General features: G+C 43.6%; 2 long non-coding RNA genes across 19 annotated transcripts; one reads left to right on the top strand and one right to left on the bottom strand.

Annotated features, from left to right (window-relative positions):
* Nucleotides 1-15,936: 15,936 nt before the first annotated feature.
* Nucleotides 15,937-19,367, top strand: LOC127333507 (uncharacterized). 4 transcript variants are annotated; one of them, XR_007871242.2, is made up of 3 exons: nt 15,951-16,394; nt 16,804-18,717; nt 18,796-19,367. It is a non-coding gene; the product is annotated as an uncharacterized lncRNA (long non-coding RNA). The 4 variants fall into 4 exon arrangements; XR_007871244.2 differs by having other exon boundaries at nt 16,804-18,912; nt 19,010-19,367; XR_007871243.2 differs by having other exon boundaries at nt 15,961-16,394; nt 16,804-17,185; nt 18,439-19,367.
* A 440-nt stretch (nt 19,368-19,807) lies between these two features.
* Nucleotides 19,808-56,399, bottom strand: LOC127333509 (uncharacterized). Of its 15 annotated transcripts, none has more exons than XR_007871246.2 (15): nt 55,735-56,399; nt 53,920-54,165; nt 53,702-53,845; nt 53,555-53,615; nt 53,396-53,475; nt 52,489-52,578; nt 52,296-52,407; nt 26,669-26,819; nt 24,155-24,229; nt 22,780-23,189; nt 22,203-22,351; nt 21,717-21,873; nt 20,647-20,742; nt 20,435-20,558; nt 19,808-20,298 (listed from the first exon to the last, which is right to left on the bottom strand). It is a non-coding gene; the product is annotated as an uncharacterized lncRNA (long non-coding RNA). The 15 variants fall into 15 exon arrangements; XR_011751929.1 differs by having other exon boundaries at nt 52,498-52,578; XR_011751935.1 differs by having other exon boundaries at nt 20,470-20,558; nt 52,498-52,578.
* Between the last annotated feature and the right edge of the window lie 15,690 nt (nt 56,400-72,089).

Genomic DNA, 72,089 nt, shown 5'->3' with positions numbered 1-72,089 from the left:
AAAAATTAAAAACTGCCGTTATGGGAGAACCTACAACCTACTTGGAGCTTATAGAATGTTATAATAATTATAGAGAATCAAGAACTGGTAAAATAATGAGTGCTATGATAGAAAAATTGAATACAATGGCTAGAATCTTGCTTAGACACCATGATATAAACTGTTGCTCTCAACAGGATACTAAACATCTTAAATTTCAATGTGGCTTTAGTGAGGAATTTTTAATTAAGAACTATAATCGGAATTGCTATATTCATTATGGGTTCGAAGAGGTAGAACAATTTGTCTTATTTATGGGAGCCTCCGAGATAGAATCCTTCATGGTTGAGAATTATGGAACTTGTGCTATTTGTAAGGACCTTAAAGATTATGTCTCTACTATCCTTAATTCTTGCATAGAATGCTACAGTAGGAATCCTTATATCCTTGATTATAAAGAGAGACACATTAATGCACAAGAATGCACTCACAATTTGCAGGAACCTGTGGAAGAAGAAACGGATGAACCTGAAAGCTCATTGGATGAAAAAGAGGAGGAAATTGATGAACCTGAAAGCTCATTGGATGAAAAAGAAGAAGAGAGCGACGAACAAAAGGAGGAAGAATGGATTAGCTACCCATGCCAACCGTCTAATGAGAGTAACTCTTTATCTCTTACACTATTTGATTGTCCTCCATGCTTACCGAAAGAGGTTGAATGTTATGTTCCTGTGGATTCTCTTGAAATAGTACCTATGAGTAATACTTGTGAGAATAATTATGCTACTGTTATATATGATAATCCATGCTACTTTGATAAATCTTATGATAATGCTTTGTTTGTGCCTGATGTCGAAATGCATGGTACTAAAGAATTTTGCTTGGCAAATGTTTATGATAAAGCTCTAGATGATGGTCCTATGTTACTTGATAATATTAATTGTACTACTAATGAAAATGGGATTGGAGAGGATTTAACTTTATCTATGTGTCCCATATCTCTTGAGATTGATCAACTACCTTGTTATATTATTAATAAAAGTAAGTTTGAAAGTTTTAATTCCACTATTCTTGAACTTGATAAAAATTATGTGTTTGGAAATCATGGAAAGTATGCTGCATGTGATAGTTATATTGTTGAGTTTGTTCATGAAGCTACTGAGAATTATTATGAGAGAGGAAAATATGGTTGTAGAAATTTGCATGGTACTAAAACACCTCTCTATGTGCTTAATTTTTTTAAGTTACTCTCGTTTTATCTTCTTATGCTTGTTACTTTGCTTTTAATGAACTTGTTTATTTACAAGATTCCTTTGCATAGGAAGCATTTTAGGCTTAAATGTGTTTTGAATTTGCCTCTTGATGCTCTCTTTTGCTTCAAATACTATTTCTTGCGAGTGCATCATTAAAACTGCTGAGCCCATCTTAATGGCTATAAAGAAAGAACTTCTTGGGAGATAACCCATGTGTTATTTTGCTACAGTACTTTATTTTATATTTCTGTCTTGGAAGTTGTTTACTACTGTAGCAACCTCTCCTTATCTTAGTTTTGTGTTTTGTTGTGCCAAGTGAAGCCTCTAATCGAAGGTTGATACTAGATTTGGATTTCTGCGCAGAAACAGATTTCTATCTGTCACGAATCTGGGCTGTTTTCTCTGTAGGAAAATCATAAAAATATGCCAATTTACGTGCGTGTTCCTCAGATATGTACGCAACTTTCATTAGTTTTGAGTTTTCTGATTTGAGCAACGGAATTATTTTATTAAAATTCGTCTTTACTGGCTGTTCTGTTTTGGCAGATTCTGTCTCTGTTTTTTGCATTGTCTCTTGTGGACTTTAAGCGAGCTTTTCTAGACATAGAGAGCTGTAGCTAATGTTTTATTGAGTTCTTGCAATGTGCCACTACAGGACCAAGGTGGATTCAAATTTTTTGAGTACTAACCCCTCTAATGAAGTTTATGAGAAGTTTGGTGTGAAGGAAGTTTTCAAGGGTCAAGAGAGGAGGATGATATATGATCAAGAAGAGTGAAAAGTCTAAGCTTGGGGATGCCCCCGTGGTTCATCCCTGCATATTTCAAGAAGACTCAAGCGTCTAAGCTTGGGGATGCCCAAGGCATCCCTTTCTTCATCAACTTATCAGGTTCCTCCCCTGAAACTATATTTTTATTCAGTCACATCATATGTGTTTTACTTGGAGCGTCTGTGTGCTTTTATTTTTGTTTTTGTTTGAATAAGATCGGATCCTAGCAATCCTTGATTGGGAGAGAGACACGCTCCGCTTTTTCATATGAACACTTGTTCTTCGCTTTACCTCTAATGTTCAATGATAAAAGTTGGAAGCTACAATACTTATTGGTTATTTGGTTGGGAAAAGAAAATGCCTCATATGTTGTGGATAATTTGACACTTGGCAATTGTTTTGAGCTCTCAAGTAGATCATTAAGTTTTTTCATGTAGTTTAAACCTATTAGTGGAGAACTACCGTAAAGCTTGTTAAAATTGGTTTGCATAATTGATCTCTCTTAAGGTCTAGATATTTTCTAGTAAAAGTGTTTGAGCAACAAGGAAGACAGTGTAGAGTATTATAATGCTTGCAATATGTTCTTATGTAAGTTTTGCTGTACCGGTTCATACTTGTGTTTGCTTCAAACAACCTTGCTAGCCAAAGCCTTGTACTGAGAGGGAATACTTCTCGTGCATCCAAAAACCTTGAGCCAAAACCTATGCCATTTGTGTCCACCATACCTACCTACTATGTGGTATTTCCTGCCATTCCAAAGTAAATTGCTTGAGTGCTACCTTTAAACAATTCAAAATGCTTCTCAATTTGTGTTAATGTTTTATAGCTCATGAGGAAGTATGTGGTGTTTAGCTTTCAACCTTGTCATTTACTTTTGACGGACTCTCATATGGACTAGTGGCACATCCGCTTATCCAATAATTTTGCAAAAAGAGCTGGCAATGGGATTCCCAGTCCCAAATTAATTAACTTAAATAGACACTCCTCCATGGTATGTGATTGTTGGAAGGCACCCGAAGGATTCGGTTAGCCATGGCTTGTGTAAGCAAAGGTTGGGGGGAGTGTCATCATCATAATAAAACTAAAATAAAATGGCACTCCTTCATGGTATGAGATTGTTGGCAGGCACCCGAGGATTCGGTTAGCCATGGTTTGTGAAAGAAAGGTTGGAAGGAGTGCCGCATAAACATAAAAATAATTCATGGGAGCCGCTCTTGGAAGTCCGGTTGGCGAGGTAGTTAGAGTACCCGCTACCATTCGTTGAGAACAACAAACACCTCTCAAAACTTTACTTTTATGCTCTCTATATGTTTTCAAAACCAAAGCTCTAGCACAAATATAGCAATCAATGCTTCCCTCTGCGAAGGGCCATTCTTTTACTTTTATGTTGAGTCAGTTTACCTACTCCCTTCCATCTCAGAAGCAAACACTTGTATCAACTGTGCATTGATTCTTACATACTTGCATATTTGCATTCATCATATTACTCTATGTTGACAATATCCATGAGATACACATGTTGAAAGTTGAAAGCAACTGCTGAAACTTAAATCTTCCTTTGTGTTGCTTCGATGCCTTTACTTTGAATTTATTGCTTTATGAGTTAACTCTTGTACAAGACTTTTGATGCTTGTCTTGAAAGTACTATTCATGAAAAGTTTTGCTATATGTTATCTACTTGTTAGCAACTATAGATCATTGCCTTGAGTCACTTCATTCATTTCATATGCTTTGTAATAGTATGATCAAGGTTATGTAAGTAGCATGTCACTACAGAAATTATTCTTTTTATCGTTTACCTGCTCGGGACGAGCAGGAACTAAGCTTGGGGATGCTGATACGTCCCCTACGTATCCATAATTTCTGTCGTTCCATGCTTGTTTTATGACAATACTTACATGTTTTGCTTGCACTTTATAATGTTTTTATGCGTTTTCCGGAACTAACCTATTAACAAGATGCCACAGTGCCAGTTCCTGTTTTCTGCTGTTTTTGGTTCCAGAAAGGCTGTTCGGGCAATATTCTCGGAATTGGACGAAATCAACGCCAAACCTCCTATTTTTCCCGAAGCATCCGTAACACCGAAGAAGAGTCGGAGAGGGGCCGGGGGGCCACCACACCACAAGGCGGTGCGGGCCGGACCACGGCCGCGCCGGCCTAGGGTGAGGCGCCCAGTGCCCCTGCGCCGCCTCTTCGCCTATAAAATCCCTTTCGACCTAAAAACGCAGTACCAATTGACGAAACTCCGAGAAAGACTCCGGGCGCCGCCATCGCGAAACTCCAATTCGGGGGACAGAAGTCTCTGTCCCGGCACCCTGCCGGGACGGGGAAGTGCCCCCGGAAGCCATCTCCATCAACGCCACCGCCTCCATCATGCTCCGTGAGTAGTTCCCCCATGGACTACGGGTTCTAGCAGTAGCTATGTCGGTATACTCTCCCCCATGTACTTCAATACAATGGTCTCATGAGCTGCCTTACATGATTGAGATTCATCTGATGTAATCGGTGTTGTGTTTGTTGGGATCCGATGGATGATACATTATGATTAGTCTATCTATAAAGTTTGTGAAGTTATTGTTGCTGCAATCTTGTTATGCTTAATGCTTGTCACTAGGGCCCGAGTGGCATGATCTTAGATTTAAGCTCTATACTTATTGCTTAGATTGTATCTACAAGTTGTATGCACATGTCACTGTCCGGAACCAATGGCCCCGAAGTGACAGAAATCGGGACAACCGGAGGGGATGGTAGTGATGTGAGGATCACATGTTTTCACGGTGTGTTAATGCTTTGCTCCGGTACTCTATTAAAAGGAGTACCTTAATATCCAGTAGTTTCCCTTGAGGCCCGGCTGCCACCGGCTGGTAGGACAAAAGATATTGTGCAAGTTTCTCATTGCGAGCACGTACGACTATATACGGAAAACATGCCTACATGATTAATAATCTTGATGTTCTATCTTAATGCTTTGATTTCTATCAATTGCCCAACTGTAATTTGTTCACCCAACACTTGTTACTTGTTATTGGAGAGTTACCACTAGTGTAGATCGCTGGAAACCCCGGTCCATCTCTCATCATCATATACTTGTTCTACATGTCATTGGAAGTAGTATCAACTATTCTCTGGTGCCATTGCTCTCATATTGCTATTACCGCTGCTGTGTTACTGTTACTACTGCTCTCATATTACTGCTACTTTCACATCACCCCTGTTGCTAGTGCTTTTCCAGGTGCAGCTGAATTGACAACTCAGTTGTTAAGGCATATAAGTATTCTTTACCTCCCCTTGTGTCGAATCAATAAATTTGGGTTATACTACCCTCGAAGACTGCCGTGATCCCCTATACTTGTGGGTTATCAAAGTGCCACCGTATACAAAAGAGTCATAAGCTTTTAATCAAAAGAGAGAAGAGAAGAGAGGCCGCGTGTGAATCTTGTTGTCTCTCCGTTGCAACCAAAGCTTTGGCTCTCCTTGTGTTAGTGTGACATCGAGCACCCTTTACATACACTTTTCCGCTCACTTTTGGTTGCACTAACCCCGCTTATCTCGTGTGTGTGTTCCATAACTTTTCCGTGTTTATAGTGATCACCACTTTGACATTTGGATTTTGGACCTCACCCACTTTTAACAACATACTCGATTTCGGATTTCGTCTTTTGGTTTTCCACCATACTCACCTAACACCATATTTGCTAGCTTTTGCGTGTGGTTTTGCGTGTGTACCCGATACACTTGGTATTGCTTTCGGCTTGGTTGATTTCCTCAATACTATCTTACCTTGGTAAGAGTGCGAGGTAGTCTCCTTCCACTAACACAAACAACATAGTTCTTGTCTTTCCATCATGGATAGGAACGGAGATGAACAAAGGGATGGAGAAGTCCTCCGGAACACCGAGAGGTTGGCTACTCAACACAACCTATGGACGCAACGCCAAGAGTTCAAGGAGCAACTCACACTCTTTGAGACTCGCATCGACGAGCAATACGACGAGGTGGCACACAACTTCTCCGCGGTGAACCAAGACTTGGCTCTACTCCGTGAAGCTACGGACAACTTGAATGGCCAAATGGCGGCCAATGATGCGAACATGGAGCGGCGCATGGATAGCCTCGAGCGCGCCATCACCAACTTGGGTCGTCATCGCCGACACCGCTCTACTTCATCATCATCAAGCTCATCACAAGATTACTACTCTCATGGTCACCGTTCGTCCTCAAGCTCCTCCTCAAGGCATGAAGACCATCCTCGACCTCATCGCCCACATGCTCGTCATGAAGACTCTCGCTCCAATTCTAGGCGAGGAGAAATCCATCGCCATGCTCGTCCACATGAACGTCCTCCACAAGATCGTCCTCAACCGGATCGCCATGCCCACCATGGGCGTGACGACCAACCCCACGACAACGTCTTCCACAACATGGCGCCACATGGTGATGCTCACGCCCAAGGTCATCAAGAGCAACCGAGGCGTGATCTCCGAAATCATCCTCGCCATGACCAACGTGGAAGAGGAGACCCACAACATGATCAAGATGAGAGGGCCATCCTTGGACATCGCCAACAACCTCGGCAAGATCCTCAACAACATCATCAACGTGAACCAAGTGAAGCAAGTGTTCAACTCCACCGCCAACCCAATGCTATGGTTGGACGTGGAAGACCTCCTCTACCACCTCAAGCCGCAAGAGATGAAGGCATCCGTCCTCGCCGCCGAAATTTGGAAGATGAAGAGAACATGTATGGCAAACTCAAGTTCAACATGCCCAAGTTCAAAGGTGAAGACGACGTCGAGGCCTACCTCTCATGGGCACTCAAGGTGGACAAGATCTTCTGCATCCACAACTACTCCGGTGCCAAGAAAGTGGTTATGGCATCACTTGAGTTTGAAGACTATGCCAACACTTGGTGGGAGCAAGTCCTCACTCTAAGAGAAGAAAAGGGTGAACCTCCAATTGACACTTGGGAAGAGATGAAGGAAGAGATGCAAGCTCGCTTTGTCCCAACACACTACATGACCGACCTCTTCAACAAACTCCAAAAATTGAAGCAAGGCACCAAGACCGTTGAGGAGTTCTTCAAGGAGATGGAGTTAACAATGATGCGAGCCAACATCCAAGAGTCCGAGAACCAAACCATCGCTAGATTCTTCAATGGACTCAATTACCCCATCAAGAGAATTGTGGAGTTCCAACCTTATTCCAACATGGTTGAGTTGGTTCACCAAGCCTCCAAGGCCGAGCGCCAAATGAATGAGGACCTCAAGTACTCCAAGTAAAAGTCATACTTCACCTCCAAGTTCGCTACAACACCTCCTTCAACAAGTGTCAAACCCACCGTATCCTCTACAACATCCAAGCAACCGACTATCCAAAGTCGCATGAAGCAAACGGTGTCCTCCACCGCCTCCTCAAAGGCCTCTACGGGACCCTCCAATGTCACTTGTTTCAAGTGTGGCACTCAAGGCCACAAATCCTTTGAGTGCAAGAATACCAAGGTCATGATCACCATGGAGAATGGCGACAGAGAGACGCTAAGTGAAGATGAGTATGAAGCTATGGTACAAGCCGCCGTCGCAAATGAAGAAGCTTATGATGAAGATAGTGGAGAAGACCCTCTCTTATGTGTGCATGACCCCAACCCTTCACTTGTGGTCACAAGGGTGCTAACTACTCAACCTCAAGTTATGGAAGACCAACGTTGCAACATCTTCCAAACCCGTGCCGGAATTGGTGGCAAGTCAATCAAGGTCATCATCGACGGGGGAAGTTGTCACAACCTCGCAAGCACCGAGTTGTGTGAGAAGCTCAACCTCACACTTCGCAAGCATCCTCACCCTTACCATATCCAATGGTTGAGCGACAAGGGCAATGTCAAGATACAACATACCGTCACCGTCACCTTCAAGATCGGCCCCTATGAAGATACCATTGAGTGTGACGTGGTGCCCATGACGGTGTGCCACATGTTGCTTGGCCGCCCATGGCAATTTGACAAGAAGGCTATACATGACGGACACACCAATGCATACACCTTCAAGGTCAAGGATAAGAAGTTCGAGCTTCGCCCAATGACTCCTAGCCAAATCATCGCCGACAATGCAAAGGCTTTAGCGAGGGCACAACAACACACCCACCATAGTGAGTTGAGAGGAGAGGGAGCGACCCACCAAAAGGAGAGTGAGCGCCACAAGCCCTATATGAGTGAGAGAAAGAGCGTCCTCCTAGCCACCAAAAGCGAGTGGAGAGAAGTGCAAGAAAACCCATCCACCACATTGCACTTTGTGCTAATTTGCAAGGGCCCGTCATCGGAGACTAACGACTTAACCAACATTCCGTCGTCTTTGTTGTCTCTTTTGAAGGAGTTCCAAGACGTCTTCCCCGACGAGCTACCTCATGGACTTCCACCGCTTCGGGGCATCGAGCACCGCATCGACCTCATACCCGGCGCTCCCCTTCCAAACCGTGCCGCCTACCGCACCAACCCCGAAGACACAAAGGAGATTCAACGCCAAATACAAGATCTCCTCGCTAAAGGGTACGTGCGAGAAAGCCTTAGCCCTTGTGCCGTTCCCGTGATTCTTGTTCCTAAACCGGATGAGACGCAACGAATGTGTATGGATTGCCGCCCCATCAATGCCATTACCGTTCGCTACCGCCATCCCATTCCGCGTTTAGATGACATGCTTGATGTTGAGCGGTGCCACTATTTTCTCTAAAGTCGATTTGCGTAGTGGCTACCATCAAATCCGCATGGCAATTGGTGATGAATGGAAGACGGCATTCAAGACCAAACTTGGTCTCTATGAATGGCTTGTCATGCCATTTGGTCTTTCAAATGCTCCATCAACTTTCATGCGTCTCATGAATCACATCTTGTGTCCTCTCATTGGCAAGAGTGTGGTTGTCTATTTCGATGATATTCTCATTTATAGCCAAAATCTCGAGGACCATGTGCAACATGTGAGAGAAGTCTTATGCATCTTGCGTCATGAGAAGCTTTATGCCAATCTTCCCAAATGCACTTTTGCCCAAAACAAATTGGTTTTCCTTGGTTTTGTGATTTCCGCCAATGGCATTGAAGTGGACTCTTCGAAGGTTGATGCCATACATAATTGGCCCACGCCGACCACCGTTGGTCAAGTTCGAAGTTTCCATGGACTTGCCGGTTTCTACCGCCGCTTTGTGAAAGATTTTAACACCATTGCTTGCCCTTTGAACGAGCTTACCAAAAAGAATGTTCCGTTTGTGTGGGGCAAGGCCCAACAAAATGCTTTTGATGAGTTGAAGAAACGCCTTACCGAAGCTCCCCTTCTCGTCCTTCCAAATTTTGCAAAAACTTTTGAGATTGAGTGTGATGCGAGTGGACTTGGTATTGGTAGAGTCCTTATGCAAGATGGTAAACCCGTGGCATATTATAGTGAGAAGTTGGATGGCGCACGCCTCAACTATCCTATATATGACAAGGAACTTTACGCTTTGGTTCGTGTTCTTGAAGTTTGGCAACACTATCTTTGGCCAAAAGAGTTTGTTATCCATTCCGACCATGAATCTTTGAAGTATTTGAAAAGTCAACACAATTTGAACAAACGACACGCAAAATGGGTTGAGTTCATTGAGTCCTTCCCGTATGTAATCAAATACAAGAAGGGCAAGGACAATGTAGTAGCGGATGCGCTTTCCCGCAAACTAACCCTTTTACTCACTCGTTTGGATGTTCATGTCTTGGGACTTGAGGAGATCAAAGAAATCTATTCTTCCGACTCTTTCTTTGCACCAATCTTTGAGAAGTGCTCCGCTCATCGAGGAGTTGATGATTTCTATTTGCATGATGGTTACTTTTTCAAAGCCAACAAACTTTGTATTCCTTCGTCGTCGCTTCGCCTTTTGCTCTTACAAGAATCGCATGGAGGTGGTCTCATGGGTCACTTCGGAAGAGAGAAGACATATGCCATGCTCTCAACCCACTACTATTGGCCAAGAATGTACCACGACGTGGAACGCCTTTGCCGCCGGTGCACAACATGCTTACAAGCTAAGTCCACTTCCAACCCTTATGGTCTTTATACACCGTTGCTTATTCCTCATGCTCCTTGGTCGGATATAAGCATGGACTTTGTACTAGGCTTACCAAGAACAAAATATGGGCATGATTCAATCTTTGTGGTAGTGGATAGGTTCTCTAAAATGGCTCATTTCATACCATGCCATAAGACGGATGATGCTTCACACATTGCTTCATTGTTTTTAAGGGAAGTGGTTCGCCTACAGGGAATACCGGCAAGCATTGTGTCGGATCGAGACGTCAAGTTTATGAGTTATCTATGGAAGTCGCTCATGGCAAAGTTTGGAGTGAAGCTCTTATTCTCATCGTCCTCGCACCCTCAAACCGATGGTCAAACGGAAGTGGTCAATCGAAGCCTCTCTACGCTCCTACGAACACTAGTGAAGAAAAATTTGAAGTCATGGGAAGAATGTCTACCTCATGCGGAGTTCGCCTACAATCGAGCCAAGCACTCCACAACATCAAGGAGTCCGTTCATGGTTGTATATGGCTTCGAACCGCACACGGCGCTCGACCTTCTTCCACTACCTCTTCATGAAAGGACGAACATGGACTTCGACAAGCGCACCACCGCCATGAAGAAACTACATGAAGAAACAAGAGCAACCATACAAGAGCATGTACTTCGCCAAGCTACTCGCCTCAACGCCAAGAAGAAGGAACGAGTGTTTGAAGAAGGAGACCTCGTTTGGATTCACCTTCGGAAAGAGAGGTTTCCCCATGAACGCAACTCCAAGCTCAAGCCAAGAGGAGATGGCCCTTTCAAGGTCCTCAAGCGCATCAACAACAACGCTTACGTCATCGACATACCAACTTCCAAGTACTCGGTGAGCAACACGTTCAACATCTCCGACCTATCACCATATCATGGAGATGCGAATGAACAAGAGTCGAGGACGACTCTGTCCCAAGGGGGGGAGATGATGCGGGGTGGCCTTCGGACACCTCCTCACCAAGACCAACAAGTCCCCCTAGTGGACCAATGACACGGGCTCGAGTCAAAGCGCTACATGATAAGGTGAACTCGCTCCTCACCACCCTTGATCTCGGTACCCCTTTGGATGGAATGCTACCTCATGCCGATGTGCTTTGTGTCATTAGGTACAAGGTGACTAAAGACCCCGGAGAGGAGGACACCCCATGGTCAAGGGAAGGAGAGGAGCAGCTGGACATGAAGATGGACGCGAAGCTGGACCCGACATCGCTCGAAGGAAGAGAAGAAGCTGGCCGGTCCAGGATCCGGTCGACCGGCCCCACAACTGGACCATCCGGTCCCAGGCCCGGTCAACCGGGCGCCCAACCGGTTTCCCCTCCGCCTCGGACCAGAAACCAACCGGACGGAAACTTGCGAAGTTTCTGGTTGGCGACCGGTCGACCGGCCCCACGACCGGACCGCCCGGTCACAGGCCCGGTCTGACCGGCCCCAGGACCGGATTCGTCGAGAAGGCCCCACCAAACTGCCTAAGTTATGTACCTTTTCGCCTTGCTGGCCATGTATGCCAATATAAGGACCCTGGACCCTTCCTTCATTCCTTAGACAAGATTTTAGGCTTAGACATGGATTTGAGCTTTGTCTCCCTAGGGTTTCATCCCCTTTGTATCAAGGCTACCCTTGTTGGATGATTGGATTTGGTGTGTGAGATTCTAGTGCTACCACTCTCTCTCCCACTCCTAGATTCATCTCCCTCACCGATCTCTCACCTTGGAATTCTACCGCGCGTCTCTTCCGGGTTGATTCTATTGGCGTGGTCCATCGAGCCACGAGGGTAAGTATCGATTGTATCGGGTTGGTGTGCGTGCGTGAGTTCCTCGTGTTCTTCGTGTTCATCGTGTTCTTCGCGCTCTCCCTCCCTTTCCCCTTTGGATTTCGGGTCAATCGCGAGATCGGGCCACACACGGGGTCTTAGACCTCATCAAAAGATTTGCGACTTTCGGAGTAGAGGATTGGTAAGCGCATCTGAAACGAGAAGATGAGATAGAGGGGCAAGAAGTACTATTTAAGGCGTACGGGTATACTATGCACGCATCTCCTTTCTATGCTCACGTTCGTCCAGGGGAATCTTCCTTATTTGTGTGTGGTAGCGGGGTGGGGGGGGGGGGTGGGGGTAGCGAAAGCAATGGGGAAATTTTTGTTTTCCCCACACTAATTTTTGCCCATTTTGCTTTTGCCACTCTAACGTCTCCTTTGATTTATAGGAATGTAAATTTTGCTTCTGCCCTGCCAGTCATGGTAATGTGTCAGTTTTGCCCCATGTGGAGTGAAACCAAAATGAAAATGATGAGTTCTTGTTACATTTTCCCTCAATGGCAGAGAATAACGCAAAAGCAAGACGTCAAAATTTATAGTGGCAAAAATAAAATTTTCACAAGCAATAATGTGTGCCTCACACGGCGGAGGAACCTGTTCTGGAGTGAGGCGGGAGACATGCCTCAACTTTTTGGGTGATGCATGTTAATCCTAGCTCCCATTGACTTTTTTTAGTGCAGAATCACTAATCTAAATTAATAGAGGTTGCAAAAGTACATTCTCATCGATCATCTTAGCAGCCGTCTGATAATTTCTAGTTTTATTTTTATGCCCTCCCTCTTATGTGTGAATTTTAACTAAAAAAGCTAGAGACCATGCATGTGTGGTTTCTTCCTCCTAGATTGTTCTTTTTGCGATTGAATTTCATGTTTGCCCCATATAATCTTATATACATGTGCATGCTAATTATGACACCATGTCACTACACTTAGGAGATAAGTCGTCGGCTCTTTCAGTCCGGCCTCTGAAGTTTTTGTGGGGAACATTCCAACTTCTAAGAGCATCTCCAGTCGCGTCCCCCAAACCGTCCCCCAAACCGAGCCGGATTGAGCGTTTGGGGGACGTGTTTTGTTCGTGCCGCGTTTGGGGGACGTCGCTCCCCAGCCGCGTCCCCCAAACGCCGCCCCCAAACATTAAAAATACTTTTTTTTAACACATAAACCATTTATCAAATGTAGCATATGAATAAAAATGTTTGCGAGGATTGTTTTCAAATTAAATTACAACAAACAATAAAACAAGTAATCAAATATAATAAATAGGGCTAGATGCTACATCAAGGTGCCACAGTATTTCCTTTGATCCTCCACAAATGCTCAACGAGATCAGCTTGAAGTTGATCATGAACATTGTTGTCACGGATCTCTGCGTGCATAGCGAGAAAATCAGCAAAATCTACAGGCAACTCATGATCAACCTCCGCAAGAGGGCCTTGACACTCATAGGGACCAACATGTGACCTAACATGATTCTTGCGGTCATCCTCGATGATCATGTTGTGCATGATCACACAAGCCTGCATCACCTCCCACATTTGGTCGTGAGACCAGCTTAGAGCAGGGTACCGGACAATGGCAAATTGTGCTTGAAGCACACCAAATGCCCGCTCGACATCCTTCCTGCAAGCCTCCTGTCGTGTAGCAAAGTGAGAATTCTTCAGACCTGATGGATTCGAGATTGTTTTGACAAAAGTGGCCCATTTTGGATATATACCATCGGCTAGATAATAGCCTTTGGTATATTGGTGGCCATTGATCTCATAGTTGCATGGTGGAGCATGCCCTTCCACTAGTCTGCTGAACACCGGAGACCGCTGCAACACGTTGATGTCATTGTGTGATCCCACCATGCCAAAGAAAGAATGCCAAATCCACAGGTCATAATCTGCCACAGCTTCAAGCACCACACTGCAATATCCATGACGCCCTTTGTATATACCTTGTCAAGCAAACGGGCAGTTCTTCCATGCCCAGTGCATGCAATCGATGCTTCCAAGCATTCCAGGAAATCCTCTGGCAGCATTTTGTGCCATGATCCTTGCAGTCTCTTCCTCAGTTGGCCCTCTCAAGTAGTATTTGCCAAACTTTCCCACCACAGCTCGGCAAAACTTGTACATGCACTCAATGGCAGTAGACTCACTCATGCGAAGGTAGTCGTCCTGTGTATCGGCAGGTGCTCCGTATGCAAGCATCCTCATGGCGGCGGTGCACTTCTGAATGGACGAGAACACGAGAACGCCTACAGCGTCGAGCTTGAGCTTGAAGTAGGGGTCGAACTCTCGAACGTCGTGGAGGATATTCATGAACAGCCCCTTGCTCATCCTGTACCGGGGCCGAAAATTGTCGGCATGTGTTGCCTCGTCGGCGAAGTAGTCGTTGTGCAGCATGGCATGCCCCTCCATCCTCTGTCGGGGCTTCGACTTCCTTCTTCCCGGCCTTGATCCTCCGCGGCGCGGCCTCTTCCTCTTCTCCGCCTCAGCGTCAAGCATGTCCTGCAGGGACGCGATGATCAGCAAATGCTCCCGCAGGTCGTCGTCGAAGGCTTGCTCGTCCTCCAGCAGCAGGGCAACCATCTCATCGTCGCTGTCCATGGCTAAAGCAAAATCAATGGTTAAAATTGCGCCGAGGCAGACGACGCAACAAACAGCGGCCAATCGCGCCTACCTGGCAAGTCGTCGAGCACCTTCTGTGCGCGGAGGTGGGGCGGATTTGACGGCGCGTTCTGGGACGCGCTGGCGACGCGACGGCGGCGCCACGACCGGCGGGAGCCCCAGCCGCGACAACGGTGCTGACTCTCAGCAGAGGTCAGACGCCCAAACGGCCGGGAAATCTAGCGGCGGCGGTGGGGTGGGAGGCGCGGGAAGGAAGGAGCGACGAGAAAAGAGGCGCGAACCAATGGTTTATGCAAATAGTCGCCGACATGTGGGAGCCCGCCTCGCTTTTCGTTGTGTCCGGCGTCCCCGGTACGGGCTCGGGGCGCCGGACACCGTATCGGGCCGCGCCGGACAAAAATGGGCTTTGGGGGACGCGGCTGGAACGTTTTTTCTGCCCGGCGCGCCCCAAATCCCTTTGGGGGACGCTTTGGGGGACGCGACTGGAGATGCTCTAATTAAGTTATTACATACCATGCATTCACCACGTAGGAGGCTATATAGTGGCAAAGCATGGAGTCCATCAATATGTATATGTTCTAAAAGCTGGCTAGCAAACTAATTAAGGTAGTAGTCCATATACGTACATAGTGGAGCTTGGCCACAAGGATGGCATGTTTGGGAAATTGTGGCCTATAACCGAACATCGATCCCTGAAATTTCCTTACGGTCTTCGGTGAGCATCACATATGTATGTGGTTTAAATAGACATAAGATGGGACCCGCTGAATATTCCTGTGGCAAACAGATTTCACCACCATCTATATATGTTGCCAAAGCACACCTTAAGGTAGACCCCACGCGTCAGAAAAAACTTGCCAATATAATTGCAATGAATAGTACTATTTATCACTTTATATACTACGCTTGCACAAGTACCCCCTCTTGCTCAAAATATGTTGCATATAAACTTCGGTCAAAGTCAAAACTTTGTAAATTTTAATCATATTTATAGTGATAAAAATATAATCATATACAATAAAATAATAATATTTTTTGAATTGTTATAAAATATGTTTTCGTATTACATGCATTTGATCAACATGATAGATCTTTGTATTATCTATATTCTAGGTCAAAGTTTTGCACAGTTTGAGACTTCCACGGAAAATTATGGACAACATAAAATGGGCAGGAGAGTAGTATTACACCCTCCGGTTCATATTAATATGATGTACACGTACTTTATCCATATTTGTATGAATTTAGAGTTAAGTTTTTGGATTAGATGCGTGTGTATCTATAGATAAAGTTGAGTCGTTTGACTCTCTGGGTGTAGAATATTATTCTGCACCCTGCCAGACTTCCCACCTGCTGCTTCTTCCGACCCGCGCGCGGCGCGCACCTTCAAGCGTCGTAAATTTTTTTTGGCAGCGACGAAAAAAAATTAATGCTACTACTTTGAAACCACTTCAGGTCGCAGTACCTGTACCTCGTGTAATATTTTTGCACCGACAGTTTCTTATGGGTCGTGTGGTTGGGAGCTAGCCCACTACCCCCGCAACTCCTTTTCTTCTTGGGTTTCTGATGGAGTGTGTCGGCAGTGAGCGGTTGGGGAATCAGAACTTGCGAGCGGCGAGCGGGTGGGCGTTCGGCGGCGAGAGGTAGGGAGGCTTGGTGTCCAAGCGAGCGGCGAGAGGTAGGCGTGCTCTGCGCTGACTGTGTTAGCGTCCTCGTCGGCGGGTGAAATCAGCAGCCACGTGGTCGGTCGTCCGAAGCGGCGGCAATGGCGGCGTGGTGTGATTGGCTTCAACAGAACTTACATCCACTCGAGCGGAAGGGGACGAGCGGCCGTTGGGTGGCGGTAGCTGGTGACTTCGGCGGCCTCACCCTCAGATTCTGTGCGTACTGGCGCATCCCCTGCAATTGCAAGGTACATGAAGCTTTTGCTCATGTTTAATCAGCGTGCACGAATTTCATTATGGCCTCCGCAAAACCTGATATGTGCACTTTTTTTCTTTGTCAGCCAAGATTGAACACAAATTTGCATAGATGAGGCTATCTGGTCCGATATGTCAGATTAGATGGACAAATCGAAAATAACTTATGCCTCTAGATTAGACCTACGGCTGCCTCAAATTCAGCTACCATTCTTTCTATTTATGCCCATAAACAGAGCTACTAATCATGTTGTGTACTTGTGTCATTGTGTGTGTGTCTATGATTCCTCAGGTTCAGCTCCATTCTTTCCTGTTATGGTCCCATCAAATGTTCACTATTAGACTAAGCAATACGAGATTGAACACATGATGATAAACATATGCATTATTGGATCTCTGTAGGTCTCAGGTCAGTCTGGGGCAATGGCGGCGTGGTGACCGCGTCAGCAGCCTGGCCGGTCCGCGCGGCGGGTGGTGGCTGAGAGTGGCCTCAGCATCGGTGCAGGGGGTGGTGGTTGCGGGTTGCATCGCAGTGAGTGGCAGACCCCCCTGAGCTGTGTTGTGGGTCGATTCACGGCGAGCGGAGAACGCCGGTGAACTTCAACGTAAGGTACGGCAGTAGCGGAGCCAGGAAAACAACCATGTGTTGTCAGCTTGATGTTGTGTAATCAAACACATGTATTTCTATAAATTTTTAATATTTTTTCTACACACTTTCAGCTTGTTTGTCAAAAAACTGTGTAGTCATTTGACTACGCAGCTTAGACGTGGCTCCGCCACTGAGGTACGGTAGCTGGCCATTCTGTTCTGTGAAAGTTTTTGTATGTGAAATCACCTAGGATGATGTCAATTACATCATACTCTTCATGGTATGCAAAGAAAATCCTTAACCTTACCCCTGGCCTCTTTCCGGTCAGTTCATCTGGTAGGCAGATGCACTGATTCAGTTTAAAACTTAAAACTACCAACCACTATTCTCTCATCCCCATCTTCAATAGTTTGCAAATGTCATATTTCAGAGGTCAAACTCTAGGATTGATAGATTATTCTATTAGAATGAGTATAACCAACTGTAGATTAAACACCTTTGAAAAAAATACGAGAGCCAAGAGAGGCAGGACGTGTTTCATTTTTGCACAGGGATGAGTAAAGTTGGATCTAGAGAGAACAAATAGCAAGTACAGTGGAACTCGAAAGCACAATCTATCATGTTAACATTTTCAGCTTGCGGCACACGATAAAACGACTTTCTGAAAATGAATATAAAGTGAATCCAAGAATAAAGTTACTTTTACAATTATCATTTTCTTAGGTTGTCTATCCATGTAATATACATAAAAATATCAGGGCAATAAAATGCCTTTCCCTATCAGACTTTTATGGTCTAGTTGAGTAACATGGGATGGAGCTCAGGAATAAATGTCCATTCGAGGACATTGCATATGTATTAACAATTTACCATTCTGAACAAAGCTCCTCTACTGAAACCGAACACGGTAGTTGTACTGTCTGATTTATACAAGAGACTCTCTGAAATATTCCCAGAAATCTGATGTTGTAATGGTTCGTACCTCTTTTCTGCCAGACCTGAATGTTTGCTGAAAATTCAGCCTTTGTGCTAGCAATTTCGAGTTGTTTTCAAATATTACGCTCCATCCTTGTTAGTCACAAGCTTGTCTTGGGCATGCTCCGCCTTAACCCGAACAAGCTGCAACACCTATTTAACAACAACAGTTGGAGAGTCATGTATCTATTTTCCTTGTCAGTGTTTTCTGATTACCTAGAACTGATGCAATTGCTTCACTGCCGGTTCATGTTTACTGTATATTTTTCACTAGGATAATGTGCTCTAGATAGGATGCTCCTGTTTGAGAAATAACACTAGGTGACTCAGCTACATACATTTAAACAAAAATGGGAATATAATAATACCATCCTCATAAATTTATTTTTATTTTTCATGTCTTAGGTGCATCTTATTTTAGTTGTTTTAGTAACTCTTATTGTCTTGCTTTTGTGCATGTGGTCTGATGTTAGTGCTAGGAAGGCCACCACCAACATTAGTAGACAATGGTTTTGAGTCCCTCAAAGATTGGTCCAGGTCGAGGAAATCCCAGAACAAAGGTTGTTCCTTACGCTACTGTCTTCCATGGAACCCAACCACCGAAGAGCAGCAGGAGAAATAAACATTTAAGTTCCAAGCTACTTTCTCCTTTGAAGTTCCACCGAACAAATTAGTGTGTCAGATTCTTCTTGTAGTCTTGTTAGCGCCTTTGCTCTGCAGGAAATCTTCGTATGTGACATAAGTTTGATGGAGTAAGTATTACTTATGCCTTGTTTTTATTTTTTGATTCTGACTATTTGTTATTTTATAATCATTTCAAACTCTGGCAGATCTAATGTTATATGCAATGCTTCCCTTGGCGTGAGAAAGTGCTCACGTGGTGAGGCTTTGGCTCTGTCTTTCAAGTACAGCGTGTTGACCTTGATCGTTGGAGAGTCAGCTTCATTGTAACATTGACCCGGCATTTTCATTCAGTCCACTTAATGCCTTATGATGGTATCCTTTTAGTCTTGTGAATTCTCATCAATAGTTTTTGTGTTGCAGACAGAGATGAATCAGCATAGCTCGCCTGCGTCATCTTAAATGATTTGAATCAAACCAGGCCTTTACCCGATTCTTTGGAGAAGTTCAGACCGATGGAAATTCATATCTAAAAAACTTGATTTGAAACTCCCCTTGTACATACTCTCCCTAAAACAAACTGCACTCTTGTATATAGCTGAATATCTTTATTCTCGTGTCCTGTCCATGTAATGTACTACTTGCTTATGAATGCTTCCTTCTATTGGAGTCATCTAGCAGATCATATCCGGAATTGTTGTACTGCAAGAATGATTGATGTCACCTAAGTGACATTTTGTAATTCACATTTTTTATGTCCCATCGTATACCATATTTTACATGGTCTGATGTTGATTTGTGTGATAACATAATATCTTTGGAAGAAACAACCGATGTACTGGAAGTCGTACATACTTCCCATATTTCTTATGTATGCCAATTTTAACATATCTCTCTCTAGCTAGCGGATTAAAAGTTTTTGTTTGTAGAGCTGACGGGTCTTTTGTAGTTGAAGTCTGCTAGCTAGCTTAGCGGTTAAGTATATGCACATGCATGCTTATATGGTAGACTAATATGCCGGACTAGCTAATTATCAGCTTGCGAATTCCAAAATAGTGCACAATAAAATTTAAAACAAAAAAGTGACCTTTACATCACACGCACCCTACAGAGGTGGTTTAGCCTGGCTCGAGTGTCACTTTCCAGCTATCCTACGTTTGCCTTGTTTATTTTTCTTACGTCGCTTGCATGGTTAGCAACCTGACTGGCTGACTCAGTTAGTTGTTTGGAAAAGGCATAATAATATTTGGGCAAACATATGTTGTTCTATTGTACACCAAAGGATTCAGTACTAACTGAACTGAATCGGCTGTCTAGAACGTAAGAATTCCGTAGCAAACACCATAACAAACACCATAATTTAGATCCACTAATTACAGTTTGCTTCTGGCGCTGATTACTCCCATAGCTTATCTACCCTGGGAAAGACCACAGCTAACCAACACAATTATGTCACTGTCTTGCACGCTAGCTCATACCGTAGCTTATCTTCTGACTATCACTAGAATTTTCTCCGGCGCATTGCAATAACCAGTGCCAGAGAGACTTGCCCAGGGAGCTGATCTCCAGTAGGAAGATGCTGCTGCTGCTGCCACCGATAAGAGCCAAGGCGCCACTGCCATTGGGTGTCTGAGGCCTTTGGTGTGGACGGTAGCTCCAATATCGACCATTGCATTGCATCTTCAGATCCTCCGCTGCATCCCTGCTTCCCGCTGTCAGGCAATTTGATAATGTCACCACAGGGTCAGATCGCTTACCCAACCAATAAGCAAAAGACCTACTCAAACTAGAAATATCAATTGGGAAGTAATTAGTGGTAATTGGGGAAGCAAGTTGCTCGATGATGACCTTGGACATGCTGCTAAGGCCAAAACTGAACCCACCGTGGAAATTGTTGAAGTGAACAAAACACACGCCAAGGGGCCAGTCCATCACATATACCGCTTCCTTTATTGGTATCCGGACAAGTGTACTGCTTTATTTCCAGTTATCTACATATACCCACTTCCAAAAAAAGCAACAGAAATAACATTAAGGCAGCATACGTGCTCTCAGTATACCATTTTGTGCTGCGCCAAAGCCATCCGCCGCCCTCCCAACTAGACATAAACATCGAGCCAAGTTTTAGTAGTGTCTCGCTTGTAGCTATTGGCCTACTGCAAAAATGGAGAAATGGAAATGTCCAAATAGCATAATGGGTGTGCAATAAATGGGAAAGCATGCAGATAACAATGTAGATGGTGGGTGTGGATATATAATATTCCAGAATAACGTAGCAAGCTAATCAGTGGTGGCCATGATCAAATTGTCAAGATATGGTCTGTGCATACTGGTCCATTAACCCCCACTAAACAGGGTTGCTTGGGGATGTCAATGATCTTGATGTGACCAAGGTTAACAAGTTCGTAATTGCTGCACGTACCTCTAACATGTTTTTTCTATGGGAGGCCTACGGAGGTGGCGTTTTGGCTCATAGGTGCATAAAAAATAATTTAAAATGTCAAAAAAAATTCTGAAATAAAGTTTCAGGTGTACATCCTGACATTCTATGTTCGTACACAAGTTTTCGGGGGAAAACAACATTTTATGTGGCATGTATTAAAAAGATTAAAAAATGTCCTGTACATAGTTGTGTTGGAGCATCAAAATTTATCTTTTTTCACGAGACACAAAAATATTCTTTTTTTTCCGAAAACTTGTGTGCGAACATAGAATGTCTAAATATACATGTAAAAATTTATTTTAGAATTTTTTGACACTTTAAAATGTATTTTCACACAACGAGTTCATATGCACCCGTGAGACGATTTGAATTTCCCGAGGCCTACTGCCAACATAACAAAATCGAATGATCAATAGCAAACTGGATAAAAATTTACGAAATAGCATGGACATAATCACGCAAATGAATCAATATTAAACTGTACAAAATAAAAGCATGTCTATGGCAGTGGTACAGTGGTAAAAAAATCCTAATTTATAACACATAGCTAATAAATCTGTGATTCAGTTACATGTAAACAGCCTTCTGGACTAATATTATAAGTATGAATACAAAAAATCATAAAGAGCTCATACTAGTGCATAGCTAAGATACAAAGATTGCAGAGGTTTTAGACAGTAAACTCACTTGGCAGTGCACAAGTATTTGAAAATATTCTTGACTATGTCAGCTCCTGTTGCTTGTATCCGAGCCAACAATCTTCCAAGCTCTTCTGCCGACAGAGATGAAATGATGTGCTTACAGTTTCCTTTCCGGGCATGAATATGGTTAATTTGTCAGCGGCCTGCAAATAACAAGATTAGATAAGCAGGTGCAAACTGATTCATAATTCACAAGACAGAGTCATAACATCATGGTACAACATAATAGGTAATTGAACTACATTTCATACATCATGTTAGCGGCTATTCGTATTTGATATACCCATTTCCAAAGAGTCAACTAGCTACTGGCAAAATTTACCTTGAGGATTGAAATATGATTTAGGGCTTGTATTTCTAAGAACTATGGATTTCTAGGTTGGCAGCGATGCAACTAGACCACAAAACAATTTAAAACTGTAACACAAAACTGAACTAGAAAAAACCTTGCTGGATTCAGGCTTGAGCTCACCTCAAGTGACACCAGTCTAGCCTAGGTACAGCATGAATACAAACAACTGACATTTTCTCATCTGCGCAACATTGCCGCTAGATACTTGCTCTTTGTCTCCAAGTCCTATGCAGACATATTCTTCCGTCCCCCCATTTATTGTCAGATTCCTGAAAAATTATAACTTGTCAGGCACAAAAAAAGGAATCTGGAAACCTACGTGCTTGGCACAAGCAAGAATTCTCATCAGAACTAACTAGTAAATGAATCCATAAGCAGCATCTTCCTTTATCCCAGATTTCTCCCAAAGTATATAACAGATTCACAGCTATAACAGCAATGCCCGCTCACGCATTACAAGAAAACACCTGGTGACAGTAATGTTACTGAATAGCACATTCTTATCTGCCTAGTTAGCATCGCATGATTACACTAAAATAGCACATTCTCATCTTGTTTATGCTACAGAAATTAACAAGCGATAACCATAATGAACAAAAAAATCCTATTATATAGGACCACTCCAAGTTTGATGGCAGATTAGACCAAAAATTCTGTGAAGACTGACAGGCTGGGTGAGGATCAGTAACAAGCCCACCTCATTGTAACTGAAGACTAACTCCAATTTGCAGATCCATGAATGTTTAGGTAATAAAAACCAACAACTACTGTGATGTAATGCATATGGAAGTGACCCGAGATTTGGGAGCGGTACTGAAGAATACACATGGTACTTTGAACAAGGACGCGGCTAGCTAGCATCCGGTGCTGGTTTGTCCATCCCAACATCCAGGTGCTAGCTAGTCCGACCCAGCACTTGGCCGAAAAAAAAAGCAACGCACGCCAGCAGCCAATCTCCCACGTGCTCCGGGGTGCCTGATTAGGTTCCCGCTTGTCCAGGGCCAACACTCGCGTGCTAGTGCAACCCTAACCAGGCCCAGCCTAGGACCACGTGACGCCTCCTCCCAGCAGTTTCTCTTCTTTCTCTCCTGCAGCTCTCCATTAAACCTGCAATTCATCAGATTTTCCATGATTTAAGGCTTGGCTCTAAAACGAAAACAAAACGAAGAAGGTAATCATATCGCAGGAACCTAAATTTCCATATCCCCCTTTATTTCTCTTATTCTTGTACTCCTAGATTAGGATCTTCATGTCTCTAGGGTTTTAGAATAAACATGTTCCTTAAACCAACAATCAAAATTAATTGAGCATGAACTTTTGTGCATATTAGATCCATCAATAGCACAGCCTGGGTATAATTGATGAGGTCCCAGGGACTTAGCAACTACTTTGTACACAACTTAGGAGAAATTAGGGAGCAACCTAGCAGATATTAGGGAGCAACTTAACAACAACTTGAAAAATAGGCAACTTAGAAGCTTCTTAACTACAAAAGTTAGTTGTCTTAGTGGGGGCAAACTTAGGAGCAATTAAGATGACACTTAAGATCTTCTTTGTCTGTAACTTAGCAACTACTTTGTACACAGATAAAACATTGAGCGGCTTAGCAGATACTTTGTACACAACATAACAGTAAACAGTGAGCAACTTAGCACCAACTAAAAGACATACATACAACTTGACATAAAAATATAAAGTATGGAACCTAGACAACTTGCTTTTTTTTAGCAAAATAACATGTATGAAAAACTCCCTAAACTCAACTAAAGTATCGCAGCAAACTTAGTTAGATGAGGCCAGCAAGTAAATTATTTACATGATTGTGTACACAGAAAAGTAAAAACGCCCCTAGCACATGCATACATAGTGAAATTGTGATAAAAATAATTTTGCTAAGGAGCAACAAGCAACTTAATAAAAGTAGCCAAGCAACTTATATTGGCATAAACAACTTATTAAGTCGACTGATTTGCGCCGTGAATCAAAAGGAATAACCCTAGTCCATGGATATGCAAAAATCAACTTAATAAATGGACAATAAACAACTTAAAGGAATGGGATAAAGAACTTACTGTGTTTGCATAAGTTGATAAAACAATTTGCCTGATGAATCAACTTAGTTGGACAGGTGCCTCCAACTTTGTTGACTGCAACTTACGAGATAGCATAAAATAACTTAATCTAAAGTAGATGATCAACTTAATCAAATATGATAAGCAACTTAGGCAGCATCATGAACCTAAGAAGGTGCAATGCATAATTCAAAAGAAGAAGAAAGTCATACGCATACTACAAGTAGATAAAAAAGCAACTAAGTGTGTGTTGCGGAACAAGTGTGCATGCAACAACTTAGAACAATAAAAGAGCAGTCGATGGACAACTTAACAACAAGTACACAACTATGTATTACACACAAAACAGCAACATTGTGATATCTCACCATATCTACAATTTAAAAATAAATATTCTAGTAATTTTGGGAATTTGGCAACGGGGGTAGCATCCATGGTCAAACAAACTTGTACAAAAAGGAAAAAAACAACTAGGTTATTTGAACATGGGATAAGTAACCAAAATTGTTTGCCTGGTCGGTGTAATTGTGGCATCATCATCTCCCTACTGCGGTGACCTCTACCCCGATATTGCCCCGCTTGGGTGGAATGTGCCTTGACGCCGCCGGTAGCAGCAGCTCAAACAAGTGAACACCAGCGGAAGAACAAGACCGACATTGCTGAATGGGTCACTTCAGCGATTGACAATTTTATAGGATTGTAAACATATAGTATCATGGTAACCCTTTACATATCTTTTGATTTTATGAAGATTCAGCTCACTTCTCCTATAGAGATACCCCTTGAGAAAACAGTCCATCTATGCATATATAGTGAAAGTACTCACTTCGCCGACGAAATAAAAACATGTGACAACTAAACAATACAATATGTCCACTCTGAAGTCAGGCCAATGCTATGCATTATCATGAATGTGAAATGATACTTGCAGTTGGACATGTTTGCAATGATGCAGACTAAATCGAAGCACTTACGTGTCTAGTGATTTAGGATAGCAATGATCCAAAATAAGTTGGAGCACAACCATAGCAATTAGCAGCAAAAAGCCAAAAATACACCAGCAATGTTCAAAAGGAGCAGACCGAAGTATGTTGGCAGAACCAACTTAATTCATTTCGGTAGTCAACTTAGGCATGTTGACAATACAACTTAATTAACCCAATTATCCAGCTTGCATGTTGCTCCAAAAAAGAAAAAGAAAACCAACAAGACTATAAAACACAACTTAAGCATGTTGGTAGAACCCCTTCATTTTGGTAGGCAACTTAGGCATGTTGGCAACAAACTTAATTAACCTAAACTATCCAACTTGTGCATGTTGCTCCAAAAAAGAAAAAGAAAACCAACAAGACTACAAAACACAACTTAAGCATGTTGGTAGAACCAACTTACTTCATTTCGGTAGTCAACTTAGGCATGTTGACAATACAACTTAATTAATTAACCCAAACTATACAACTTGTGCATGTTGCTCCAAAAAAGAAAAAGAAAACCAACAAGACTATAAAACACAACTTATGCATGTTGGTAGAACCAACCTACTCCATTTTGGTCGACAACTTAGGCATTTTTACAACACAACTTAATTAACCCACATTATTCAACCTGTGCATGTTGCTCCAATAAACAAAGAAAATGACCTAGACTCCAATACAACTTAATTAACCGAAGTTATCTAACTCGTGCATGTTGCTCCAATAAGCTCGGGCTTATGAGATGGGTAATGTCTATATTGTCCTTGAATTTGTTATAGGACATACATAAGTGAGGATCGGAGCCTTGCGACTTGACAAATCAAATATCACATCCAACACAATCTTTAACAATAGCTACAAAGTGTTTTTATTCAAGGTTGTAACTTAATAGTAGTGCATACTACAAGTCATATTACAAATTTGGCGCGAGAACCTCGCGGATAATGATGATACAACATCAAGTTAGTGAGTTGTCTCCAAAAAAATATTAATCAGAAATGGTGATAGCTCAGTACTACATGCTGCAGCTGAATGACAGTATGACACCAGATTGATGAATGAATTCAATGTAAATGCCAGATATCACCAGGATTTTTGCATCATTCAAGGAAAACTGGAGTGTCAAGGGAAACAAGATGCAAAGTACAATCTCTGGGACAGTTTTATCTAGGTAGCTAGCAAATAAAATCCACATGATACTAGTTGTACTAGTAGTTGCATTTTGGTTTCAGTTAAGAGGTACTAGCAATCTACATAGCACATACATGAGCAACCCCTCTTGCAGCTCGATCCACTCATGCAGAACAAGGAAAGGGCGTGCTCCTGGTTAAGGCCCATTACCATAAAGAAAAACTGTGTTTCCATGGCATATGAATGTGCACATAATATCCCTCGGGGAAAGTGCAGCAGGAAAATCGCATGACAAAATCAGCACGCCCAGATGAAATATAAACTACCTAATTGCTGATGATTGTGTAGATGAACCTACCATATTAAATTCAAACCATGAGTTGCTTGGGATTTTTTTGTAGGAGATTACCTCATATTCTCGATCTAGTCACCCGAGACAAAATTGGATGGAACTTGCAGTTCCGTCAAACTCGCTCCTCTGCCACCACTGAGCTCCACGCCCAGGCGTACGACCACTCTCCGCCACCGAGCTCCACATCCTCTCGTTCGGCCTCTCTCCGCTACCAAACAAAAAAAGGATTAAACATGACATGCTAACATCAAAAACCAAGTTACCTTAGCATAAAAAAGCGACAAAATCCCGCTGAATCGCCATGAATCACTGGGACATATGGAAAACACTATGAATCTAATCTCTCCCCGCTCAGATCCCCCTAACTTGACAAATCCCTATACATGGCTGCAAAAATTCCTAGGGATACAAATCAACACTAATTCTCCATAAACAATCTTATGCATCATTTAGCTCTAAAAAACATACCAGATGGGCTAACATAACTTTCACCTATACAAATAAGCACTAGTTCCTAAGAAAAAAGAAATCTAATTCATGTTGTGCTAAAAAAACTGAGCAAATCCTAAGATAAATTCCATCTACAAGGCCCCAAAAAATTACAGAAAACATGGTATCACTAACTTGATTTGCTATTTCATACCTATATTTGCAGATCTCTGAATCTCACCACCCCTACACCGTCACTATCTGAAGATGTTGCAAACAGGAGGTCCACCGCGGCCAAATTATAACCACCTCGCGCACGAGAATCCATCTGAGGAAGAGCTTGCCCACCCTCTCGCGTGGGATGCTCTCTCTACCGCAGCCCGAGCTCATACTCGCCGCCGCTAGATTCGGCAGGGTAATCATCCGGATCTATCACCGGCAAATTACTTGACCGTAGTCATCGGGGGGAAATGGGAAAGACGGAGCAAGAGATGGAGAGAGCCAGAAAGGGAGAAATCGCCGGAATCCTAGCTCATACGTCGACACGTCATGCGGGGCCAGGTGGTGAATGGTCGGGCCCCAGGTCTCGGTATGTCTGGACGGGTGACGTCCAAGCGACACGGACTGGCACGATCTAGCATGTTTCTTTCGGATCGGACGGCCCAAAGTCGAGTGCTCGGTTGGACACATAGCATCCAAGCACTTTTTAGCACTTGGGTTGAACAAATACACATGTAATGAAGACTAGTTGATGCCCGTGCGTTGCTACGGTCTCTTATATTTTTTTCATCGCTACACATCGCACATATAAACATAGAATTTATCGTGATTCTGTTCACGAATATACCAAATATTGGCACGTAGTGTCCTAAAAGGGTCCCTTTTCATTTCTAATAAGTCAACACGATATTCCGCCACCAACAATAGTATAATCAGGAGAGCTATCGGATACCTAGAAACTAAATATGAAGTTGTGAACCACACAAGAGTACAATCTAAAGCAAATATATGCCTAGGATGTTAACTTCTAACATAAATGTAAATCATATCAAGTAATCAACACCAGTGTTGTCTCCAAGGATGACGCTCTCCATACCATTCACACTAGTGGAGAAGAGGCCTTTGGTCCCAAGCAAATGACCCACTGCTGAACCAAACCGGGTCCAATGCCCCCATTGGACCCGGTTCGTTTCTGCCCAGGACGACCCCACCCGCTGGCGCCTGTCCTGTAGCGGCCTTTGGACCCGGTTTGTCATACAAACCGGGACTAAAGGGTCCACCGCAGGGCGCGGCAGGCCGTGTCAGTCGTGGGGAACCCTTTAGTCCCGGTTTGTATGACAAACCGGGTCCAAAGGCCCCCCTCTGGCTATATAACCTTGCCCCTGCCCAAGTGTGAGCCACACTTAGCCATTTTTTCACTATCTTCACAAGAGGGGTGTATTGCTCTCCTCTCTTCTTCACATGCACAAGAGGTGTTCGATGAAATGCTTAAGAGGATTTGCCACTTGAGTTTACACAAATCCAGCCACACTTAACTTGCTTTTTTCTTCTTCATCGAGGTTAACAACTTTATCCTTTTCATCTGCAATTGATAAAATGCATGTGTATATATACATCGTGATGTTGGGTAATGGTTTTGATCAGCTTAATTATATCATGCAGATGAATCGGCAATGGATGTACATTGACCGACGGTTTGACGAGTTCACTGCGGGCCTGGATAATTTTATGGCCGTGGCGGAGGCAAACAAAAATGGTGGCTTCATGTATTGTCCATGTGTGGACTGCAAGAATACCGTAAATTACGCTCGCTCGAGTCTCATTCACAGCCACCTTCTGCGATCCGGTTTCATGCCCAGTTACTATTGTTGGACCAAGCACGGAGAAAGAGGGGTTATGATGGAAGACAATGACGAAGAGGAAGAGGATGATGACGGTTATCCCAATTTCCACGAATACGATGATCTGCGAGAAGGCAATGAAGACAATGAAGTAGAAGATCAAGAGGCACCGAGATGAGCACTGCTGATGATGATCTTGGTAGGGCCATTAGCTGAGGCAAGGAGAGAATGTGAAACTGAAAAGGAAAGGTTGGCCTACGACAAGATGATAGAAGATCACAACAAATTGTTATACCCAACTTGCGAAGATGGCCATAAAAAGCTAGGCAGCACACTGGAATTGTTGCAATGGAAGGCAGAGAACGGTGTCACTGACTCAGGATTTGGAAAGTTGCTTGACAATAATTAAGAGGAAGCTTCCAAGGGGTAACGAATTGCCCGCCAAGACGTACGAAGCGAAGAAGATTGTATGACCTATAGGATTAGATGTGCAAAAGATACATGCATGCATTAATGATCGCATCCTCTACCGCGATGAGTACGAGAATTTGGATGCATGTCCGGTGTGCCTTTGCATTGCGGTATAAGATCAGACGAGATGACCCTGGTGATGTTGAGGCGAGCACCCCGGGAAGAGGGTTCTGCCAAGGTTATGTGGTATGCTCCTATAATACCAGGCCTGAAACGCTTGTTCGAGAAATAAAGAGCACGCTAGGTTGTTGCGATGGCACAAAGAAGACCGTAAGAAAGACGTGATGTTGAGGCACCCTGCTGATGGCTCCCAATGGAGAAAAATCGATAGAGAGTTCCCAAACTTTGCACGGGATGCAAGGAACTTACGGTTTGGTCTCGGTCTGAGATGGCATGAATCCTTTTGGAGAGCAGAGCTGCAGCCATAGCACCTGGCTTTGTGACTCTTTGTATATATAACCTTCCTCCTTGGTTGTGCATGAAGCGGAAGTTCATTATGATGCCGGTGCTCATACAAGGCCCGAAGCAACCCGGGAACGACATTGATGTGTACACTGAAGCCATTAGTCGAAGAACTTCTACAGGTGTGGTCCCTAGCGGTGTACGTGTGTGGGACGAGCACAAGCGGGAGGAATTTGACCTAAGAGCGATGCTTTCGTAACCATCAATGACTGGCCTGCTCTTGGTAACATTTCAGGACAGTCAAACAAGGGATACAATGCATGCACACACTTTGTTTACATGAGCTCGAAGGTGATTATTTGGAAAAAGGTCGAGAAGGTCATGTACACGGGGCATCGTCGATTTCTTAGGCTTACCCATCCCGTAAGAAAGAAAGGCAAGCATTACAACGGTGAGGCTGATCACCGGAGGAAGCCTCCCATCGTGATGGTGTTGATATATTTGGTATGGTCAAGGATCTAGATGTAATATTTGGAAAGGGTCTGGCGGACGGTGCATTCCGAATGACGATGCCGGACACGCGCCCATGTGGAAGAAGAAATCTATATTTTGGGATCTACCCTATTGGGAAGTCTTAGAGGTCCGCTCTTCAATCGATGTGATGCACGTGACGAAGAATCTTTGCGTGAACCTGCTAGGCTTTACGGGTGTGTACGGGAAGACAAAAGATACACCGAGAAGCACGGGAGGACCAACAACGTTGGAAAGACCCCAAAAAGCTGCATGAGAGAGTTAAAGGACGTCATTTATCCAGCTACGCTCTTACAAAAGCGAGAGAAGGAAATATTTTTTGAATGTCTTAGCAGTATCAAGGTCCCGTCGGCTTCTCCTCCAATATAAAGGGAATAATAAATATGGAGAAGAAAACATTCCGAACTTGAAGTCTCATGACCATCACGTGATAATGACACAGTTGCTTCCGATTGCATTGAGTTGCATTGAGGGGGCTTCTACCGGAAAAATGTTCGACTTGCCCATTGTGAAGCTATGTGCATTCCTCAATGCAATTTCTCGAGAAGGTAATAAATCCAGAAATTCTACCGAGGTTGCAGAATGATGTGGTCCAATGTCTCGTTAGTTTTGAGCTGGTGTTCCCACCATCCTTCTTCAATATTATGACACATCTCCTCGTTCACCTGGTCGATGAGATTTCCATTCTCGGTCTGTGTTTCTACACAATATGTTCCCCTTCGAGAGGTTCATGGGAGTCTTGAAGAAATATGTTCATAACCGTGCTAGGCCGAAGGAAGCATCTCCAAGGGCTATGGAGCAGAGGAGGTCATTGAATTCTGTGTTGACTTTATTCCCGACCTTAAGCCGATTGGTGTTCTGAATCGCGGCATGAAGGGAGACTAAGTGGAAAAGGCACGCTAGGAAGGAAATCAATGATATGTAGGGACGGGATTTCTTTGACTCAAGCACACTACACGGTCCTACAAAGTTCCACCTTGGTGGCTCCGTATATCGGTGACCACAAGAACTTTCTACGCTCCCGAACCCGGGCGGTCGAACGATTGGATTAGACGTGAACACATGTCGACTTTCGGCGGTTGGTTGCAAAAACATCTCTGAATAACAAACATATTGAAGATCAGTTGTACTTCTTTGGCCCTGAGACACCATCTTCGATCGTAGTGACTTTCCAAGGGTACGAGATAAATGGGAATACATTTTACACGATCGCCCAAGATAAAGAGCACCAACCAAAACAGTGGTGTCCGCTTTGATGCAATAATGAATGAAGGCCCAAATGACACATATTATGGTTACATAGAGGATATATGGGAACGGGAGTATGGACCTTCGGGTAAGGTCCCTTTGGTTCGGTGCAACTGGGGCCACCAAACGGGCGGCGGGGTTCCGGTCGACCAGTTGTATGGACTGACAACGGTGGATCTCAACAATCTTTGTTATATAGACGAAAAATTCGTCCTTGCGAAGGATTTGGCACAGGTTTTCTATGTGAAGGATATGTCTACCAAACCAAGAAAAAAGGAAACATAAGGAAACAAATACATCAAACGATGAGCCAAAGCGCCACATAGTTCTTTACGGAAAAAGAAACATCGTGGGAGTGGAGGACAAGACAGACATGTCGAGAAGATTATAATCAGTTTGATGAAATTCCACCCTTCAGAGTGAACATTGATCCAAGCATCAAGTTAAATGATGAAGATGCTCCATGGTTACGGCCGAAGAAGATTAATTAAATTATGACGACGCTCCAACATCAAGTTAATTGAAGAATGTTCATGGCACAAATGAGTATCTCAACATGGCAATCAATTTCCCATTTATTTTTGTGTAATCATGTAACTGTATGTAAGATATTAAAAGTGGAGATGCGCCACGGGAGATTTCCCAACCCTTTCCCCAACACTGTTAGATGAGATGTAGTCGTTCAGGGGCTTGGCAAGGCGTATCGATGCTCCTTTTATAGGCACGGCACCTCTTCTACTTTGTCTTGTTCCTTCGACAGGCGTCGTGCGCTACATGCTTTATCTCTTCGAGCCGGTGCGTCCACCCATGCGTTCTTATCCTGTCGACATCTTTAGTCCCGGTTGTACCCACCAGCCGGGACGAAGGGTTACCCAGACGTCCTTAGCGCACCGACAGTTTGGTGAGATGACACCACAAAGGATCTTTAGGCCCGGTTGTACCCACCAGCCGGGACCGAAGGTTACCCACACGTCCTTATCCCACCGACAGTTTTTGGCGCCACTGCGTTCCCGCCTATTTTTCTTACCGCTCTTTCCTATGCTTCCAGGCTACGTCCTCCCGCCTTTTTTTCACTATATATATGTTGGCTTGGCCTCCATTTACCTATCACATCTAGACTCATATCTCGCAAACCTCATCACCAGGTCACATGGCTTCCATCGTATCTCTAACCCTCCGGGAGGCGGAGGCGCTTTGCGCGTCGAACTACCCCTGCCCGCCGGGCTACCGCGTCCCTACCGGCTGGTTGCCGAGCGTCGGAGGGGTACCGGTCCCTCTGTCCCTCTAGGTGTGGCGCGCGAGATGGCCATCACGAACCACTACTACTTCGAGCTCACGCCAGAGCAGCGGAGGAATCCCCGATGGCATCCCGACTACAGCCCGACTTGGGAGAGCTTCTTCATCAATCGGTGTGAGAGGGCGCTCGCCGAGCACGAGGACGGCGGCCCGCCTCCTTCGAACTTCAACGAGGCCGGCCATCGGGCTGTGGTGGCGCGACCGAACTCTCTCCAGAGGCGTCATGGCCCACCGTGGCCCCCGCCTGCGCTACCCTCGGTCCCAGCCCACGCGTGCTCTCCCGCCGGGAGGTTTGACTACCGCGACCCCGATGCCAGCGACGATGATGACGGCGACTACGACGACTACAGTGGCGAGTACTATAGGGCTAGGCACGAGTATGACTGAATGACTCGAACAGTCGAATCTGGCCATGTATCTTAATTAATTTTCAGTTGAGCTAGGCACGAGTACTATAGGGCTAGGCACGAGTACTATCTGGCCATGTATCTTAATTAATTTTCAGCTGAGTTCTGTACTTTAATTCCACATGTAATCTGGCGGGAAACTTTTCTCATCATCAGCGTCTGCCACAACGACTTTATTGAAAATACAATAAAATAGATAAACAACTAGTCTAGTCGATCTACTCGTCGTCGGAGGTTGTCTCGGTCCAAATGTCGTCCCACCGAGGGTCGTTGTCGGCCCAAGTTGTATTCGGGTTATCGAGCTCGAACACGGCGACGGCCCGACGATGGCGCCTGTTGGACCTGCGTTGTGCCCGGAGGTCAGCGAAGAACGCGGCGGTGTTGTCGACGTCGTTGGGGAACTGCGCCCTCCACCGGCGCATCAACTCCCTCGGTCGTGCTCGGCGATTGCGATCCGGCGCTGCACCTGGCGGTGGCGGCGACGGTCCTCGTCGTCGATGAGGCACGGCGTCAGCGCGAGGAACTCCGCCTCCTCTAGCGATTCGACGTCTGGGAAGTTCATGTCGCACCGTGGCCGCCGAAATCGCCATGCGGCCGCGTCGTAAGCGCGCGCCGCCAGCTCCGGGGTGTTGTACGTGCCGAGGGTGAGCCGGAAGCCACCGGCACGCATCTCGGCGTAGAACCTACCGTTCGGTCGCGCCGGACGCCACGGAAACCGGACGAGCCGCGACGCGCGGCGGCATCCAGCGGCGAATGAACGGAGGCGACGGCGACGTGTGGTTCCGCGCGCACGCGGCGCTTTATAGCACAGCGACGCGGCAAGTTTGGCGACAGGTGGCGCGGGGAAGCGGCGGGGCGTGGCACGTGGAAGCGGCGGCAACAGGTGGCACGTGGAAGCGGCGGCGACACGTGGCACGGGGAAGGGACACGTGTGGCGGTGGCGGTGGTGGGCAGTACACGGCGGTGGCCCGTACATGGCGGTGACGGTGGTGGCCAGGCGGTGGCGGTGGCGGGGGTGGGCGACACGGCGGTGCCGGCGGTGGCCGATACACGGCGGTGGCGGTGGTGGGCAGTACACGGCGGTGGCCCGTACATGGCGGTGGCGGCGGGCGAGGCACGTGGAAGCGGCGGCGACACGTGGCACGGGAAGGGACACGTGTGGCGGTGGCGGTGGTGGGCAGTGACACGGCGGTGGCCCGTACATGGCGGTGACGGTGGTGGCCAGGCGGTGGCGGTGGCGGTGGTGGGCAGCACGGCGGTGCCGACGGTGGCTGATACACGGCGGTGGCGGTGGTGGGCAGTACACGGCGGTGGCCGTACATGGCGGTGACGGCGGGCGAGGCACGTGGAAGCGGCGGCGCATATCGTGGCACGGGGAAGGGCAGTACACGGCGGTGGCCCGTACATGGCGGTGACGGTGGTGGCCAGGCAGTGGCGGTGACGGTGGTGGCCAGGCGGTGGCGGTGGCGGTGGTGGGCAGTACACGGCGGTGGCCCGTACATGGCGGTGACGGCGGGGCGAGGCACGTGGAAGCGGCGGCGACACGTGGCACGGGGAAGGGACACGTGTGGCGGTGGCGGTGGGCGAGGCACGTGGAAGCGGCGGCGACACGTGGCATGGGGAAGGGACACGTGTGGCGGTGGCGGTGGTGGCCGCACATGGCGGTGGCGGTGGTGGGCAGTACACGGCGGTGGCCCGTACATGGCGGTGACGGTGGTGGCTGGCGGTGGCGGTGGCGACAGTGGCCACTACACGGCGGTGGCGGCGGTGGACACGTGTGGCAGTGCGGTGGCTTTTTTTCATTTGAAATAAGGCGGGAATGAAATTTTTTTAAAAAAGTGGCCTTTGGACCCGGTTTGTATTACAAACCGGGACTAAAGGCCTTTTTTGCGCGCGCAGCGAAAAACGCAAGAAAAATGGCCTTTTGTCCCGGTTTGTATTACAAACCGGGTCCAAAGCCTTTGGACCCGGTTTGTAACACGCACCGGGTCCAAAGGGGGTATAAAAGAAAACACTTCGTCTCCGCGGAGATCAATCCCGCGGAGACGAAGCCGCACGCGTTGCACGAAGCCGCCGAGCTCGCCGCCCGTGCGCCCACGCCGCTGCCGCCCTCCCGCGCCGCGCCGCGCCGTAGCCACCACCGTTCGCCGCCACCGACGCCGTCCTCCGCCGCCGCCGACGCCACCTCCCCTCCTGCCGCCGAGCGCGCGCCCCGGCCTCGTCCGCTGCCGCCCGCCGACGCGCGCCGGGTGCCGCTGCCGGCGCCCTCCGCCCGCCGCCGTCGTCTTCCTCTCCACCGCGCCGCCGTCGCCCGCGCCCGCCTCTCCTTCCTCTCCACCGCGCGCCGATTGCCGACGTCCTCGATCTCCGCTGGCGCCAAGCAAGGTGAGCCCCGGCCACACCCTTTTTTTTAGTTTTTTAGATTGTTAGATTATTGTTAGTATTAGAAATTGTTAGATTTTTAGATTTTTAGAAATTTTGGATTATTGTTAGTATTAGAAATTGTTAGATTTTTAGAAATTGTTAGATTATTGTTAGTATTAGGTGTGTTAGTAAAATTAGTTAATGTGTTAGGTGTTAGTAAAATTAGTGTGTTAGTAAAATTAGTTAATGTGTTAGGTGTTAGTAAAATTAGTTAGTGTGTTAGTAAAATTAGTGTTAGTAAAATTAGTTAGAGAAAAGTTAGAAAATTAGTTAGTTAGTGTTAGTAAAATTAGTTAGAAAAAAGTTAGTAAAATTAGTTAGAAAAAAGTTAGAAAAGTTACAAAATAGATTCATTTGTGTCGGCGCCGCCCCCCGCGTGCGCCGACAACTTAGACCGTGGCGGTGCCGAGTCCGTAGCGATGCCGCCGCGACATAGACTTAGGGTCGCGAAATAGAGAAAGAGCGAGCGAGGAGGAGCGCCGAGTCCGTGGCGGTGCCGGTACTGCCGGCGCCCCTGCCGACGCACCCATAACAGGGTCATTCAATTCCCGCTACCGCTCCCGCTGTCGTTCCAGACCCCCGATCCGGATCGATCGATCCGGGGTCGTGGAACGCGGCGTTAGTACAAAAGTAGTGAAGTTTTTTATTTAGCACAAGATCATGTTTTTTATTTATATTAGTACATATATGATTTGTTTTCGTAGCTACGATGCCGCGACAGCGACAGCCGGCGGGCCGTGGTCTGACTCTCACCGAGGAGATGGAGCAGATGGGGGAGGTCCGGGACTGGGCTCCGCCGGGGTGGCACTGGGAGGTCTTAGCTTCCGGGTCGCGCACCTTGGTGCGGAATCCGGGTCCCGTTGTCGACCCGGATATTCTTTGGTGGAGGTCTTATGGGCCACGGTTGTTTCAGAGGGAGCCGGCCCCGCCGGAGGAGGTAGCTCAGCGCATTGAAGCGGAGGACCAGCACGTTCGCCGTTACATGTACGCGTTAGACAACATGTATAGGACCGGATGGAGCGTTATGCGGGGATCTCATGTTAGCTATGCTCCCGTTGTTGTTCCGTGGCTTTGGGGGCACACCCAGCGCGGCTCAGGACCCGGTCGGCGCCCTCTAGGACCCGGTCTGCGCGGTTGAGTGGTTGTAGTAGTGATTGATATATATTAGGGTTAAATAAACATGAACCCGATCTATGTATGCATGTAACTGCAGTATCTGCTTTCAGCACTATATTATCGATCCTTAGTTAAGAACTACACATATGTAACTCCATTTTCAGTTTTACATTATCCTTAATTTGATCATATGATGGTTCCTATGTATAGCTTGCAGGTCGTTGTAGAAAGCATGGAGAGAGATGAAATTCAAGAAAATTTCATGGAGGAACTCATAGCAAACGGTACTCTGGATGATCGCGACGACGACGTTATTCCAGATGATGGCGGTGACGATGTCACCGCAACTTATTTGAATGACTCCGGTGAGGGAGCGGAGGATATTGAGGAAGAAGATCCTAGTGGCGCCGGTGAGGAACAAGATCATCATAATGGCTCCCGAACTGTAGTTATCACCGAGGTATATAAATTAATTAAGCCGCTGTTGATTGACTAGATGCATTAACTAATGAAATTGTACTGACTATGAACTATTTCTTTTTTAGCCCTCCGGATCGAGCACTTCTTACGTAAAGTCGAGGAAGCGAGGCCCGGCCAAAAAGTTGGATGACGGTGTTAGGCACGACATCACCCACATCGAGAAGGATGGTAAACCGATTGCTCCAGAGAAAGGTGCAAAGTCATTTATAGCTCAAGGCGGAGTGCTTGTTAGGGACCACGTCCCGATCACCGTTCGAGAATGGCACAAGCCGAAGGGACTAGTGCTGTCTGCAGAGGAAGAAGCTCAAGGTCTTTATATCGATGATGTAGCCAAAAACAGCATTATGAACAAGCTCATGTCACATTTCAACATAGTACCCGAAGAGGGGGGTGACGCTGAGAAGGCCAAGATGGAGCAGGCCCTCCGCGAGTTTGGCAAGAAGAAGATGGCCGAACTATTCAAGAGCCACAAGAAAAGATTGCGCCGCCTTATCAAGTTAAAGAAGACTCCGGACAGTGAGAAGGTAAAAAATCACTGGACGAATTCGTGAAGTACAGCACGGAGTCGAAGAATTTAAGAGAAGGTCGGAAATAAATAAGGCAAATGCTGCGTTGAAGCTATATCACCAAATTCTGGGTCCAGGTGGATACAGTGGCTAACCGTCCTAAGTGGCGGTGCAGGCTGAGGCGGAACTGACCAGTAAAGGGATCAGATTAGGGACACACGGTTGGATCGAACGGTGCAAGGAGTGGTTCTACGGGATTGGGGGAACGTTGGATCCAGAAACAGGGAAGTGCATCTATAAGAAAGCTCATCTGAAGGTTCCCATTGATGCCCTGGAAAAAGCACATAGGGACGTGGAGGCGGGGTTGTTCCAGCCCGAAAGAGAGAACGATGAGCTGACACGCGCCCTTGGGAACAAAGAACACGGCGGACGAACACGAGGCACAGCAGGCTCCGTTCCGTGGAAGTATGGCTTTCCTGCGGAAAGGAAGAGATTTCCTGATAAAAGCCATGAGAGGAGGAAGGCAAGGGAAACAGACCGCCTGGCTAACTTAGAGGAGGGTATGAGCACCATGCAAGCCCAATTAACCATGGTAACCCAAGTACTTACATCTCAGATGGCTCGGGGGCAGGCTGTAGATCCTGCACTGCTCAATGCCATCGCCCCGCTGCAATCTCAACCACACCGGAAAAGCAGCGTGGCTTCCTCTCAGCAGGTGGATAATGATGATGATGATGACCAGGTGGTCGAGCCTCCTCGCTACCCCCCCGTGGATGATCTCACTGAGAGCCGTCCTTGTGAGCTGCATGTTAAAGTTTTCAACCTATCCTTCAAGGCGGCGGTCGGCATCCTCTTACCTACAAGGTCTTACCATTGCCGTCCGGTCCAAGACGACTTTCTTGTTGTGATGGTGGATGAAGTGTTGAGAGAGTATGAGGGGTTGGTGCTTGAGCACCCTGCAGGTGAAGATGGGGAAATCAAAGAACTGGGAGAAGCCCGTAGAACCACCGTGCAATGGCGGAAGGAGAACATTGTGTTTCTAGGTGAGAAGCCAACAAGCAGGCCACCTCCGCCTCCTCCGCCACCCGTGCAGCTCTCCTCCGCGTGATGATTCTCCTCTGCGCGATGATGATTCCCCTATCCATGACCAGTCTCCTCCGCGTGAAAATACTCCGCCGCCTCCTCCTCCTCGTCAGGAGACTCCGCCGCTTCCACCTAAGCAAAAGAGGAAGCGGTCCGCGGCACCTCCTACAGCTCCGAAGAGATCATCAACTCCAATGAGGGAACAGACTCGCGAGGTGTTGCCACATGAGCAGATCGAAGAGCAAAAGGCGTTTCTTGCAAGCTGCGCCGAAGAAGATGTTTATTCCACCGCAGATGGTGAAGCACTTTGCCGAGACGAGAATGAAGAGACCTGAGCTGAGAGCTGATTATGACCGCTCTCTTGGACAGTCCTCTAGAGCGAGCAAAGAAGCAAAAAAGTCGCCCAGCCTTGGACAAAGAGGACATTCAGGCCGCACCCCACTTCATCGTGGAGCCATATCATGATCCAGAGACGGCATCGATGATCGAACGGGCGGCTAGAGCTCAGGGAGCATCAGTTGAGTACGAAGATTACTATCCAACGGCTCAAGTGGTAAACAAGTATAGATACGGATCCGATCTCGTCAAACCCGGCGAGCTCGCGCGTCTAGGGACTCAGATGCGAAGGTTGCATGACTGGTACCTGAAAGCCTGTCGAAGATGTGAAAGCTACATCACGGTGTATCTTAGAGATGAGCATTACTTCCGGGGGGAAGACGAGATAAACATTGAGTTAGAAGAACTGTTTCAGTTATTCAATCAAGACGCCCTCGACAAAGCTGTCATCAGTTGCTACTGCCTGTAAGTGATTTATTTGTGTAATTAAGTTTGTAGCTCATTCATTTGCACTAACAATTATCCTCATTATATTCTTTGTGTACGCTATACATTTAATTATGCAGAATGAAGAAGCTGGAATACAAAAGAGGCAAGCTCCTACAGATGGGGTTCATAGACCCAAACACAGTTCATGAAGTTACGGTTCGACGGTACCCCAAGGACACAGAGGACAACATCGTAATGTTTTTAGAGAAGCAAGCAGACAAAGAGGATATATTCTTTCCCTACAACTTCAAGTGAGTGTTATATATAACATACATTATGCTTGTGCACCTTCCACTTTATTCTCGTAATCATTGAGCTATGCTTGTGCAGTTTCCACTTTATTCTCCTAATCATTGATCTTCACCTTGGAGTCGTAAACGTCATGGACTCGAAACGTAAAGAATATGCGGAATGGGCGGACATGGCTGCCATCCTCCAGAGGTAGTTTCAATCAATTTCGTATTGGCATCTTCATCTGCTCTAATTCAAAGATATCATCAACTAATCAATTACTCATTTACTCATTATTTTTTGCCGGGCAGGGCTTGGAAACGGTTCATCAATACTGTTCCGGGTGAATGGAAACCGGAGCTTACATTTAGAGATTACCCTGTAAGTAGTACTATATATATAGCTATGTCCGTGAAACTTTATATATGATATTTACTTTCAATACGATGCTTGATTATTAGTTTGATCGAACTATTTTTTCGTAAAGTGTATGAGGCAGGAACAAGGGAATAACTTATGTGGATACTACGTCTGCACCTTCATGCGTGACATGTCCTGTCCCAAGGGTGGGGATGCCCAAATACACCACACTCGTGTACGATAACAAATTTTCACAATTAATCTTAATTAGTACCATCTATTGTATTGAGTTCCATTCATGTATTGATCTCCTTTTTTAAATATAGATGACACGCCTGCGGGACACTCTCATAACAGCGGATCAAATAAAAGCAATTCAAGAGGAAATCGCGGGATTCTTTATTACCGAGGTCCTTACCCCAGGTGGAGAGCACTATCGGAAGATCGTGACGGCGGAGGATATTCGTTCAGGACATGTTGTATTGTAAATATGCATGCATTACGTGTACTGTGTTGACTATGTCGTGTACTGTTGACGATGTCTATATATATTCACGACGATTTTTTGTGGTTTCTTGAATGATATATATATGCATTGCTGAAACTCTGCAGCGGCAGAGAAACGCCTGCTTTCTGCCGCGGCGCAGAAACGCTGGTACAGCCCAAATCTGTGCCGCGGCAGAGAAATAGCAATTCTCTGCCGCGGCAGAGAAACATAGGCCCGGTTCGTACCACGAACCGGGACCAAAGCCCTTCTACCGCGAGCTCCCTGGCCGCACCACGTGTCGACGCCTTTAGGCCCGGTTTATCTTTGAACCGGGACTAAAGGGTACCCCCTTTAGTCCCGCCTAGTTGGTCCCGGTTCGGGAACCGGGTCTTGATGACCCACAAGTATAGGGGGTGTATCGTAGTATCTTCGATAAGTAAGAATGTCGATCCCAACGAGGAGCAGAAGGTGTTGACAAGCAGTTTCGATGAAGGATTCACTGTAAATGCTCACAGACAAGTATTCAGGGGGTTTTGATGTAACAGTTGAATAAAGTACGAGTATGTAAAGTGCGAGAGTAATAATTGCAGCGAGTGGCCCAATCCTTTTTAGCACAAAGGACAAGCCGGTTTGTTTACTTATAATGACCAAACGTTCTCGAGGACACACGGGATTTTAGTCTAGTGCTTTCGCTACATACGGCTAAATAATCTTCATTGTTGTGATAAGTGTTGTGTGGGTGAACCTATGCTAATGTACCGCCCTTCCTAGGACTAATACATACTTGTGATTATACCCCTTGCAAGCATCCGCAACTACAAGAAAGTAATTAAGAATAAATCTAACCACAGCCTTAAACTCTGAGATCCTGCGATCCCTCCTGCATCGATATACCAACGGGGGTTTAGGTTTCTGTCACTCCGGCAACCCCGCAATTAGCAAACGAATACAAGATGCATTCCCCTAGGCCCATAAATGGTGAAGTGTCATGTAGTCGACGTTCACATGACACCACTAGAAGAATAACACCACAACTTAAATATCACACCATTGAATATTACTCAACCATAGTTCACTACTAACATTTAGACTTCACCCATGTCCTCAAGAACTAAACGAACTACTCACGAGACATCATATGGAACATGATCAGAGGTGATATGATGATGAATAACAATCTGAACATAAACTTGGTTCAATGGTTTCACTCAATAGCATCAACAATAAGTAGGAATCGATACCGGGAGAGTTTCCCCTATCAAACAATCAAGATCAAACCCAAATTGCTACGGCGGTGACGGTGTCCAGCGGTGATGACGGCGGTGATGATGGTGGAGATGATGATGATGGTGATGGCGATGATGTCCAGCTCGATGACGGTGACGATGGCGTCGATTTCCCCCTCCCGGAGGGAATTTCCCCGGCGGATTCCTGCCCGCCGGAGAGCTCTTTTCTCTCTGGTGTTCTCCGCCCCGCAGAGGCGGCTGTAACTCTTCGCGAGGTACCCCTTCTGGCTTAGGTCTTCGGGACGAAGGGTTTGGCGAAGAAAAGGAGGCGAAAAGGGTCGTGGGCCCCCAGACCACGTGCCGGCGCGGCCGGGGCTCGGGCCGCGCCGCCCTAGGGTGTGGGCCCACCCTGGCTGCTCCTGGCTCCTCCTTCTGGCTTCCTTCGTCATCTTGAAAAATAGGATTTTTGGTATAATTTCCTTCCAGAGTTGATCTTCCGAAATATTGCGTTCTGACGGTGCTTTTTCCAGCAGAATCCTGGCTCCGGTGCTTGATCTCCCAATAATGATGAAACATGCAAAATAGATGAAATAACATAAGTATTGTGTCCCAATATGAAATATATCAATGAATAACAGCAAATTATGATATAAAATAGTGATGCAAATTGGACGTATCAACTCCCCCCAAGCTTAGACTTCGCTTGTCCCCAAGCGAAACTGAGCTCGATAGACATGACCACATGTTTATGGAGTGAAGAGTCGATAAATAAAATACGGACAAGAAGCATCATATTCATTCACACAGGACATTATAGTAAACAACCTCTTATAACTCACATTGAAACAAGTATAAGGTAATCACAAGTAAAGGTGCATGAGAAATCATGATTGGTGATGGCAAACTTCGTTCTTGGTCAGAGAACAATTAACAGATTATATTTATCTCATTGAGCAGCGCTCTAATGTTAGAGTTTATAAGGCACAACTTGCATACTCAAGCATAATGGTCTTCTCATAATCATTGATAACTTGCAAAGCTATATTCATTCAGATAAAACTTGTACTAAACAAGAAAGAATAAAAGACATGATGTAGCAAATCACAATATAATGGTTTGATCACAACTACTCAAATGCTTGCTTGAGATGGAGGGAAATAGGTTTACTGACTCAACATAAAGTAAAAGACAGGCCCTTCGCAGAGAGGGAAGCAGGGATTAAATCATGTGCTAGAGCTTTTTCAGTTTTGCAATCATATAAAGATAATAAAAGTAACATTTTGAGAGGTGTTTGTTGTTGTCAACGACTGGTAGCGGGTACTCTAACCCCCTTGCCAGACAACCTCCTAAGAGCGGCTCCCATATTATTTTCATTTTGTGTGGCACTCCTTCCAACCTTTCTTTCACAAACCATGGCTAACCGAATCCTCGGGTGCCTGCCAACAATCTCATACCATGAAGGAGTGCCTTTTTACTTTGTTTTATTATGATGATGACACTCCCCCCAACCTTTGCTTACACAAGCCATGGCTAACCGAATCCTTCGGGTGCCGTCCATCAATCACATACCATGGAGGAGTGTCTATTTAGTTTGATTAATTTGGGACTGGGAATCCCATTGCCAGCTCTTTTTGCAAAATTATTGGATAAGCGGATGAAGCCACTAGTCCATTGGTGGAAGTTGCCCAGCAAGATTGAAAGATAAAACACCACATACTTCCTCATGAGCTATGAAACATTAACACAAATAAGAGATACTAAGTTTTGAATTGTTTAAAGGTAGCACATGAAGTATTTACTTGGAATGGCGGAAAATACCATGTAGTAGGTAGGTATGGTGGACACAAATGGCATAGGTTTGGGTTAAGGTTTGGATGCACGAGAAGTATTCCCTCTCGATGTGGTCTTTGGCTAGCAAGGTTAATTAGCAAGCATAAGAGTCGAGGGAAACAAACAAATATACATATGATAGAAACAATCATGCATCTTCCTTGTAAGCACAAGCAATTTTAACTTCAGAATAATGAGCTATGAGCTAACAAGAAAGACAATGAAACATCTACATGTATTTCTCTTTTCTATTTAAACCTCAAAGTGTTGTTGCTATTGACCAATGCTAAGTTTGCCAAAACCAAATAGATTTATTCAATGCTCCCAAAGTGATACCAATACTAACAACAAGATGAATCATAGAGATTGCAAACTAAAATAAGATGTGCAATATGTAAATGATAAGACTTCTCATTAATATTCCATAACGATAACTCACACCAAGGGATACATAGATAACCAACTAAAGGAGAGACACTTCCAACTGCAACCCATCTTATACGATAACTTCCCTACTCATGATATGACACTACTTGACAATAAAAGTAAAAGGTAGTGATAATGTGATACCGCGGCACTCCCCCAAGTTTGGAACAAACCAAGGGGATGCCAATACCGATGATGAATTACTCCTTTGGCGATGGTGGTGATGAATTCTTCCCGAGCTTCTTAATAAGCTCCTTCGTCTTCAGCTTCTCAGCTTGATAATTCTGCACTAAGATTCGAAGAGATTCATTGTTATCCGAAGTTGGCGATGACGACCTTGTGACGCGAATCGAGTGGTATTCAATCAATCTTCGGAGACGGCAGTTCTCCTCCTGGAGTATCTCCACTTCTCTTCTCAGAGCCCGATATTGATCACAAAACTCATCGGTAACCCGTAGAACTTCTTCCATCATGGGGAAGGAGTCGAGGCTGAGAGCGGGTGGTAGAGGTCCCTGCAAGTTATGAGAAAAAGAACGTCGAGTGTCAACAGATCCCACCAAGATTTGCTTGCTCCCTCCGGCTTGCTGATCTTGTCTTGATGGCACCTCCTTCACTTCTTCCTCCGAAAGCCCCTTGCCCTTGTCGTTGGAGGCCATGGTGCTTCTAGACTGAAACAGATCCTGGCAGAAACAGCTCGAAACAAAACACGTCGAAAACACGATATACGGACCTCCAGGGGTCCGGGGGATTATATAGCAAAATTTTTCACGACATAAGGAAAGTACCAGATCGAACCAGAGTCGGAAAGAGGCGACGGGACGGCCAAACCATAGGGCGGCGCGGGCCCAGGCTTGGCCGCGCCGGCCTATGGTGCCGCGCCCTCGTGCGTCCTTTCCACTCCGTTTCGAACTCGTAATTTCTCATATTTTCTAAAAACAGCAAAAATATAGTTCGGAAAGTAAATTGCGTACTTTTCATTACCAGGACTGTTACCTATTCAAAGTCGAGTTCGCGGATCGTCGCTTTGCCCTTTGATGAAATCTTCCGGTGTTTCCACTTGAATAATATCAACATCAACATTATAGGAATCACCTGAGATATAATGCTTGAGTCTTTGTCCATTCACCACTTGCGTAGCATTGCCTTGGAGAGAGCTAATTTTGATTGCTCCTGAACGATACACCTCCTCGACAACATATGGTCCTTCCCATTTCGAGAGTAATTTCCCTGCAAAGAATCTGAGACGAGACCGATACAATAGGACTTTATCCCCAATATTAAATTCTCTTTTGATAATCCTCCTATCATGCCATTTTTTAACTTTCTCTTTAAAGAGTTTAGCATTTTCATAAGCTTCACTTCTCCATTCATCTAGAGAACTCAATTGCAACAATCTCTTATCACCGGCAAGTTTAGGATCTTTATTTAATTCTCTAACAGCCCAATAAGCTTTGTGCTCTAGTTCTAAAGGTAAATGACAAGCTTTCCCATAAACCATTTTATAAGGTGACATTCCCATGGGATTTTTATAAGCAGTTCTATAAGCCCAAAGTGCATCCTTCAATTTACTAGCCCAATTCTTTCTGGTTTTATTAACGGTCTTTTGCAAAATAGATTTAATCTCTCTATTTGATAATTCTACTTGACCACTAGTTTGAGGATGATAAGCGGAAGCAATTCTATGATTAATACCATACCTAGCAAGAGTTTTTCTAAATCCTCCATGAATAAAGTGAGAACCTCCATCGGTCATAATATATCTAGGTACTCCAAATCTAGGAAAAATAATTTCTAAGAGCATTCTTAAAGAGGTCTCACCATCAGCACTTTTTGTAGGTATAGCTTCCACCCATTTAGTAACATAATCAACAGCAACGAGTATATGAGTGTTACCTTCTGAAGACGGAAAAGGTCCCATGAAGTCAAATCCCCAACAATCAAACGGTTCAATAACAAGAGTATAATTCATGGGCATTTCATTGCGTCTGGAGATATTACCAACCCTTTGGCATTCATCACAAGATAAAATAAACTTTCGCATCTTTGAAGAGAGTTGGCCAATAAAAACCTGATTGTAGAACCTTTTGCGCGGTTCTTTCTCCGGCGTGATGTCCTCCATAAGCACTACCATGACATTTACTCAATATCTCCTGTTGTTCATATTCGGGAACACATCTTCGCATAATACCATCCACTCCTTCTTTATATAAGTGTGGGTCATCCCAGAAATAATGCCTCAAATCATAAAAGAATTTCCTCCTTTGCTGAGCTGAAAAGGTTGGAGGCAAGTACTTGGAAACAATAAAGTTAGCATAATCAGCATACCAAGGACCCCTCGCGAGCTCACCTTTATTACAGCCAATTGTTCATTTGGAAAACTATCATTAACAGGAACAGGATCATAAGCAATATTTTCCAATCTAGACAAATTATCAGCAACAGGATTATCAGCACCTTTCCTGTCTACAATATGTAGATCAAATTCTTGCAAAAGAAGTACCCATCTAATAAGCCTAGGCTTAGCATCTTTCTTTGTCATTAGGTATCTAATTGCAGCATGATCAGTATGAATAGTAACTTTTGAATCAACAATATAAGATCTAAATTTATCACAAGCAAAAACTACAGCTAATAATTCTTTTTCAGTTGTAGCATAATTTCTTTGAGCAGCATCAAGAGTTTTACTAGCATAATGAATAACATTCAGTTTTTTATCTACCCGCTGTCCAAGAACAGCGCCTACAGCAAAATCACTAGCATCACACATAATTTCAAAGGGTAAGTTCCAATCAGGAGGTTCAACTATAGGAGCAGTCGTTAAGGCTTTCTTAAGAGTTTCAAACGCTTCCTTACAATCATCATCAAAAACAAATGGTACATCTTTTTGAAGAAGATTAGTAAGAGGCTTTGAAATCTTAGAGAAATCTTTAATAAATCTCCTATAAAACCCAGCATGACCAAGAACACTACGAATACCTTTAACATCCCTCGGATAAGGCATCTTCTCGATTGCTTCAACTTTAGCTCTATCAACTTCAATACCTCTCTCGTAAAATTTTATGTCCCAATACAATTCCTTCATTAACCATAAAGTGGCATTTCTCCCAATTAAGAACAAGGTTAGTTTCTTCACATCTCTCGCAAAACTTTATCAAGGTTTATAAGCAACTATCAAAAGAATTCCCATAGACAGAAAAATCATCCATGAATACCTCTACAATACTTTCACAAAAACCATGAAAAATAGCAGACATGCATCTTTGAAAAGTAGCAGGAGCATTACATAAACCAAAAGGCATGCGTCTATAAGCATAAGTTCCATAAGGACAAGTAAAGGTGGTTTTCTCTTGATCTTTAGCTTTAACAGCAATTTGTGAAAACCTTAATAACCATCAAGAAAACAAAAATGAGTATTTTTAGATAATCTTTCTAGCATTTGATCAATAAATGGTAAAGGGTAATGATCTTTCTTAGTAACTTTATTAACTTTTCGAAAATCAATGCACATTCTATACCCTACAACTACTCTTTGAGGAATGAGCTCATCATTATCATTAGGCACAACAGTCATACCTCCTTTCTTGGGAACGCAGTGCACAGGACTAACCCATCTACTATCAGCAATAGGATATATAATACCAGCTTCAAGGAGCCGTAATACCTCATTCCTTACCACTTCCTTCATCTTTGGAATTAGACGACGCTGAGGTTCAACAACAGGCTTTGCATCATCTTCCATATTAATAGCATGTTGGCAAATAGAAGGAGAAATCCCCTTCAAATCATCAAGAGTGTAGCCAATAGCGCCTCGATGCTTCTTCAATATTTCCAATAACCTTTCTTCCTCAATCTCTGAAAGCTTAGAACTAATAATAACAGGATATATTTTCTTATCATCAATATGAGCATATTTAAGATTATCAGGTAAAGGCTTTAAATCAAAAACAGGATCTTCCTTTGGTGGCGGCGTTGTACCCAAATCTTCCACCGGTAAATCATGCTTGAGAATAGGTTGGCGAAGAAAAATTTCCTCAAGCTCATCTCTTTCTTTCCTAAAAATTTCGCTCTCGCTATCCTCCAAATGTTGCTGCAAAGGATTATTAGGAACAAGAACAATAGATGCACATTGCTCCATTTTAATATCATTACTAGGCAAATCAGCTTTATAAGGAGTTTTAGTAAATTTAGAGAAGTTAAACTCATAAGATTCACCAGCAAATTTAGTCAAAATTTTCTCTTTCTTGCAATCTATAATAGCTCCACAAGTATTTAGAAAAGGTCTACCAAAAATAATAGGACAATAATCACTAGCAGCAGAACCAAGTACCAAAAAGTCAGCAGGATATTTAATCTTACCGCATAAAACTTCCACATCTCGAACAATACCAATTGGAGAAATAGTTTCTCTATTAGCCAGCTGAATAACCACATCAATATCTTCAAGTTCACAAGAATCAATTTCGTGCATAATCTCCGTGTAAAGCTCATACGGAATAGCACTAACACTTGCACCAATATCACATAATCCATAATAGCAATGATCACCAATTCTAACAGACATCATAGGAACACTAGCTTGTTTGGGTTTATTAGGATGTGAAACAATATTAGAAGCATCTTCACATAAAATAATATGACCATCCTCCACATTTTCAGTCACAAGATCTTTAACTATTGCAACAAAGCAGTTCAATTTTTATTTGTTCTTCTGTGTTCTACAGTGTTTCTTTTCACTTTTATGAACCGCACTATTTATAACAGAGTACTCTTTCATTTTGGCAGGGAAAGGAGTTTTTTCAATATAAACTTCAGGAATAACACGATCAGCAGTTTCAACTACAACACATTTATTAATAGATGAATCAATTTTATCTTTATACGGTTCATGATACTTATCAAAATTCTTCTTTGGCAATTCATAATGAGAGGCAAAAGCTTTATAAAGATTTACAGCAACTTGAGAATCAAGACCATATGTAGCACTCATATTACGAAATTTATCAGTATCCATAAAAGCTTCAATGCATTTATAATCATAAATTATACCTGATTCTCTATCCTTGTCGTTCTCCCATCCTTCAGTATTTTCTTGGATCCGATCAAGAAGGTCCCTTTTAAACTCTTCTTTGTTGCGTGTAAATGATCCAGAACAAGAAGTATCCAGCAAGGTCTTGTCTTGAAAAGAAAGTCTTGCATAGAAATTATCAATAATAACATTACCAGGAAGCTCATGAATGGGGCATTTGAGCATTAAAGACTTCAGTCTCCCCAAGCTTGGGCAATACTCTCTCCATCATGAGGCCAAAAATTATATATGCGATTCCGATCCTTATGAATTTCACTTGGAGGATAGAACTTAGAATAAAACCGGGGCACAATATCATTCCATTCAAGAGAATCCCCATTATCCAGGAATTTATACCAATGCGCCGCCTTACCGGACAGCGATAAAGAGAATAGTTTCTTCCTCACTTCATCCATAGCAATACCTGCACATTTGAATAACCCGCATAATTCATGCAAAAACAGTAAATGATCACCGGGGTGGACAGTTCCATCCCCCTCATAGCGGTTATCCATAACACGTTCAATAATTTTCATAGGTATTTTATATGGTATCACTTCCTCACCTGGCGCTTCATCCACTACCGTTGCAGAATTAGAAGATTTAACAAATACAAAAAGAATAGAAGAACTCTCCATAATGACTTATAGCAGCAGTGCAGAAATAAAATCAGCACAACAATAAAGGTTTTCCTTACCAATTCCACTTACCAATAGCGCTTCACTCCCCGGCAACGGCGCCAAAAAATAGTCTTGATGACCCACAAGTATAGGGGGTGTATCGTAGTATCTTCGATAAGTAAGAATGTCGATCCCAACGAGGAGCAGAAGGTGTTGACAAGCAGTTTCGATGAAGGATTCACTGTAAATGCTCATGCACAAGTATTCAGGGGGTTTTGATGTAACAGTTGAATAAAGTACGAGTATGTAAAGTGCGAGAGTAATAATTGCAGCGAGTGGCCCAATCCTTTTTAGCACAAAGGACAAGCCGGTTTGTTTACTTATAATGACCAAACGTTCTCGAGGACACACGGGATTTTAGTCTAGTGCTTTCGCTACATACGGCTAAATAATCTTCATTGTTGTGATAAGTGTTGTGTGGGTGAACCTATGCTAATGTACCGCCCTTCCTAGGACTAATACATACTTGTGATTATACCCCTTGCAAGCATCCGCAACTACAAGAAAGTAATTAAGAATAAATCTAACCACAGCCTTAAACTCTGAGATCCTGCGATCCCTCCTGCATCGATATACCAACGGGGGTTTAGGTTTCTGTCACTCCGGCAACCCCGCAATTAGCAAACGAATACAAGATGCATTCCCCTAGGCCCATAAATGGTGAAGTGTCATGTAGTCGACGTTCACATGACACCACTAGAAGAATAACACCACAACTTAAATATCACACCATTGAATATTACTCAACCATAGTTCACTACTAACATTTAGACTTCACCCATGTCCTCAAGAACTAAACGAACTACTCACGAGACATCATATGGAACATGATCAGAGGTGATATGATGATGAATAACAATCTGAACATAAACTTGGTTCAATGGTTTCACTCAATAGCATCAACAATAAGTAGGAATCGATACCGGGAGAGTTTCCCCTATCAAACAATCAAGATCAAACCCAAATTGCTACGGCGGTGACGGTGTCCAGCGGTGATGACGGCGGTGATGATGGTGGAGATGATGATGATGGTGATGGCGATGATGTCCAGCTCGATGACGGTGACGATGGCGTCGATTTCCCCCTCCCGGAGGGAATTTCCCCGGCGGATTCCTGCCCGCCGGAGAGCTCTTTTCTCTCTGGTGTTCTCCGCCCCGCAGAGGCGGCTGTAACTCTTCACGAGGTACCCCTTCTGGCTTAGGTCTTCGGGACGAAGGGTTTGGCGAAGAAAAGGAGGCGAAAGGGGTCGTGGGCCCCCCAGACCACAGGCCGGCGCCGCCAGGGCCTGGGCCGCGCCGCCCTAGGGTGTGGGCCCACCCTGGCTGCTCCTGGCTCCTCCTTCTGGCTTCCTTCGTCATCTTGAAAAATAGGATTTTTGGTATAATTTCCTTCCAGAGTTGATCTTCCGAAATATTGCGTTCTGACGGTGCTTTTTCTAGCAGAATCCTGGCTCCGGTGCTTGATCTCCCAATAATGATGAAACATGCAAAATAGATGAAATAACATAAGTATTGTGTCCCAATATGAAATATATCAATGAATAACAGCAAATTATGATATAAAATAGTGATGCAAATTGGACGTATCAGGTCTAAAGGCCCAAATGGACCGGGCCTATTGCCCCGTTTTCCACTAGTGTCATAGTGCATTTACAACCATTCTATTGTGCAAATGCAATTGTGAATCATTGTTTCCACAGACAATCCAAAAGTTAAACCTAAAAAATGATGTACATGACTTGAATATTATGAATTTCTGAGTAAAAAGTAGCAATTCAATAAAAGATTTTGAAATAGTAAAATAAAGAAGATCACTCGATAGATTTATGTAAATGAGAAGATGGCACTACATATCAATAATACCATGAAAGTCTACCATAATGTCAGAGTGTTTTGATGTGCTCCTCAAAAACTTATCGACATTTCGTTAAGTGCTTTGTGCTTTGTGCCAATGCATGTATATCCACCTCTTGCATATTTAGCAGGCGTGTAATATTCTCAAAACCGATTAACATCACTTGCTACTTTATCCAATTATATGGTGAGGTTCAGTCTACGAAGAGCACGTCACCACTGCAGAATCCTCTTATAAAAGATGTACAGAAAAAATTCACATTCTACTTCTATTTCTTTCTTCATTTGTACTACCATGAAAACATCAGAACCATGTCAAATGTAAACATTTGAAAACACCAACATAGCCATTTTGTTAAGCTCAGCCAAATTGTTTTCCTTGCAATAAATATCAATATCAATAGGATCCTATGTCCTAGTCCAGCAAACAACGTTTAATGCCTCAATTTTTTATTTCAGAAAAGAACCTAATTAATCCATAAGTTCATGCCTTGGCCTGCTTCTTCTTGCACTCTTCTAGATGGAACTGGAACGACGGCAAGTATCTCTCGCCAAAGTGCGGGAATATCACCTGAAAATCTGCAATGTCACCGTACCGACCATCATTCAATGTTTTGAAACAAGAATTCTAGGTCGGAACACTCGGAAATTTTATTGTACTTTAATTACCACTATCATAGTTCCTACATTCTCTGGTCTCTTAGTGACCCTTATGGCAGCAGCTGCTGCCGCACCGGAGGAGATCTCGGCCTACACAACAAACATAAATCTTCAGCATTCTTAACCTCATATCGGTAGATGATGAGAAACAAAAATGTAGGCTCCTAAAACTTTGCCAATACATATCACGAGAAATGCATCAAGTCTACATACATCAGACTCATCATTCCAACATTAAAGGTGGATATGATGCATCGTAGCAAAATTGTATTGGGATGAATCATAGATATAGCAGCATTGAGATGAGAAAAATAGCAAGTAAAATGGATTAAATATGGTTCCTATATCAATTCATTACATATAGAAGTGCTTGCACTTAAAATATCAAGCCAAGGAAAAGGGACATGGACAAACATGGTGTGAGTCATCATTTGTCTGCTTTCTTTAAACATATGAACGCTTAAAACTAAAGGACAATATCTCAATATGTATGCAATGTCAATATAATGTACTGAACACACATAAAAAATGCTTCAGCATGTGGAGTTACAGTATCAACCATACTTCCCGAAGAGCCAGGTGCTTTGGCATCTCAATAGCCTCATCGCTTCATATCCGGAGCATAAGCAGAACGTGATCAGAGATAACTATAAGAAAAGAAAACCCTGCAATAGTAATTCTAATAAAGTAGAACAACACAGCAATCCCAACAAATGTACTACGCCAGACAACACAAAAGGAGTGGTGACTCAACACATACCTACCAACCTATGGATAGACATTTCACAAACATTAGTAAAAAGAAATAACTTGCACAACTCAGATGAATTCAAAAAAGAACTACAACATTCATGTCTTGCTTTTATTTTAGTACAAAGTTAATAATAAGATAGGAATAACCTATGACCTTTATTGCTTCATTGAGAACATCATTGTCCAAGTTCCAAGAAACAAATCATGCTCCAATACCCTGAATCTTATGTGTGCCTACACGGGTGGGATAACATTCATAAGGCAACGAGCACAAGGTTTGACATGCTCAAAGGAAATCTTATAGCAACCGTACCAGGTTTTCACAAGAGAGTATGTTGTAGTTCTTCTCTTTGGTAGGCTCAACACAAAATAACCTATAGAAAGAGATAATTATATGAAGAATATATACACAGCCCGCAAATAATAGAGTAGGTTTTGTTCAGGCGGAATTTGAAGAAACCTTGACTTAGGATTTAATCAGTGAGGAAATGACCAGCACCAGATTTCATCCCACCCTTCTCGATTCCACCATTAAATATACCCACCTTCCCTTTTGAATCCTCCAAGATTTGTTTTCGCAGTAATAGTCTCATAATGTACCTTACTGAAAACTGGGCAAGATTAGACACAGCTAGAGTGCATATATAGGTTAACACATCGGCTCTATGTCCTTGTTACCTTTGGGTTTGCAGGGTTGGCAAACTATTCGTGAATGTACGAATTAGGCATCTTTTTCAAGATCTCTGTAGCTTTGTCCAATAACCCTTTCACCCCTTCTACGGCATCTGGAAGGACATGTTCGGTGCCGAATGCTTTGAGCAGGAGTCTCCTCTCCATGCTCATGGACGTGGGAATCGAGTTTCAACTTATATTCTTTGGAGGTGGTGATGAAAGCAAGATAGATGCTTGCATTCCCACTCGTTGCTTCCACCAAACATTGTGAGAAGAGAACAAGAATTAGCATTGTTATGATATACACTTCCCCTCTTAATAATTATGGTACAGCCTTCTCTGAGACTATGAGTATGCAGACAGACAGAGAAAAGATGTGAATCACCTTCCGGGTGTTCTCAAGCCCTTGTTTTCGGCATCGACTATCATGAAGAATTCTATGATGAAACAAAACAATAGGTCGAGAGTATGTTTAGCTGGCCGGCAGTTCCATCAACGAAAGGAAACAAAATGATGCACTGAAAAATGAGGAGGAAGATAAAGAGGGGATTTGGTTAACCATTTTCGTCCTGGACTCTAACCTAGGGAACCATTTTATGGGAATATGTAAAATGATTAACCATTAAGCTATTATGGTTATAAAAAATAAAACCTATGCTTGGCGAGAAATTATAAAAAAAGGCAAAGGAAAGCAATCCTAAAAGGTGCTTGCTCTTCCAAGAAACCCCACGGCATGTCAAGGTATAGTCCACATATAACAACGTTGTAATTCTGTAGCTAGCTAGATGCTTTCACAAACTATCAGGATCAGGGTACTTAAAGTAGCATCAGTAAGAGATGACAATCCATCACATGGTGCCAGTAGTATTATTATTAGCAAAATAATCTATCAATGACACGGTGAGCAAAATTTATATGTTGCAGGTTGATAGCAGATCAGCATGGAAATCTCGAGTAAATTTCATATTCTCGTGAACTGAAGTTTACTGCACATGGCATCAGTTACAGAGGGAGGGACACATGAAGAGGAAACCTGTCCCTTGGCCGATGAGCTTCCCATCAAAGATTCAACAGAATTATAACCATGAAACATGTCACAACATGAGGGGCTAGTACATTATTGCTGCTAGTCCAGCGAGTCTAGGCAATTGGTCAGATAGTGAATCGGGAGGTTGATTGGTTACCTCGGAGATAAGGATGAGGGGGATTCTGCCGGAAATTGGCGGCCGGAGGTGGGCTAGCCTGCCGCATGTGCGTTGGCTGGGCGGGCGAGATAGGATTGCGTGAGGACCAACCCTTGGCCGGTAGGCATTGCCGACAAGCGGGGCGGCGCTCAGAGGAGATCCCGTGGAGCTCGACGCTGCGAGCATGATCGACGTGGAGGCGTGCGGGGCTGACCGTAACCAGGATGGTGCCCGAAGAAGGCCGGAGGAGGTTGCAGTACCTACCTTGAATAGGAAAGGCACCAGGCTCGAGAATAAGGAAGTTTATTCTCTCGTAGGAAGAAGCGTTCCTGAACATAATTACCAGCTCGGGAATAGGAAAGTATCTTCTCATAACATAATTACCGTAATCGTGATTGATGATACAATACCATAATTACCGTAAGCGCTGTGAAATTACATTGGCCGGGTGGGACGAGGTAAGTATATACCATATACAAATCGATCAGACGGTGTTGGTTACTGAGAATAAATTGGACGGACAGGATGCTCTGAATGACGACCATCAAAGTGCGTTGAGTGTCAAACGACCAACTCTCATTTAATAGTAAAGATGAGTTGGGAAGTGGGCAATCAAATTCATGTGAGAATTACGTACCAGCGTGGCTTGTTGACCCCTAAGGGTGGATAGCGGCCAGAGGTACATGCTCGTCTTGGGAGGTGGAGGCCGGCCGAGACAACATCTTCTTCTCCCGTGTAGAACACTGACAGCACGAATAGAACCACTAGCGCCGGCCGCAACCCCTCCCGTCGCTGAGGTAAGTATCCACGGCGACCGAGACTGGGACCACTCGCCGCTCGCCTGAAGTCGTCGGGATTCCAAACCACCCTCTGTAAATCATGCTCGTGATTAATCTGAAATTTCGAAGCATAAACAGCGATAGGTGAGGTGGGATGGAGAGGGGTCACCAAGAGGGTCTTCTCCTTGCGTGCGTCCCCAGCGACGAGGCCCATAGCCTGGAGCTTGGTAATGGTCCCTCACCACCGCTGCACTGCTTTCCGTGGCGCCGCCTCGTAGTACCTAAGGTGGACGTGGACCTCCACGGACGACGCAAGATACCCTTACCGGCATCCCCCTCCTCCTCTCACTCGGGACCACCGGGTACATCGACGCCATGGATGGCCGAAGGGAAGCTGCGCCGGTGAGCTCCATGGGCGGCGAGACCCCGTTCCACTTTCTCTCGCTCCCAAAACCGCTCGTGCGTTGACCCATGAGAAAACAATATCGGCAGGCTGGTGGTGGGTTTCCGTATAGCCCACGATCGGGCAATAAAACCGCCGATGTAAAAAGAAAACGAGAAAAGGTGGGAGGTCGGACCGCACCAGGTTCGGTGGACACTAGGTTCGGTGGACACTAGGTTCGGTGGACACTGGCTCGTGGATTGACCGGGTGCAGAATTACTTATTCTACACCCAGGGTGTTTAATAGAGTTTCTCTATACATACATACATACATATATATATATATATATATATATATATATATATATATATATATATATATATATATATATATAGGATAAATACTTCTTACTCCTGGGTGTAACTACACCCATCTCTCGTATACGATCATACAAAAGTATATATGATACTTTATCAATTTGAGTATGTTCGTATATTGTATCTAAGATACTCCATAGCAACTTTGGTGAAAAAAAATTAAATACACCCATAGTTTGCACTATATATACAAAATACATGCATATTTATACGTAAAAAAATAGTGTACGTAAAAAAGTGTACATACTACCTACAAAGTAGTATATATACTACCAAAATATTCTTATATACTTCATACTACATGTATATATTCTTCGGTATGATAGATACTACCTAGATTGTGTGAAACACACGTGGGAGTAACTACACCCGGGTGTAGTACGGGTATGTGTATATATATATATATATATATATATATATATATATATATATATATATATATATATATATATATATATATTCACCGGGTTGAGATCAGTAGCAACGTGGCAGTATATGGAGGATCGGAAGTCTTCTAGGCTAGCATCCAACTGTGTGTATATGTATACACACAATTCATCACACATCCCACTTGATAGTGATTTGAAAAGATCTAATGTTTTGTTACCACCCTTAGTTGTCGATCAATTATGTTGGTATAAATTTGCACTGACATTTTGAAAAGTATATTCACATCATCAAATTCTTATTCTCCTTTAGTTCGAAAATAAAAGTAGGTGCTCAACTTTTTCTAGATACGACATTAATAAATTTAAGCAGTTTTTTTAAACAGAGAAAGTATTAATATTAACAATCTAAAATAGTTCAACATGCAAAGCATGTGCTATTTGCTAGTATATATGTGTGGACTAGATGCAAAAAAGACTCCTCTTCTCTCTCATGAATTAGGGTACAACAATAGTCTATATATGCGCGGGTCCCATAAACGTGTCATAAACTATCATTTTAATTTAAAACATTTCAAAAACATAATAATTCCAACAAATCGGGAGTCTTCTAAGCTAGCATCCAACTGGTCATCAGATTTGCTATGAGAACTTGATCGATTTGGACCTCCGTCGCAACTTCCTCTATTCCACCCGGGTGGATCGGTTGTGAAATGCATGCCTCAGAAGTTGGGACGTGAAGAGGTTGAGGCCTTCTTTGATTCATAGGATCTCGAACTGTGGGAATATGAATAGGAATGGGAATATGGTAGGAATGCAACTTCAAAACTATGAGCAGAGGAATATTTCCTTTGTTGGTCGTTTGAAACAAAGGAAAATAATGATAGAGTAATTTTAACATGCTCTCTTAAGTAACTTGATTAGCCTAAATAAAACTCAAGGCAGCAGCGTCTATTGGCTATGGTTCAGCGAAGAGAAGTGACACAAGTAAGATTGGCTTTGATTTGCCTCGTTCCTTGCAAAGGAATGGAAACAAGAGGTCTGACTTGATTCTTATTTCCTGTGTTTTCAATGGGAACCTGTGTGTGAAGGAAAAAAATCTTTCAAAAATCTTTTGATACATTCCCATAAATCAAACGCATCTAGAGTGAAAATTCCTATAGGAACTAGCTAGACTCTTACATTTTTCCTACATGAATCCTTTGAATCAAAGGAGGCCTGAAAATGCATTTCCGCTGGAATGGTAACTGGATCAGCGAGGAAATTGCACAAACCACTCACTACTGTTGTCTATGTTGCACAAATCACTCACTTTTCACGTCTTTTGCAGAAAACACCAACTTTACATGTAGTTGGTTGCACGGAGGTCCAAATCAAGGATTAGACTTGTTAACTGCAAATCTTACAGCCAGGGCCCACAGTGAGTGATGATGTGGCATCCACGTTTCATCAACTATTATTTTTTAAACCCTTAAAAGTTATGAAAATTTCAATAAATGGAACAATATAGGCTAACAAATGTAGGAAAGTTTGAAATACTTTAAAATATTTATCACTTTTTGTGGGATGTGGCCAAAGCTTGGGTTCAAACTTTTCTAAATGTTTTGAAAAAATTAGTATATTTGAAACAATATGACATAAGTAATCTAGAAAAGTTTGACATAATTTAAAGCCATCAAGTACTTGCCATCTTGAACTTATCACTGCCTTCAGCCATCATACTGCTCGATTTATATTGTTTCGTTTATTTGAAAATTTCCAAACTTATAAAAATTCTTGAAAAAAACTAGTTTATGATACTCAGGTGCCACAACATCACTGGTCGTGGACCCATCCGTCAGATTTGCTGTTAACTAGCCTAATCTCATATTTGGACCTCTCTGCAACCAACTACACGTATAGTTGGTGTTTTCTGCAAAAGACGTGAAAAGTGAGTAGTTTGTGCAATTTCCGCTAGAACCGCTCATCACCTCTCCGTAAGTAAAGGAGAACATCGGTAAATACTCCACTAACCAGGCCCGTCCCGTCCCTCCCCCTCCCTCATGGCGGCGCTGAGCGGTTACTCTAGCTAGAACACGACTATCGATGAGTCCAACGGCAATGCCCCCAAAACTACTCCGGGAAGCCCGGACTCGATTGACGGGCCATTTCCATCGTCGGAGGAGGAATTTGATTCCTATCCATTAGAGGAGACAGCGCAACCGAGCAAGACCGACTCCGACGACAAGACGCCGCCGGAGGACTCCGACGACGACATCAATGACGATGCCTTCTTCGAGGGCGAGCTGAAGGATGAGGACGAGTGGGAGGAGGATGAAGGCTCCGATGAGCGCGAGCGGGAGAAGAACAAGGATCAACCGCCCAGAGCCCATTCTCTTACTATGGGGTGTCGTCGGACTCGAACGAGGCGGACGATGACGAAGAGGAAGTCTCGTCATCCCCCCCCCCCCCCCCCCCCAAGAAGCGTGTCCGGGAAGAAGACGATGGAGCCCCACTCAAGAAGCGTGTCCGGGAAGAAGACGATGGAGCCCCCCTCAAGAAGCGTCACCGGTAAGAAGACGATGCAGCCGCCATTGAGAAGAATAAGTAGTACTATTATAAACATTTAGTCAAAAGTCCACGTTTTTAGGTTTGACAAAAATATAAACATTATTGTACTGAATCAACATGAATAGATTCACCATAAAATATATTTTCTTAATATGTCCATTCGAAATTGTAGATGTAAATATTTTTTTTTCTAAATATTTGGTTAAAGTTAGGAAAGTTTGACTAGTGACCAGTCCTTATACGCCTTATATTTTGGGACGGAGGGAGTACTAGTTAGGTCAGCGTTCTTTTTTCCCTTTGGATTTGTACTGTAAAATGTTTTGAGTCTATGTTTAATCTCTGGAATCCAGAATATATATGTAGTACTATTATTCGGTGAAGATTGTATTCCTTATCGAAAATAATCCATTGACTGTACATATATAGTCGCATTATTTTCCGTTTATTCGACCCTGCTATTAATTTTTTGAATGACTTTCTTCTAGTCTTTGAATTACTAGAAGAGATAGCGACACTGGCATAGCCTAGCGTTGACAACTAGGGTAGGCATGGCTCGTGTCAGCCACACTGCGCATGCAAGCGGATCCATATTGTAGCGCATACCGCATTTTTTCACTGACATGTGATCCCCATCTATTTTGGTCCTACCAGTAAGCGAGAAAACTGTAGAGTGCATTTTGTGAGCTGACAGGGAAGCATGTTTCCCTGTAAACCTTGCGGTCGAAGGATGAGTGCCTGACCGGCGACGTGTTGAGATACGGCCTCGGTCGGTCAATAGTATTCGTTTCCTCGCCGCTGCCGGGCTTCCCGGCACTGCTACGTCATTGTAGCGACCGCGTGAGAACTAGCAAAGTGAACACACCACGACATGGATCGATGAGTTTCCACATAGCATTTTGGTGGAGACCATGCTTCACAAAAAGGGAAAATCGGTATATGCCCATTATATTGGCCACAAATAAATAGAACAATAACATTTATGCGTGCCAACCCAAAAAGAAACTAGTTTGCAAATTTGTTGGCGACGAAGATATATGCACACATAAGGAGGTACAAAACGCGATGCCCACAATTCACGGGTTTTCTTCCCCCAAAATAGCGAGGTAGTGAGATGCTATATATGTAATATGAGCTAGTCCACCGGGTCTCACCGTCTTCATGCACTTAGGAAAGGTTATGGTGTATATATATATATATATATATATATATATATATATAATATATATATATACCAGCACTATTCTGCAACCGGTTGCAGAATAATATTCTGAACATCAACTTCTACTTCCCTGGGCACAAGGTTGTACTTCCCGGATAACATGGTTCAACTTTCTGTCGAGCTTACTTGAACTTCCAGTTTTCTTCAGAGCTACTGATTCTACTTCGTGTTTCCCAACCATTTGTCGGAACTATGCAAATGATATACCGTTGGATAGATAATGAAAAACCACAACTTTTTCATGTTCACAATTTTCACAGATTTTGCACGGTTTAAATTTAATTTTGAAAATACGAAAACGCTTCTATATGGCCAGAAAACGAACTTTTAGTTCGGTTTTTGAATCGCTTATCGAAACTGTGCAAATGATATACCGTTGGAAAGATAATGAAATTGCGCAACTTTTTCATGTTTCATGTTTTTTCAAAATCCTCACATTTTTTGAACAATTTTGAAAATACCGAAATTCGGACGTACTCAAAAAACGAGCGGACAGTAATTTGGATGATTTGTTTCGACCGTATATCAGAATGATGCAAATGATATGGCGTTGGAAAGCTATGGACTAGGCGCAACTTTCTTATTCCAATTGTTTTCTCTAATTCCTTACAGTTTAATAGAATAACACGAATTACTGTCCGCCTATTTTATGTGATGGGCACCGAATGATTTTCCCCGCGATTTCCATGCGGTATATTTAAACAATACAAATGATATACGGTTGGAAAGGTCTCAAAATGGCGCATCTTTTTCGTATGTACCATTTTTGCCAACTCCAAACGATTTGAAAGTAATTTTAGAAGTTTTGAAATCATGTTTCCGGTATATTTTGTGGGATAACAATTTGAATTTAATAGATTAGATCCATTTATTTGTTGTAAAATGTTGTAGGTAATGAAATTAGACATATACTCTACCATATAAAGCTTTTGGTGACAATGATTGAAGTGGTTGGTGATCAAATCGATGAGATTTGAACAATAGATTTCCGCCCCGTAAAAACAGAGCATTGAACTTCCCTCGACACGAACTTGCACTTCTAGGGAAATGCGGTTGTACTTCTCGGCGCTGTTTCACGAAAGTGTTCAGTAAAATGACTATAAGTTTCTCATACGGTGTCCGTTTGAGGTCCATGGCCACACAAAATGCTCAGCACACGCACGCGCATCTGAACTTCCCGCAACATGTCCTTGTACTGCTTGGCCTTCGTGGTTGTACTTCCTAGAAATGTTTTGATACTAGTGTATTTTACAAAATCTAGCATGTGTGCTTCAAAATGATAATGTTAGATTGTCCCTATATTCCATTTTAAGAGATTCTGCACTTCCCGGATCTTAATATTTGAACTTCACAACGTTGCTATGTGAACTTATGTGGGGGTATTTTCTTCATGTAATTACCGCTTGTACTTCCTGTTGTCTCCGACTGTACTTCTCGCAATCACTGCTCATACTTCCTCGCAGATGACAGGATTATTTTAGTTTTTCTACATTTGGACTTTGTCGGGTTTCTTGTACTTCCTATATTAAGTGGGTGTATTGCTCGTGTCGAATGGTTGTACTTCTCATTGTCAAGTATATGAACTTTCTTACGGGTGATGGGATTATTATTGTTTTTTACTATGTGAACTTATGTGGGGGTATTTTCTTTGAACACTTTTAATTCATGTAATTACTGCTTGTACTTCATGTTGTCTCCGCCTGTACTTCTCGGAATCACTGCTCGTACTTCCTTGAAGATGATGGGATTATTTTGTTTTTTCTACATTTGGATTGGTTTCTTGTACTTCCTAAAATAAGTTGGTGTACTGCTCGTGTCGAATGGTTGTACTTCTCATTGTCAAGTATATGAACTTCTTTACGGGTGACGAGATTATTATTGTTTTTTGCTATGTGAACTTATGTGGGAGTATTTTCTTTGAACACTTTTAATTCATGTAATTACCGCTTGTACTTCCTGTTGGATCCGCCTGTACTTCTCAGAATCACTGCTCGTACTTCCTTGTAGATTACGGGATTATTTTGTTTTTTCTACATTTGGACTTTGTCGGGTTTCTTGTACTTCTTATATTAAGTGTGTGTACTGCTCGTGATGAATGGTTGTGCTTCTCGTTGTCAAGTATATGAACTTCCTCGCGGGTGACGGGATTTTTTTTGTACATTTGGATTTTCTTGGTTTTCTTGTACTTCATATATTAAGAAGGTGTACTACTCGTGTCGAATGCTTGTACTTCTCAGCGTCAAGTAGATGTACTTCTCACCGTCAAGTATTTGAAGTTCCTTGTGGATGACGAGATTTTTTTTGTTTTTTCTACATTTAGATTTTGTCTTTTTCGTGTACTTTCTAAACTAAGTGATTGCATTGATCGTGTCAAATGATTGTACTTATCATCGTCAAGTATTTGAACTTCCTCGCGGATGATTAGATTATTTTATTTTTTGTACATTTTTTCCGGTTGTCTTGTACTTTCTATAATAGGTAGTTGTACTGCTCGTATCGAATGGTTGTACTTCTCATCTTCAAATATTTCAAATTTCTCATGAATGACGGGATTATTTTGTTGTTTGCACATTTAAATTTTGTCAGTTTTCTTGTACTTCCTATAATAAGTGGATCTTGCCAACGAGGGACACGGGGAAGAGGAGTAGCGCCGTGCGGGCTAGGGTTGCTTGATGTGTACTCCTCGGATCTAATTATTTTGTATTGCCGAGACTATAAAATTTGTAGTCGGCACTAAAATGACTTTTCTATTGTAGGGCTTGTCCTATATTTTTTGAGCATGACACAGTGACCATAATCGTACTGCCCGTTGGTACTCGTGTGTATTGCCGATACAACCCCCTTGTATTTCCTTGATGAACTTTTAACATTTTTTTACGTGAACTTTCACTACGGAACATGTGCACTTCCGGGCATTATTTACTCGTACCTCGTGAAATCTAGAATTGTATCACATAGAGCCTAAAACTCTCATAAGCATATACTATAACATACTTTGGTTTTTCGGAGGATGAAGCGAACATGGGTATGTAAATAGTGTACTTGTTAATATCAAAGTTGTGTATTTTTTCTTGATGACTTTTGTTATTTTTCTCGACAAACAATTGCTTCCTGCACTTCCCCCAAAATTTTTTAATTGAGATTTTCAACATTTTTCATGTACTTCTCATGTATTTCCACGACGAATATTGTATTTCTTGGGACGGATAATTATACTTCTCTAAACTAATTTCAACACTAAAATTGCTAGTCGAATTTTAGGGAACTTACAAAATGAACTTGGATGATAGATAATTTTATTTTTTCCTCCCAGCCTGATTGTGGAAATCTGCAATTTTGAAACTTTTTCAGCTGGTTTACTAAACATGAACCGTTGGAGGTGGCAGCAGAACCATTTGAAGTTTCTTTTTAAATAAAAATTAATAAGATCAACGTGTACTGCCCAACCCAAAAACCTTGTACATTCTTTCAACAAACATGTGGTCTGCCCATTCCCAAAAGTAAACGTGAAACTGTACATCGAGATAAACAGAGAAAACAGAGGCGCAGGGGAACTGCGGGTGTGGGCCGGCGTCGGAGCAGCGCGTGGTGAGGGCTTGCCGCCGGCGAGGGAGGCGGGGCTGGCCGCAGGCGGGGTGTGCAGGGGAGTGCCGGCGGCGGTTAGAGGAGAAGAGGTGGCTGCGGCCAGTGACACGGGCGGCGGAGGAAGGCTATGTCTGGCAGAGGGAGAGCTCAAGTCGCGGCGGGAGTTCGCGCTGAACTCGGGGAGCAAGGCGGCGGCCATCCACCAACGCGTGCGTGCGGGAATCGGGGGCGGGGGAACTGCACGTAGCGGCCATCGGGAATTGGGGGCGGGGGAGCGCGCAGCGGCCTAGTGCCGCGCCTGTTGAGGGCGGCGACCTTGACGGGATGGCGGCGTCCTGGGAGGTTGAGGCGCTCGGTGGAGGAAGATGGGAGGCTCCGTGCGGGGAAGTTAGCATAGGGCTGCCGACGGCGAGATGGCGGCGGCGATCTGCAGGGTCCGCGGTGGCAGCCTGGTTCCTCCGCGCATCGGGAATCTCTTCGGAGGAGGGGCCCGGCCAGGCGGAAAAGTGCTGGCCGCCGGTGGGATCCTAGCCGGCAGCACGGAGGCGGGGGTTGGTCGGTGGGGGTTGGCCATCGTGGGAAGAAAAGGTGGGAGAGACGAGGAAAGTGGTGTCGGGTGGGGTGGTTGTTTTTCCTACGATCGAACCTGGTCAGCATCTTTTTTTCTAGGTCGCCTCCTTGTAGATCGGTTAGTGCTCAAAATAATATTCTGAGCATCAGTTTCAGAATATATATATATAGGACATATTTATACTACACCCGGGTGTAGTTACACCCACGCGTGTTTCTCATAATCTAGAGAATATCTATCATACCGGAGAGTATGTACATGTAGTATGAAGTATATTAGACTATTTTGGTAGTATATATAATACTTTGTAGGCAGTATGTACATTTTTTTACGTAGACTCATTTTTACGTATATATGCATGTATTTCGGCTATATAGTGCAAACTACATGCTCACTTGCATTTTTTTCACCAAACTTGGTTTAGAATATCTTAGATATAGTGTAAGAACATACTCAAACCGATAAAGTATGGTACATACTTCCGTATGGTAGTATATGAGACATGAGTGTAGTTACACCCAGGAGTAGGAAGTATTTATCCTATATATATATATATATATATATATAGGGCCCAACTATTCTCGAACCCCCCTTAAGAGGGGTTCTAGAATAGCTATTCTCGAACCCCCTAAACCGACCAACCAACTCGCACCGAACCGAACCCACCCAGAAAAAATTAGACCCACCGCACCACCGCACGAACCCTACCTATTCACCACCTTCTTTCTCCAGACTTTTTGCCCCAAATCCACGCGCGCCGCCGGCCAACCCCAATCCACGCGCGCTACCGGCCGCCCCCAAGCCACGCGCGCCGCCGGCCGCCCCAAATCCACGCGCGCCGCCGGCCGCCCCCAAGCCACGCGCGCCGCCGGCCGCCCCCCAAGCAACGAGCGCCGCCGGCCTCCCCAAATCCACGCGCGCCGCCGGGTGCCCGATCCACGGGCGACACCGGCCGCCCCCCAAGCAACGAGCGCCGTCGGGCCCTTCCTCAGGCGCCAGCTCGAGGGCTGCCTCCCTCCCTTGGTCGCGCCCAGTCCAGCCTTCCTCCGGCGCCGGTCGTGGGCCGCCAGTCACCCTGGGTCGCCGCCGTTTCCACCTTCCTCAGCCGCGAGGTTGAGGCGCGCCGGCCTCCCTGGTCCGCCGCTAGCCCGCTACCCCCACCTTCCTCCGCCGCGAGATCAAGCACCGGGGGGCGCCATGGGCGCAGGACAAACCACATCGCGCGAGTTCACATGCCCCGCCGCGGGTAGTTCACATCACTCTACGTTGCCAGCATGTGCAACTCCATCTTCAGGTTCGTGAGATGTATCTCTCGGCAGTTTGCTGTGCGATTTTAGGGAGTTTCTTGTGCGGTTTGGTGGCCACCCGAGGTGCTCCGGATACATGGCCGCCCACTGGATATACCCTGTCCATTTCTCTAAACTGAAGTGCCTTGCCTTGCCCTGGGCAGTGAACTTCTTCGGTGATATAAAAACTGTTGCAAGTGCTGTACTATATTTCTTAACTGCTGCTCCGTGTGTGATTTTTTTTCATAAAGATTGTTTGCTAGCTTTGTATTTGAGCAAATGTTGGATGATTGCAGCACATAAAAAACTGTTTCACCTAGTTCACAGATGAAGTTTACTCATTTTTATTGGAAATTCGTTTCATAGACTGATTACTATCAAAGCACATAAGCACCAAACTGTGAAATTCGATTTTATTTAAGATGCAAGTGCACTTTTATTTAAAATGCAAGTTCGCTTGTCCAACTCAAGAAGTTCACCTTTTTTATCGCTAAGTTTTGTTTTGTCAGGAAGTTCACCCCATATGTGGCTGAAAGTTCATCATTATCTAGATGGTAAACTTATCTGAATAGCTATTCTAGAAGAACTAGGGTGTGATCGAGTAGGAGCAAAAAGTTCATAAGTGCAAATTTGTAATTTCATGTTTGAACTGCCGCAGTCTGTATTTATTTTAATCAATGCACTGGATTACTAGTTCAGTAGTACTGAGATTCTATTTAATGGAAGTTGGGAGAAGCAAGTGAGCTGCTTCTACGTAACGTGACAAGTCTGGTTATTTACTACACCTGGTCGTTTGCTGGTTCGTTCTCTCTCGCTAATGAATTCTCACCTATAGCATTTGCCCTCTACATATTTGTTTGATCTTATTTTTTGTGGAGTTCACTTCAACCTACGAAGGAAATCCATTTTCCTAGTTGGAAATCCAGGAAAATGGACCTGCACATATACCTTAGTGCAGCATCGAGTGGGTCTCTTGAATATTTTTAGTAGTCCGATTAGGACCAAAAGGGAGTTCACTTTATCTTTTTAGACAGCAATTCATTCAGTATGGATTGTATGCTTGCATCTTTACGGAAGTTCAATTCTATTGCTGGCAAAGTTCATTTCATACTGTGTGTTTTCTAAAATATTTTTTTTCATAATTTTCTGATATATTATGAGTATGATCTGGGTCTCATATTTTCTGGAAACTCAACTTTGTATGTCGAGAAAAGTTTTTGCAAAAGTTCACTCTTTCATGCTCGAAGTTCACTATCTCTTGACAGTGAGTTCATTTCATCTGTAGCGAAACCTGTTCTCTGTTTAGCTTTGTGTATGGGTGTTCGCTCTATTGTCATCTGGAGTTCACTCTTTTCTTTTTTTGGTGGAGTTCACACTTTTCTTATTCTGAAGTTCAGTTTGCTCTTGTCTTTAGTTCGAGGGAAGGAGTTCATGTTCCTGTAAAAACGTGAGAGAAAAATGCCACCTTCCAAATTGAGAGAAGTTCACAATAGCAAATTTGGAAATTTATCATATGCGCCGGGTCTAGTTAAAAGTCATAGACTGCAGTTGAGAAGTTCTCTCTCACAAAGTTTGAATTTCCTTGTCATGAAGTTCACTTATTTTATCTCGGAAATTCAGTTCGTTTTATTTTGTCTCCTATTCTGAATTTTAAAAGGTTATTGCAAGCATCCAAGCTCAGAGATGTATCACCTTGTTTCTTTTTTCATGGAGACTCAAGTGTGTTGCCACTACAAATTCATGTGGTGTCCCAGTGTCAACTTCTTCTGAAATTCCTTAGAAACATTGTAAATGCTTGCTAGGTAAATCATTTCTGAATCATTTCATAAAATATTCATAGTTCCTGGTTCTCTCCTGCAATTTATAATTTATGTACGAATTCAGAAGTTCACATTTTTTATGTACGAAGTTCGGTTTCAGTTCTTTTCAAATATGTAAAACAAAAATTAAGCTCATGTAAAAGTCAACATTGCAGGGCAGATATTCTGGCTTCGTGCGTTGCCTCTGAAACTGCTGCACGGTGAGCTGCACGAGGCAGATTTCGAGTTGCATCAGGCGGTGGTGGATGGGAGGTCGGAGAGGGGCCGCCGGTGTTGTTGTGCGGGAAGGTGCGCCGACGCTATGTATTCGAGCGTATCATCTAAAGCACAGGTACTGCTGCTACACCACAGCTGCTCCTCCTCTCAATACTTATCCATTCAAGAGTTTGCTAAAAGTTCAGATCTTCTATGAGGGGAAGCTCACTTTTATTTCCTTGTATTACTCTACACATGTATGCTTATGCAAACAGTTTAGAGGACAACTTACCATTTTCATGTACTGATTATAGAACATTACGATTGCTTTCAAAATATAAGTTCACCATATGCACATATGAAGTTTACTTATTTTTGTTTTGATGTTCGTATTGCCCCACCCTTCTGAATTTCTTCGTTTATATTTCTAAACCTCATTGTTGCAGCCCCTGCTGCTGCCGATGCACCGCAGTACAGGCACAACCACTTAAATCGCGAGAAACTACCGAATATTTTAACTTCGTACTTAGAGTATTTCTTCAATTTCTGTTGGTTGTGCATGTGTGAGATAATTTTATAGATTGTGTGTGCTTGTTTCGTTTGGGAAAATTTTGGACGTTAGCATTAAAAGCAATTTCAAAAGTTCATTCTTTGATATTTATAAGTTCATTATTTGCATTTGAGAAGTGCACACGTAGTGTTGTTTCCTCAACCTTAAAAGCAAACACCAGCTCTTCGAAAAAGTATATGTTTTTAATCGTGAAATGCAGTTGATCAACATGCCGAAGTTTGGTGTTTTGTTTACTATAAAAGTATCCATTTTATATAAACAGAAAAACAAAAATATCTCTGTTTGTACAGTGGAAGTTCACCTTACATAAATTATCAAGTTCGCTCTCAGTTTAGTTCACTCCCAGGCTAAGTTGCTCTCGAACTCGCTTATTGAAATAGTGAACTGCTATGTGTGTATTGCGGCTGCCGTCTTAATTTTTTTTTGTTACGTATGCTGTGAACTTTCATCTCTGGAGGTAAAAAATATAGGAATCTGTTGATGTTTGTTTTATAATCATGCTTGAAGTTCACCTCCTTTTTTCCTGGGAGTTAGCCTTGTACATTTTCGTTCTCTACATGCTCCAAGTTCTTGCGCCGATGCCAGCTAACTGGAAGTTCCATTCTTCTGACCTATGGAGTTAACTTCTCCTAATTCATCCTAATTGGTGAAGCTCACATCTCTTGCAACTTAAATTTAGATATTCCCGCTAGGTGGATTATTCTTATATTTCTAATCTTACCATCGTTGTCTGCCACCTCTAAACCCGACCAGCATGGGGACCTCATTTTGTAGAGATGCTGCTAGGGATAAAGCACCTGGTTCTGCAGTTTAGTTCTGCCTTTGTTACACAGTTCAGTTTATTTGTTTCCCACGGTTCAGTTTTACCTTCATTGATGTTTTGTTTATCCTAATGCATGGAGAAGTGACTGATGCCTTAGTTGAAAAGTGACCCCGAACAAATTAATTGCTGCGAAGTTCACGTTCATTCATCAGAGAAGTTGTCTGGCATGAGGAGTTTACTCTATTTTGTATAAAAATCTTAAAATCAGAAATTCATTGTAAAAAAACTTCAAGACCAAACTACTTTTAGTTTTAATTACTACTCAATTTTACAAAACAGGCAGTACATTCTCCTGTTCTGGTAGTTTGTTGTATATGATAGTAGAAGTATGAAGTATAGTACAAGTATGAAGAATAATTAGAAATTTAATATCAGTGCACTTGATTGTTCCCTAGGAGTTCACGCAGTTGACCTAGGAAGTCCACCCAATGCCATCCCGAGAGTCCACCGCTTCAACTAAGGCAGTTGAGAGTCTCCCATGCCCAGGTCAGTATGCTACTCCCGGTGCTAATCAATATGAAATGTGGTTGCTACTTTGATTATCTTTTGCGCATATAGTTCTAGGGGTGATTTGAGTTTCTTCTACACATAATAGTTGTACGGTTTACATAATAGCTCCGTGTTAGCCTTCGAACATTGTCGTATCATGTTCGTTTACTCTTATATGTGAGTTCACTTTCTCGCAGAGTTCATTTTATTAGTGAAGTTCACATTTTCTCTCTGTTGAAGTTCATCTGTATATTGTCATGAATTTCACATTATCCGCCTATAAGTTTAAGGTTTATTGACCACTTGTATTTGTATTAACTCTGATTTAAATGCTCATTTGCTCTTGATGGTTCTGCTTGACCCAAGTATTTCTGTTTATAATTCAATCAAGGTTTTGTTTGCATATTTATATAATATTTTCTGGCATATGTTCATGATGGAAAAAATACTCGAAGGGAAGTTCATTCTTATAATTTTAGGGATGGTCTGACCGAAGTTCCATTTTCTTGTTAACAGGAAGTTCATTTCGTCAGTACGGGAAGATCAAAGTCCAACTTATGAAAACAAAATTTGCTACTTAAAAAGACTTCGCGGGTGAAGTGTCTCCTTCTAGCTGGACCACGATGGCACACCCTCCTGTTAGGAGAAGTTCACGTTCGGGTCCTTAAATAGTTCTAAGTTGGTTATGTAGGAGTTATTTTTTTTATGGATTGTGTAAGTGATTTTTCTACAGATTATTTTGTAAAATAAGTTCAATTAGGTGTGCGAGTTTACTTGTTTGATAACAAACTTCCCCAATTCATTAGCAGGGAAAAATGTTCACACATAACTGCGAACAACTTTGAAAAAAAACACTTGGTACTGCAAGTAGATTGCAGTTTGTTTTGTCTGTAAACACCAAAGTTGATTCATACAATAACTAGTAGTTCACATTATTAACACGGGGAATTTTCTTTATATTTCATGGGAGATTGTTTAGTATCTGAAAAGTTTATTCTTTCTCGTGAGGAAGTTATTTTTGTATATATGAAAAAATTCACTAAAGCACACGTGATGCTATATGTTCACTCGTAAATTTCAGAAGTTGGTTCAATGTTTACAATATCAAATGTACACTTCGAAAGACTACAAAAACACATAGGATTGAGTTCAAAAAACATAATTTCGTATGTCATAATTCGCGACCAGGAGTTCACTAACACTTATCGCGAAGTTCACCTGCATGTAGGACGTAGTACACACACTCTGTTTTTACTAGGCGAAAATCCTATGTGAAGTTTACTTCTATATTCGAGCACCTCATACACTCTGGACGGAAATCATACGCATAGAAATCGTCCGTACAACCACCGTTTGCTAGAATCGACCAACTCAACGTACAATTAGCACTAATATAACTCTACTAATACTCCAACATATCGCAATACCACACCTAATCAATCTAGATGAGCCAATTTCGAAACGTTCTTGTGTCGGCGTTATCTTCACTTTTATGTATTTCTGAAATTAAACTAAAACCATTTAGAATTTGGAAAAACATTCAACATGAAAAAGATTCGCCTAATCAATATCTTTTCAACGCAATATCATTTGGAACATTCCGATAAGTGGTTCGGAAATAAGCCCCAAAAACAATTCGAAAAACCGAGAAGTTTGAAAAACGTAATCACGTATTTTCAAATCTGCTCTTAAACTATAAGGAATTTAGAAAAGTGTTCTTCATGAAAAAGGTGCGCCTAGTCAGCACCTTTCCAACGGCATATCATACGCATCATTTCGATAAACGGTTTGAAAACTGGAACCCCAAAACTGTACAAAAATAGAGAAATCCGCGAAAACGTTGTTTTGTATATTTCAAATTAGTTTTAATCAATATAGAATTTGGGAAAACAATGAACACGAAAAAGATGCGAAATTTCCGTGCGAATCCAAGGGTATATTATACGCATCAATACGAT

The sequence above is a fragment of the Lolium perenne genome, chromosome 2, assembly GCF_019359855.2.
Source record: "Lolium perenne isolate Kyuss_39 chromosome 2, Kyuss_2.0, whole genome shotgun sequence".
In the NCBI taxonomy this organism is placed as follows: domain Eukaryota; kingdom Viridiplantae; phylum Streptophyta; class Magnoliopsida; order Poales; family Poaceae; genus Lolium; species Lolium perenne.
The sequence above is the reverse complement of the archived record's forward strand: the minus strand, read 5'-3'. Positions and strand labels throughout refer to the sequence as shown.